Here is a 72,089-nt window from a genome sequence, read left to right as displayed (position 1 = left end):
AAGAAACGAATAATGTTCTATGTAATATTTATTTGAAAATAAATTAAAATTACAAAATACTATTTACAAAATTTGTTGGTTTCAGATCTCCCATTTGAGTGTCACACCTTGCTTTGGCTTCTCTGACTCGCATCTCTCAACGCTTCCCTGTTGCGATCTTCAGCAAACTGTAGTTAACAGTGCGTGCTTATAACAGTTACACGGCTTATAACAGTTGTTAAAGATATTATTTNTAAAACATAACATGATTTAGATGCTTAATTAAAATTTAATAATTAGCTTCGTTTATACTCAGCATGAGAATGATAGCGACCTGAAATAAATATAATACAATCAGTGATATATTACATTTTAACGATTTTTCTTCCTTATCTAATCTTCCCACAAATCAAGTATCATATTTATATTCAAGCTCTTAAAATAATGAGTTATGTGGTTTTTCACAATGGGCACTTCGACAACAACAGTTGGAAGACAATGACTCAAATTCACGAACTCATTTTCAGTTCAAGTATTTTTAAGATAAAGAGACTAAAAAAAAATATACAAAAGCTTAAGAAATTCGTTTTTTTATGATTATTATTTATTCATGTGAACCCTCCTATAGATAAGGTGAAAGACTTTCCTTTGAAGTAGTTCCTTTACGTTGACAGATTGTTATAAAACAATGGAGGTGAAATCGATTAAACCGATATTTGTCATTTCATTGAAGAGCTTACACATTTTGACAAAAGTGTCATATCCTTTTTAAAAATACATCGCAAGCTTCGAAAAAAATTCTCATATTTGGATAAAGATTGAAATCATATCTCTATTTTATTTTTAATATATATAACCTGTCTTTTTGTTTCCTGGCAAATTTCTAAATTTTATTTTCGTTTGCGACACACCATTACAACATAAATGAATGTCAGAATTTTAAATATTTATATTTTCGAAGCTATTATACAGTCTAGGCTCTTTAGTATGACCCCCATTACAATGATCTTTCCATTATAACGACCCATGCATAAAAGTCACGTTTTGCTGACCAATTGTATTCACTTCTTCTATTGGAAATGTCATTCCCCTTGCTGTGGTTTATTTTCAGGTTAAAACATGTGATCTATTCTGTAATCTTAACGTATGTTATATTTATGTATTTATCGGAAATAGCAGCCTCGAACCAGATTTTAGTGCATTTTTCACTTACGAAATATTACTCTAAAGGGGACTCCCCTTACGAAAACATACGGTGCTTTTGAGGTTATTTTGATTTTGACAAATGTAACAAAATAACCTCAATTTCAACCTCATTTACACCTCACAAAATGAACCTCATATATAACTCAGATATTTGCAGATATTTGCTTGAAGCGTCCAAAAATAATCCGTACACCTCAAAAGCAACCTCCCTAAGCTGGTTGCTCTAAAGTAGATTTCCATCAACCTCAAAACAACTTCAAGTGTGAATAAATAAACAACTTCATAAACTTTGATTATACACTTTGGGAGGTTGATCTTTTTCAGGTTGTTTTTGAAATCGACTTCGAATGAACCTCGACACCTCAAAACAACTTCTTCCTCAAAAATAACTTAAATTTTTGTAAGGGCTTCCACGTATACATTAATATAGAAGAAAAAAAAAGTTGCATTATTACCAATTTTTCAGTTAGTTACGAAATCTATATAAATAAAGAATGTTTACATGTATGCGTGTGCATGCATATTACTTATACAAATCAGCAATTCTGAAGAGATCCGCACCAAATTTGGTACACATACACCCGAAGACACGACGAGCCTAACTTTAGATCCGATCTACGGTTTGCGCGCTACATCCCAAAGAAAGAGTTTTTCATGGAATTTGTTAAATATTTTACAATAAGTCTGACTTGAGCCGTGATGACTCATGGTATAGAGCGTTCGCCTTCCAATGGCACGAACCGGGTTCGAATCCCAGCGATCGCTGGCGATACGTATTCCGCATCCGGCTAGCACCGACCACAGTGCTGACGTAAAATATCCTCAGCAGTAGACGGATCATGGGTTAGAGTCCCCTTGCCATCAGCCTAACGGAGGGAGGTTCTCGTGGTTTTCCTCTCCATGCAACGCAAATGCGGGTTTGTTCTATCAAAAAGTTCTCCACGAAGGTAAATTTCTCCCAATACTTTATCCAGGAATTCCTTTGTCTTCTGGATTAGGTTCAAAATTACAAGGCCAAGGAGTTAACATTAGTAGTCGCAAACCTAAAATTGAGTCATCTGTTCAACAACGGTTATGAAACAATGTCGTTACAAATTCTTTTCGAGAATTAAAATCAATTAATTTCGATAATAGCTACAAATTGAAATTTTAGAAGAACGTGTTGAAAAAGCTAAATTAATGGAGAAAGGGTACTATGATCTTTTTTACTAAATATACTAATAATAGTACCAAAATATCTACTATAGGTACTGCGGAAATAGCCAAACTGTGGAATGGTCCACAAAATACAAGTGAAAATAATAAGTACATGGTATAGTATAATTGCTGGAGAAAAGTGGATGGAATTTTTGACTGTCAGAAATTGAATTGGAGCAATAGCATTATGTAAATTGATGCTGAATATAGTTAGTCTCTTTTTTGATAGGGTAAACCTCTACAAACATGTTTTGTTTAATTTGATAACATAAAGCCACGAAGAAGGGAAACAAATAATAATAGAAAAAAATTGAACTTTTTAGCTTGATTAATGGCCTCGGTATGTGTTTCAGTTTTATGCGTGATTTCTTTATGTTGATTAATACCGATTTATTGATTATTGAAAAATTTTTTTCATTCCGTACGAAAAGCGGGAGTTCAGCTTATTCTTATTAAAAGAAAGCATCGCTTTGTTAGAATTGTCCAAGTGTTTCTTAGCTATGCGTTATTATGGATGATTCTTTATACAATGTAAATATTTTTTTTTAAAATTTTATTTGCAATTAGTTTGCGAAAATCATTCACTAAAACAAAACTTATTTAGGGTGATATGTTTTTTTAATTTTTTTATTACCGTCGTTAAACAACCGACCCAATTTACGGGTGGACGACTATTAATATTCATCTCCTTAGCCTTGTAATTTTGAACACAATCCAGAAGACAAGGGAACTCCTGAATCAAGCATTGGGAGAAATTTGAAATCGTGGAGGACTTTTTGATGGAACAAACCCGCATTTGAGTTACGTGGAGAGGAAGACCACGAGAACATCTCACGATTAACTTTACGGTAAGGGGACTCTAATCCATGATCAGTCTACCACTGAGGATATTTTACTTCGGTTACGTTCTGCGGTCGGTGCGAGCAGGGTGCGGAATTCTTATTGACCAGCCGTGACTGGGATTTGAAACCGATTTATCTCATTGGAAGACGATCGCTCTATCCCTTGAGCCACCACGGCTCAAACTGAATCATTGGTGAATAAATAATATGCAAAATATTTGGATCTGTTTTAGAGTAACTAAAGTAGCGGTTGGAATGTGTACTAATGTCCACCGCCGATAAAATCAAAAGTATTCAGTCCCCAGCTATCGCTTCCACTTAGAACAGTCAAAGGTAGGGTAATACATCCTTACCAACATTTCTCGTCTTCAGAGTAGACGTCCTGTACTACGACTCGTAATTTACATCCGGGAATCAGCTTCGTGAATGCGGGATCCTTAAAAGGTCGACACTGATCTAGGATTTTAAAGTACGGCAATGACTGAAAGGAGACTGTAAAAAATTTCGATTTTATTTCATATTCTTAATTAAAATTTGTAAATGTTAACAACAAATGAGAGCATACTTCCGAAAATAAAAATACAGCAAGATCCGTTGGGAATCGGGAAAAACTGGAAAATGTTCATAAAAACTGGTTGCTCGCTAAATCCAAATTCAAAGTTAGTGTAAAAAAATAAAGTAAACATAAAAAAATAACTAAGGTAACTGATATTTCATACTATCAGTTACACAGTGCAACATTTTTTTCTCCTCTTTCCAAGAAACTTGAATAATTTTGACATTTTTATTTTGGGAAAAAACCTTATCCCTCTGACCTGGATAGCCTGGTTGGCAGGGAGCTGGACTCATGTTCGTGAGAACGGGAATTCGAATCCGAAGACTCCTCATGCAGTAAACGGTGATTGGTGCGCGTTAAATCTGTCTGATCACAAAGTCTTCCATGTTCCCATAACAAATTGTACCTCTGGGTGTACTGAATTGGAGATTTATCATTCTCTGGCTCAGGTTAAAATAACGATCTGTGGATGAATGAATGGGTCCAACCCGAATTTTTGGCCATAGATGGTGCCACTGGAAAACAAGAGCAATCGCACCCTTTGCCTTAATGATCTACGACAACAGCAACTTTTCTTTCTGATATTTTAAGCAAATGAATAAAAAGCACGCTTTCCAGAAAAGGTAAATGCCGGAAATGAGCTTTTTCTGACGGTTATTTTTTTACAGCCAGCTTCTCTGACGATATTTAAATCCCACGAAAATTTCTTCCTTACTTTATGGAAACGAGACTATCAGCTGATTCTGGTGTCCACCCTTTTCTCTGAGTGTTGTCGATAATTTTGAAAAATGATTCAACTCATGACGTCAAAATATTTTTCGTAGTATCTAGCAATTTTAAACAATTAATAGTACACTGTTCGATTACTTTCCTTATTTCTGATACTATTTTAAAGAAAGGAGATCAATGGTCCCTGGTTTCATCATCACCATGGTTGACCAGACAGCCCAATGTGGACCCATGTTTTCCTGTGAAGATTTCTCTATAACGACTTTCGATTTATCTTTGATCTCCAATTCTTTTCACGAATTGCAAGAAAATTAGACTCCACCGAATCAGTCAATCGAGGCCTTCTTCGCTTTCTTGTTCCAGTGGGTCTAAAAAACAATATCTTTTTTATTGTACTGTCATCACTCATTCGTATCACGTGGGCCATCCAATTCATGTTATTTATTTTTATCTATTTAATAATATCGGGTTGCTTATTAATGGACCCAGCATTTATGAAATACAAGTAAACATTTGCACAAATTTTTCGGATTCACAATATAGCGATCTCACGTTATAACATCCGTTTTCACTAGAAGAACAGAGTGCATTATATCCAGAGTTAACTATACATATAAATATAATCATTATTATACAAATATAATCAAATATATATGAATAAATGCAATTAAATGCACATAAATAATTAAAATCAAATGGAAAACAAGAAAAGTTATGAAAAGTTTTCAGAAAATAAAAGATTAAAAAATCAATTTAAATAAAATGCGATAAATTATATTACTTTCTTTCAAACTTACATGGCTACATTCGCAAAAAAAGTGCTTTTTGATAGTGTAACAATCTAGTCAAAGCAAATTACAGTACAACCTTGAAAATCTGATCTTTTAAAATTGGAAAACCTCCAAAAATCCACCCAATTTATTTTAACTTGAGACAAGAAAAAAAGTTAAATCTTAAAATAGCAGGAAGATGTTAAGATTTGCGGATCGCAATATTATTGTGTTAAAAAATCAATTGTAAACACCATGAAGAAATCAGTTGCAATAACTGAAGCAAAAGCAAAGAAAATTACCCAATGAAATCCTTGCAAATCAAGCATGTTAGAAAGCGATTACAAAATTATNGTCATCTGATTAGTCGGCGTTAAAATTACCGCGATAAAATTGCTTGCGATTATATTACTGCGTTATATATGAACTAACTACCATAATATTAATATCTAATTTGGAATGCGTTCAGAAATGTACTAAAATAGCGTCGATGTAATGTACAGAGCAAGACAATCGTCATTGAAATTTCGAATTCAATTTTTACTGTTTAAGAAACATTGACAATTTTTTTCTCTGTAGCACAGGGCCCCTAGGCAGTTGCCTACAGTGCCTAATGAATAAAACGGCCCTGCAAATACGAAGTGTATCTTATGAATTTTGTGCAAAATACACTTGTTGTTTTTAAAGCTAAATTATTTTTGTTAAAAAAAAAATTTCTCCCAAGTTTTTCATAGGCCCCTGAATTTCGTAGGCCCTAGGCACGTGCCTAGTGTGCCTATAGGTTAATCCGGCCCTGAATATACACATCAACAAATAAAACTATGTTAATTTAAGCGTTGTTCCACTAAAGATCTTATTTTCAGTTGAACGGGTAATGTGCAAATTATCAAGACAATTTGCAGAGGTCATTTGAGAAACGAATTTAGGTACTTTAACAGATCACCCTAGTTAATCTGCACATTAGCAAGATAATCAGTAGAATAGCTGATTTCTACACTTTAGCGATAACGTATTATATTTAGATTAAACAACCTGTTCACAGACGCTCACGAATCCGCTTCGGAATAATAGCTGTTTCTCGGCATTATTACTAAAAAGAACACTTGTGTTCCCAGGTCCAAATATTTCCCATATGATACTATTAAGATCTATAAGTGAACGTCATAAATCATTTTTCTAAGTAATCATTTTTTTTTAAAATAACATTTAAAATTAAAAGTATATCGTTATAACAAATTGGCAACAGTCATTTAATATTTTTGCTTACCGAACGGACGGATGCATTTTAAATACAATATTTGCATTCATCACTTTGTGCATGAAGCTGGAAGTTAAGTTCTAAAACTTTTAATAAATCTCTTTAACCGTAATTCAAAAGAGTATATTAATGCCATCTGCACCAAAAAATGACAACTGTAAGACCATAAATAACGATCAAACACCGATTTAAATTACTTTATCTTAAAATGTAATGTAGAATTACATTATTCTAATAATAATAAAAACATTCCTCCTAAACTCTTCATTTAAAAATCAAACAACATCAAAAACATAATGCTGACAGTACAGGTAATTGGGTATAATATAGCCTACGTCACAGGTTGTGTTGTTCCTACTAAATTTAACCCATGAACGGCATTTTCTGCGAGCCTAACTTCAAGCCACAAATAAACAAACGAAGTGTTCGATCGTTTAAATNTTTAAAAATCAAACAATATCAAAAACGTAATGCTAACAGTACAGGTAATTTTAAACTTTAAATTCGGGAAACAAAAATATTTATAGGAAAATAATAACTTTGCGACTCATATCAATTTTATGCTGATGACAACCGAACCAATGTGAAAATTAGTGTGAGAAAACTGGATCCTACCATGTTATTTTCCAGTCAACAAAAATGCATTAGTAACAGTGTAAAGCTGTGACACCATCATTAGATTTTTATATATAGTAAGAAACAGCGAATCTTAAAATTGTGAGCAGTTTTTAAACTTAAATCGGAAAATGTATGGTAAGCGTTTTTTGTCTTTTTTATCGCCATTTATTATGACCATCATTTGGATCTGTCTTTTATCTTTTCTGAGAACCATAGACCCACAGTCACTGAAGCCTGGGGGAGAAGAATCACCTCTTTCTTATTGATAAGATTGTTCTTATTGATAAGTGTGGTTTTTGTTACCAGGTTTACTTTGATAGGTTCAATCTCTAGCTTCCCTCTGGCTTAAATATCGCATTCCTTCACAGGATGTTTTTCTCTGGGCTTGTTTCTGCGTACACAAGGACGAATCTATTTTGACACCGGAAATAGATTCTCAAAATATGATGGAGTAGAATCCCATTTAAACCAACTACTACATTATTTTAGAAGATTTGTTCGAAAATGAAAACTTATAAAGTTTAGATTCCAGATATGGATTAAGGATTCCTGACCCACAAAACGCAGCCAGTAGCTGCAATCTCGAAAATAAAGTTTCAATCAGTCGTGTTTGAAATTCGTTTTTCATTTCAAGAATTATTCGACTGAATTCAAACTTGTTTCTTCTGTAATAAAACAGACAGCAAATTATCTAGACAGTTAATGAATCCAATAATAAAAAATAATAAATGATTAAAAAATAATACTTTCCAAGTGGAATTATCTTATGATAAGTAAATTTTATAATTGTGTACACAATTTTTTTTTATATACTTCATTGATTCAAGTGTTATGGCGACATCTATATCAACCCCCCTCAAAATATGTCATTAACAAAATGTGATTTAAACTTTCAGTCTGTTATTCTCTGACTGTGCGACGCTCTGGCTGACATAAAATATTAACCAGTAGTATCAAACCACATCATCTCACAGTTTATATTTTTAAAATATGAGACGACACGCTCTGGTTAACGAAAGATCTGAGGTAAGCTAATAGTATCTAAACCATTCCAATGTTTTTGCAATCCAATGTGTAATAATACAAAATTATACCTGTATATTATTAACATTTAAAATACTTATATCCAAGCATTTGAAAGTAATTTTGCCTTATAACTGTCGTTGAACAGCAGACCCAATTTTTTCGTTTCCGACTGTTAATTTTCAACTCCTTAGTCTTGTAATTTTGAATGCAATTCGGAAGACAAGGGAACTCCTGGATAAAGTATTGGGAGAAATTTGTCTTAGTCGAGGACTTTTGCGTTATGGAAAGGAAGACCACGAAAACTTTTCACGGTTAACTTTACGGCAAGGGGACTCTAACCCATGATCCACCTATCACTGAGGATATTTTGCGTCAGCATTGTGGTTGGTGCGAGCTGGGTGCGGAATTCGTATCGACCAGTCATCGCTGAGATCTAAACTCCGTTTACCTCGTTGAAAGGCGAACTCTCTATCCCCTGAGCCATCACGGCTCTTTGAAAGTAATTTTGGTTTTTATTAAAGCAATTATTTAGTTTATTGAAGCTTGCATAAAGTTGGCTCCCTTAATTTTTTTAAGTACTAGGAGGCTCCCCCTCCCCCCGCTCACTCCAATTAATAACCTTGGCAGTTGCTTCTCATTTGCTGTATTTTTTTTAATTTTTTTTTTTTTTACTATTATTTCNTGGTTTTTTTTTTTTTTTTTTTTAAATATATGATCATTCTAATTTCACAAAGAACATCCTGTTAATATGCTACAATTCCTGGATTTGAAAAATAATCAAGTGTACTTGAGAAAAAAAGTTATAACTTAAGAATGCAGAATGTGTGACCAAATAAGAAGTAATTAATGAAAATTAATTTTACTTAGGTATTAATAATATGTAACGATAACCTTATTATCACATGACAGTTTATATTGGAAATAGTTTCTATTTCTCTCGAGCATTTCTTTTTTTTTGAAATTTCGATGCAAATACTAAGAATCGTATCTGGCAACATCTAATCTTTCATTCTCTTGTTTCTTTTTATGCTTATTCTTTTTTGCTACTTTTATGATCATGTGAAGCACGGGCTAATAAAATGAAGATCTCGAGAGAGAAATAACTTTTTCTGCAACAATGGATAGTCACTATTTAAAGTAGAAATCGCGAAAAAAATTGCTTGAATTTGCAATAACTTTTAAGCAAATTAGAATTTAAAAGAAAAAAAAAAGAAAACCTCGCCTTAAGTTTATTAAAGAAACGTCAAATTTCAACTCTGTTGTTGCGCTTGAGTAAGCTGTGGGTCATGGCATTTTTTATTGCAAGTTTAACAGTTCATAATTCTCGAACTAATAATTTGAATCTAAATTTTTCTTTATTCTATCCGTGTGCATTTTTCTACACGCCTTCCTAATTTCAAATCTAAATCTTTACATTGTTACACAGCAAAAGAAAATATATAACGTAAAATTGTAGGCCTAAAACAACGACGGTGGCAACCATTATCATTTTTAAGTGTAGGAAAGACAGGAAAAAAAAAAAAACATTAAATTTATTATTGTCATAAACAAATTGTTTTGTGTTGAGTTAAAATGTTTCGAAAACAAACCTTTCTTAATTTTTAATTATTTCCAACGCTGCACCGGATAGTATTTATTGTAACTTTATCATTAATAAAGTAAAAATTCATTTGAAATATACGTTCAGAAATTAAGAATTTCATTTTACGAAGAACAATCAAACCTGATTTAGTGAGACTGTTTCTGATAATCGTGAGTCCCGCAGTGGACGGACACAGTTCCCAGTAGAACGTCAAGCATCACTGACTGCAGTCACTCAGTGGTTGGGTGACCCCTTTGATCAGCCTGCGTAGGGACCGAGGGAGCGCAGTATCGGTCCGCGTTAAACTTTTCTACCATTCAGTGCTCGACTTCGCTCGCGGGTCATCTGGCTACCAAAGCGGGGGAGTCATCCCCTCTGCAGATGATCAAAATTGCGATAGCATGTCTTAGGATCATCTTCCGGAAAGTTTCCCGGACCGTCACCATTAGCCCATTGCGCAGTTTTAGTGCGATGTAAATAAAGTACCTACCTACCTAAAAATAATGAATTGACTTTTGTTATTTGTTAAAATTTTAACTCTTTGAAGTGAAACTTCTAATGCGACTTCCAACAAGGTTGCGTTAAACGTTTAACGCTACCATGGCAACGAGCTGCCTGTGATCCTTGTAGGAGATTTTAATGTGAATTTCTCGTTACCTGAAGCTGAAACATTATTAACCTTCCTTAAAGACGAATTTGGATTGGAAACGATAAATGGTAGGAATAATCCAACAACCAGAGGGGGAACTAACAATGATGCAGTTTTTACGATAAAAGTTGAAAAAATAGAACTCAAACATTTCGTATCTTACTTTAGTTATCATAATCCCATTGTAAATGTTATAGATTTGGATATTTCTCCACTTTAAAATGATAATTAAAAGATGCGATCAATTGTGAATTGTAAGCAATGTTTGTTTTAAAGAAACAATATGATTTCACTAAAAATCAATTTCTACCCCTTCCTATTTTCATTTCCACATTACGAAGTTTCACTTCTTCCGCGCGGAGGGACTCCACGCAGTATTTTTTTATTATTATTATAGTTTGTTTTTCTGATAGAATCATTAAAATTGTTAATAAATTATTTTTTATATTATTATATAAAGAACAATGACGTCACGTGAAAACTAGCTTTGAGAGATGTGCAGGATCTGTCGAAAAATCGATACGAGTGTTAACTTTTCAAAAGTAGATGGAATTTAGAGATAACCTCCATGTCACGCCCACTGACGTCGTTTTATATGTTATTTTGAATCATTGAATGACAATTACTTTCATATTCCTCCAAAATGTCATAGTTAGAAGATTCCAAAAGAGGACTCTCTTCATCATCCGAGATGACCATCTTACTCATCTTGTTCATGGACTACAGGAGCTGAAACGATGCATTAACTTTTGTATTTTATGCAGAAAGTGAAAAAAAAATACAAAAAAAAACGCCATTTCTGTAAAAGTTGAATACACTCACTATAAAGCTGAAAATATCAATTATAAATAACGAATGCAATGAAACGAGACGACTGTTATTAGATTTAAATACTAGAAAAGGTCCAATAAAAACAGGACTGGAAGGAACCCTTATCCCGTGGTGTTGTTTGGTTTTCGGACCACCACACTTGGTGACTTGGACCACCACAAAATAACTTATCAGAGTTCCCCCGTACCAGCAATCGATCTAAAGAAAGGGTATCATGATTTGGAATTTTTAATTTTTTTTCTCGTGTTTTTGTCATAAAAGAGCAGAACTTCATACATTCTCTGAACTGTAGTTTTTCAATTAAATTCACATTTTAATTATTTATTTAAAAATCTCTCACAAAGAATTGTAAACGGAGTAGTAAAAATGTGCATGGACTTGTAGTATCCTTTAGGTACTGGTCCTTTGGACAAGTGGCTAAATTTCTTTAAAATTCTACCTCTATAAAAATTTCACAGATATTCTTCATCAGTTTCAGTGGAAAACTGCTATTAAAAGTAGCAGTTAGTCATGGAATATGATTAACATTAGTCCCAGTAGTAGTTAAAAATTTATCAAATAAGAAAAACTATTTTTTACTGAAAAAAATGTATACTAAAACAAAATTGCTTAAGTGTCCTAATTTATTTTAATTTAATTTTAAAAAAAAACTCTTTTTTGTCAAAATCAAAATTATTTCATTCTGTAATTTAAACTATTATATTATTGTTATTGAACAGCAGACCCAATTTTGAGTTTACGACTACCAATGTTCAACTCTCTGTAGCGGAACCCAATCCAGAAGATAAGTGAACTCCTAGATCAAAGTATTGGAAGAAATTAGCCTTAGTGGAGGACTTTTTGATGAAACTATAACACCGCATTTGCATTGCATGGAGAGGAAAACCACGAAAACTTCCCATGGTTAGTTTGGCGCTAAGGGGACTCAAACCCATGATCCATATATCACAGAGGATATTTTTCACTAGCACTAAGATCTGTGCGGAATCCGTATCACTGGGATTCTTCATCGGGAGGCGAGCGCTCTATCCCCTGAGCTACCAAGGCTAATTATAGCTTTTTGTAAAAAATAAATTACTGTGCACTTCTTTTATAATGTGCACATTTCGATGAAGATCTTGATACAATTCAAATATGTATGCCTACAGCTATCCCATCTAAATTTTTTTTTAACAATTTGCATTAGACACATTAATTTCTCAACTGTCTTCTTTAAAAGTAAATAATTTGTAGATATTTAATAAATAATAAATTTTCTTTGTTATTTACTAAACTTATATATTAACACGTTAATTTGCAGCTGGCGGCACAATGAAAAATCACGAAAAAAGCTTGTATTGTATACTTAGATTCTACAAAGATCTTGTATATATTTTCCTACGTACGTATTTAGCTACAAAATTTTACTACATCTGATTCAAAAGGTTTCAGTCAAACAAAAACTATAAACATACATTTTTTTTTCGTTCGCAGTTTATTATAATGCAGATCGTTACTGTTATTTTCCAAGCACTTAGTTAAAGTTTTTTAATATTAAAATGGATATTTTTTCTATTTCACTTTTCCTGCAACCTTTTAAACCTGATTTCGCCAAAAGTAATTCATTATTTTGTAGATAATGGCTCATAATGTTAAAATTCATAATCCTAGAAGACTTTGCTAGCGGAGAATATTGAAATAATAAGGGCAAAAATAATGGTCAAAACTTACAGCTATCCAATATCCAAATATCGTGATTATAAACTATGCAAACGTATAACGAATGAACTTTTAGACGGTGAAAATATATTTAGTAGTTTAAAAAAATCACCTTCTCAAACAACAGATACCAAACTATCATTTTTAGGTAACTTTAAACAAATATTTGTAGCAATTACTAAAATTTACTATGCTTATGCCAACTTTTAATTTTTTTAATGTCAAGTCATTAAATCAAAAGCGCAATATAGCTTCATGATAGAAAGAATTGGAGTTATTTATTAGAATACATCCCACTTAATTATCATTAATACCCTTAATATCGTGTTTAGTTTTCTTTTTTCTTCATAATATCCCTGCTTTTTCTTGACTATGTGTTGGTAAGTAATTTATGCCACGTTCAATGGTATCTTTTGAACTTCAGCACATAAAAGTTTCTAAGGATTGAGGTCTGGAAACAGTGGGGGCCATGCAACAAATAACTACCTCCATTATGTTAAACTTATGTTTTAAAATAATTTCAGTAAGGCAGGAAACTTCATCCTGTTGAAAGCATGGTTCATCGTTGGGCCGAACCATCAACAGCACAGGATGTTGAACTTAATCTACAACAATGTTTACATAGAGGTTCATTTTAAGACATTCTTATTAAGATATTAGGGTCTTATTAAGACACGCATATGAACACATCCACTTGGGTTTTTTTTAATATGCCAGTAAGCCTTTAACCTAAATAATAGTAAGACAACCACGTAGTTGTCTTACTATGCATGTTACCTAGCTAATCTGCAAGCAAACTAGGTTGATCCATTAATATGAGGAATCAGGAGTCAACATCCCCCTGTATGCTTTTGACATCTTGGGTTGGTATTCCGAAGAAAAATTCTTGAATTTTAAATAATGTGAAGAAGCATATCAAGTAATTTAAACCAATTATCCACAATGAAGAAGTAAGTGAATGTTGTTTAGCTAGGATTCCAGTTTATGTTCGCCTCACTAACATTGTCTCAAATGCTGATAAAAACTACTCCAGAAATTTAATAGTAAAAAGTCCAAATGTCCACCAATTATCCACAATGAAGAAGTAAGTGAATGTTAGGATTCCAGTTTATGTTCGCCTCACTAACATTGTCTCAAATGCTGATAAAAACTACTCCAGAAATTTAACAGTAAAAAGTCCAAATGTCCACCAATTATCCACAATGAAGAAGTAAGTGAATGTTGTTCAGCTAGGATTCCAGTTTATGTTCGCCTCACTAACATTGTCTCAAATGCTGATAAAAACTACTCCAGAAATTTAACAGTAAAAAGTGTTCTAAAATTCACTGACAAATTTATTAATTCTAAATATAATGGCATTTTACTCAGTTTCTACATTCTTTTATGGTTTCGATCAGCAATATTAATAACATTTTGAAACATATTTTTCGTAAAAATAGTAGCGAGTGAAAATTTCTGTTTGGTTAGTACTTCAACTGAAATGTCATGCTCCGCGTAAAATGTCACTGTAAAATCAAAATTTCATGAAGATTAAAAAAGCCTAGCGAAACCGAATATCATATATTTAAATTCCAAGATATTTAGTCCCAAAACTGTGAGCTCTATTTAGAATCTCGCCGGGGTGATTGAGACACATCTCAAAATGCGTGTTTAAGATTAAGATTTGATTCTGCCTTACAAACTCCTTTTATGAGTATTGTTTCTTTAAAGAATAAAAAGAAAAAAATTCAAATAAATTGGCAACGTGATGTCGTTCATTTACATAAATCATTTAGCACATATTTTTTAAAATTAGTCCTTATTAAAAATCATCAGTTTGTTTTAGAAAGTTGTCAGGGATACTATAAATTCATAATAGTGATATCAAATTGACGCTGTTCGAATTTAGATTTTTTAAAAAAGACTTGATCGTTTAGTGTTCTAAATACACTAAACGAATACACTATACAAAGAGATGTCTGAAAAGTTAGATCTTGAAAAGCTATACTTGGAGCTATGTCCAGAATAATAAACTCACAGACGATCTATATCTTCTTATAAATTCTATATACTGTATTCGATTTATAAATTCTAATTCTAAATGCTTTATTCGATCTTTAAATTCTGCATACTGTAGTCGATCTATAAATTCTAAATGCTTTATTCGATCTATACATTCTAAATACTGTATTCGATCTATAAATTCTAAATCCTGCATTCGATCTATACATTCTAAATACTGTATTCGATTTATAAATTCAAAATACTGCATTCGATCTATAAAATCTAAATACTGTATTCACTCTATAAATTCATGCATTCACTCTGTAACCACGAATTCTGCAGGGCTGTCCATAAACCAGTGGGTGTAAGAGGGGGTGGGGATATCTTCTGAACATCACGTTGCAAGGCATTCCATANAGCACTACTTCACACATTGATCGAATCCATGCCAAGTCGTGTTGCGGCACTTCTGCGTGTTCGCGGGGGCCCTACACGATATTAGGCAGGTATACCATTTTTTTTTGGCTCTTCAGTGTAAGTATAAATTCTAAATACAGTATTCTATCTATACATTATTCGGCAATACGTAGCTGTCAAGTCGGTAGCAGAAGTGTTCGACTTCGATCTTTCAATTTAAAATAAATCTTTAATTCTAATTTAAAATAGTGTAAAAGTTTTACAATTAAAGAAATAAAATTTTTAAAATTTCTACAAAATATTTGAATTAAACAAAATTATTACAAGAAGTGAATAATATCCCAATCGCACACTTTGAAAAAAAAAAAAGTAAAGCTGAGGAAAGAGGACAGATTATTTTTAAAGGACAGATTATTTATCATCTAAATTTTCTTCAGGGTGCGTAGCCAGATTTTTCAACAAAAAATAAGCACATTATAAGTACTCAAAAAATATTTTTATTCACTTTCCAAAAAAATATCATAATTAGGATTTGTGCAGTAATAAAAAATATCTTTTTTCTATCATTCAAATTTCTTAATTTATAAACATAAAATCAATAAAATTAAAAAACTTCATCATGATAAAATAACGCATAAATAAACGTAATCATGATAAAATAACTACTTTATGATAAATATTGCAGAGAAAATTGTGAAAATCCTGTATTTTTTGTAATTTAGAACTACGATCAATACGCAATGAAAGAAATCTCTTTTTCCAAAATAGAAGATGAAGCACTTTTTACAAACCCCAAATAAAAAAAGTACCTTTATGGGCTTTTACAAAACGTAAATCAAAAACAAGCACCTTAAAGCATTTTTTAAAAACGCTACGCACCCCTTTCTTTATATTGTTAAAAAACAAACGTTTATGATACTTCTTTTTAAGATATCCTTAAACAAGTAAAAGCTAAAAATTATCGAATAAAAATAAAATAGTCAAAAATTAAAAATAAATCGATTCAAATTCAAGCTGAGTTGAAAGAACACTACTAAGAACAAAAAGCCGGCTTCACATACAAGCTGAGTGTTATAAATTACATTCATTTCTGCTCTTCTATTTAAACACATTTTCATCTCAACTAGTCAAATATGTTTTTGGAACTTATGAATTAAAAGATGATTTATTTATTAATTTAATGATTAAATCAAATTAATTCGATTAATTAATCAGAACCCCAAAAACGTTCAAATGTGATAAATTAAGTTTGCGATAAATTATAGTTTAAATAATATTTTTGTTCACACATAATTATAAATGTTGGTCTAAATGTAATTTTCTTAATATCACAAATCTCTTCATTACCTTTAACCTAATTTTTTAACTAACATTAATGATAGTTGAACTAATTTTTTTGACTGCGAAATTACAGCCCTGTTGCAATTTCTATTTTTAATATCTTTTTCAAAAAATATAATAAAAAGTATACAGTTAAAAATGTAATAGGGTGATAGAATTTTTTGAATTAATATTGAGGAATGTCGTATGAAGAAAACCGAAGCCTTTTTTATTGCGGTATTAAAACTGTGGAACAAAGGCTGCTTTAAATATCATCTTTTACCCAATCCCATGTTCCTCCAAAAATTTAAACACATGTTTTTAGTCTATGCTCTTGAGTAAATAATTCGCTAGATGTTTTGTATTTAACTTAATTGCTTGAAAAATAATTTTCAACTTGATCCTTAACAGTAAAAATGTATAGAAAGTTGGCCATTCTGTTTCAATAAAAGATTTCATGTTTCTAAAAATTTTAATTGTAATTCTCCTAATTGTAATTTTGGTAATGTAACACATTTTTCAAATGCTTATTGGGCTAGTTTTCAAATGATAACATTAAAATATTTTTAATATTGTTTATTTATATTTGAGTAAAATGTTTAGTATTTTTTTTTAAAATATTTATTATCAATAAATATTTTTCTTCAATTTAGCGTTTCTTTTTCTAAATTTTAAAATATTGCAGAAGAAAATTATTTTTGATATCCTCTTTCTTTTGGGAAAATACTATTATACCACACCATTATAAAATGCATCATTAAATAACGGAAAATATATTTAAAAATTTTTAAAAAAACTTAAAATTTTTAAAAATTTTGTAATCTCATTGTCTGAAAACTTTTCTAAGTTTTTTTTTTTTTTTGAAAAATTTAATTTTTAAAAAAATAATTTTTTTTAGATGTTTATTGCTTGAAAACATTTCGTTACATTTTTTTAACTTAAATCTGTTGGTCTTCATAAATATTTAAATTTTTTGATATCTCTATCTCAAGAATTCTTTTCAAAATATTCTAGCTAACGAAACCATACCACAAGTACCTATCAATCTTAGACGGTTAATCAGGAAGCACACCCCAAACTAAAACAAATCTTCCTATTTCTGCAAACAATTAAAAAAATAAACATTAAATTTTATGATTTTTACTTAAATAACAACTTTTTAGTTACACCTTAATAATTATTTTACTACTTATTACGTAGACCAATGATCAAACATTACACTAGTTTTGTTTCTTTAGAATTTTAACTATGCATTTTACAATTTCACTATTAATAATTTCAATCATTAACATTCTGCAGAACAATTTGTAACAGCTGAGGCTGTTAACAGTTGATAAATACCAACTAATTAGAGAAATAAGAGAACTGGTTGATTAAGGAAAGTAATTTTGTTAATTTTTTTCACAATCTAAACATTTCTCTGTTTTGTTTCAATTTCTCCTTTTTTATTATATTTGGAAGAAAAAAAATTCTGCTGCCTTAAGATCCCTTAGCTTTGGAAATACATCATTAATGGTGACACTATTTTTCAAATAACTGTAGTCTTAAATAGAATTTTAAAAAAATGAAAGAAATGATCATAAAAATGTAAAACATAAACCCGAAATCATTATTTCTAACTATCGTATTTTACGTATTTGTTGGCACAACAATAATAATTAAATGAAGAGTAGGTCTGTCTTTCTTATTAACTGCAAAACCGTTATGAACCATCCCTTTTGCCGTGAGGTTAACTGTGGGAGATTTTCCTCTCAAAACAACGCAAATGGCGGGTTAATTCTATTAAAGTAAACCTAGATGGCAAATTTCTTCCCATACTTGATCCAGGAATTTCCTTATCTTCTAGATTAGGTTCAAAATTACAAGGCTACGGAGTTGAACATCAGTAGTCGTAATCCCAAGATTGGGTAGGCTGTTCAACGAGGGTTATAAAGTGTCCTAAAACCTGAACAGTGAGTGAAAGGGTCAATTTTAGCCTTTGATCCTAAATATCGTTCAAAAATTTTCATTCGTTCTATCAGAAGAGACATTCAGAAGTAACATTGATATAAATCAATTCTATTTTTTTCAAATATTTTAAGGATAGCATCTGTGATATTTGCATGCTTATAGCTTTCATTAATAAAAAAAGGAATTTATTGCACATTCTTGATATTAAATCATTTCTTATATCAGATAAACTAAATAATCAATGTGAACATGGTAGCATAGGGGGACTATGTAGCAAAATAAGTATTTTTTTTCAGTAATCTGAAGCTACATGTTCATTTATTATTTTAATTATGCTTTTAATGTATTTATATCAAACTAAATAATGTAAAATCAACACAGTTTAAAATTTAAAAAAGTTATGAACTGAAAAGAAAAATGAATGGAGAAATGGTACCTAAATCATTTATACGAAAGTTAATAAATTGCTCTATTATATAACATTGATGCTTGATTAATTTTGCTTTAAATATTACGGTAAGAAGTGCCATTTTAATCAATACCAAAATACCTTTGGTACAATTAGTACCCATTACAACTGCATTAATATTGTGCAATTTTATCACTAGATACAATAGAAAGATATTTTTGACAGGCATTCGAAAGTGATAAGTACCAGAGAAAAATTCTTAATCGTGGTAAATTTTGACTATTATGAATAGACCTGGAGCAATAGCATCATGCCAAATGATACTGAATAGAGTTAATCTTCCTTTCGATGAGATTAACTACCAAAGTATATTTTGATTAATTAAATAATGTAAAGCCACCAGCAAAGACAAAAAATAATAATACATAAAAAAATGGAATTATTTTAGTTCTATTAATTGTGTTGGTAAATATCTTTCTGTTTCACGCAGGATTTCGTAATGATGTTCAGTACTGATTATCAATTTAGTATGTAATTTTTGTCACCTGATACAGTGAACAGGTATTCAGCTAAGAGAATTCTGAGAGTATTTAAGAACCTAAAAAAAAAAAAAGAGTAACTAATTCAATTACAAAATTTTTTTTTCCAATTATTTTTTAAGTAATTATTGAAAATTGCAACAATTCAATCAATTTATGGGCAACATATATATATTATTTTTCCCAAATTCGGAAAACTGTGTTCGGAAGTTTTTTTTTTAAAAAATAATTTCTCACGTTTTCTAGATTAAAAGTGACTGTATGTTCCACTTTTAGCATGAAATTTGGAAGTCAAACATAAGATATAAAATATTAAAGAACATCTCAAATTTTCTTATTACTTATTAACAGTGAGAAGAGAAATATTTTTTGACATTTTTGGTTTTAATCAATCGCAACACACATCAAGTATTTGGTCAACAATGTAAGGACAGATCTAAAATTGTATCATGAGCATGAGTTTAAACAATAATTTCTGCTATAATTAATTTTCAATAATACAGCTCTAGGATTAGTTTACAGAAATAATAATTGTCATAATTAATTTTCAGTAAATTTTTATCAATAATGATCACATACCAAGTATTTGGTCAATGTAATGATAGATGAAAATAAAAATTATATGATGAGGTTACAAGTTTTTCAACATAATTCATTTTTGTCAATAACAATACACACTATTGAGTGTTTGATTGATAATGTAAGGATAGATCTAAAAATGTAACATCAGTTTGCAAAAATAGTTCTTCAGCATAAATTAGTTTTAGGCAGTTTTTTTTTAAAATATTATCAAAACAATCCACATTTAATCTTCAAATCTAAAGTAATTTCAATATTTTTTGAAGAGCTTTGATGGCTCAGGGGATAGAGCGTTCACCTTCCAATGAACCAGGTTCAAATCTCAGCAACGGCTGGTCGATACGAATTCCGCATCCGGTTTGCACTGACCACAGCGGTGATGTGAAATAGTTGTAGACGGTTCATGGGTAAGGCTCCCCTCACCGTGAGACTAACCATGGGATGTTCTCTCCATGTAACGCAAATGCGGGTTAGTTCCATTAAAAAATCCTCCACAAAGGGAAATTTCTCCCAATACTAGATCCAGAAGTTCCGTTGTCTTCTAGACTGGGTTCAAAATTACAAGGCTATGGAGTTGAGCATTGGTAGACATAAACTCTAAACTGGCTCAGCTGTTCAATGACAGTTATAAAATAAAATATTTTTGCAATGAGAAGATAGATAAGTTATTAATATATTAATTATTGCTCAGCTGTTATTTAGTTCCAATACTTTTTCCTCAGAATTAAAAATTTGACATCTTTAAAAAAAAAAACCTGTGTTATACTTTTAAATGGTAGTACTCAATACTTTCATGATACAGGAAGTTTCTGCATTTAATTTGTTTCAAAAGGTTTTCAACCAATTTTGTGATATTTATAATATTAATTGTATCCCATTTTCAATAAAGAACTAGATATGAAGATTAATTTTTTTCACTTAAATTTTCTCATTTCATAAAGTTCTGGTAAAAAAGAAACAATAATACATAAGATTCTTTATTATAACACAGTAAAAAATATTCACTACATATTTCTTTAAGAATAAAAAAAAACATCAATTTATTAAAATCCGGTTAGACAAATGATAACAGCACAGGAGGGAGATATTTCCACACAGTGGTCTGTCGTGCCAACTACATTCGCCAAGGTGCCACATAGATTACAAACTTGCACCTTTAAAAAAAAAACAGGTAGATGTTTCAAGTTATACCTTTTAAGTTGGTCCCTTACTGTGATTTTCTTCATTTTTAAATTTTTGAGCGCCACTGCCCATAAGTTGCCAAAACTATGTGATTATTCTGTCACAGTTCACGATACGGAAATCATTGATACAGAGGCAATTAAAATTTCTAGATTAAATTATCCCCTAACAACTTTAAAAAAATGAAACGAAATATAAATAAAATACTAAACAATCATAGTAATAATATAAAAACTAATGCAGCTTTTTATTCCTTTAACTCTTTCTTTTTCAATCTAAGAGTTCTATAGACAACACAAAGAGCATTTAATTCATTCTGTAGCGAAGCAAGTTTTAAAGCGGTTTTGGTTGCTTGTAAAAACCTCATTTGGCTGTTTTTCAGAGAGTCAGGAACTAAAACGCCAAACCATCTTAAAGGATCATTTTCTTTTATATTTGAATTGGTTGCTTCCTCAGAGTTACATTCCGAAAAAGATAGTGTCTCGTCCATTCTTTTACTTAGCTTTTCATCATCTGTGAATCTTTGTTTCAGACCATTTTCTTCGATATTTGAAGAATTGTGTTCAAAAATATTAAAATTAATATATTTTGCTTCCTCCACAAAATCTTCAGAACTCAAAGATCGAAGAGATGATTTTAATGTTGATGTATTTATTTGTAACATACTGATTTTTTGTCCTCTCATCAAATAACGACTTTTAGCTAGGTTAATGTAGCCTTCTTTTAAGTTATCCTCTAAATATTGCCTTTCTAAAATGATACTTTGCATAGATTTCAGAATAGATAAAGATAGTTTGTCTAACTTTTCATTCAAAGATTCTAAATTTGTGCTATCCATCACGTTGAATTTCAAAAAAGACTTCGAGATAGTTTAAAAAGATCGAAACCAAAATAAATAAAGATCAGGAGACATTAAAATATTGTTGCCAGTTTCTGTTTTAATTAATGCTTATTTATTTGCTTATAGTCGTTAAATCATTTAATATATTTTTAATAAAACAATAATCTTAAAATCTCTTAGAGAAAAAATAAGATTTTATTCCTAAAAATAAGTAATTTTAAGAGTATAAAACAGAAACTTAGAAGAAAGTATTTTCAAAAATAATTATATTTTAGAGTTTGGCCACATCTGAATTTCACCGCGAAAATTGATTGAGTCATCTCAAACTACAAAACCGTTCCGGCGCTAATGTTGTTTTTCTTCACAACGGGCTATACGCTGGGTTGGGAACGTATCGAATGAGCTATGGTGTAAACATCTGGCCTCAACGAAAATTTCTTGATAAGATTATATTATATTACCACGTCATCTGTATTGCAAATAAACAACATTAACTATTTTGGTTATCTGTGTAACTAGCAAAGCGTGGTATTTTATTGAGTAAGTTTTTAATTATTTTTTTTTCGAACTTCAATCCATTATTCTAAAAAGAATAATATTTGCAAAAATTTACTTCGAAATAACATTATATTATATTTCTGATGTGTTTAAGCTTTTAAAAAATTTAATCGATTTTAGGGCTATCTCAACTATTAACACTTTATTAAATTTTAACGTTAATCAATTTTATCTTGTAGCAATTTATTTCTTCGATCTCTTAATTCCTTATTAGTAGTTAAAAGAAATTTTAAACAGTTCTAAAAAATTTTACGATTGTTTGATATTACTATACCTACTTTCAAAGTTCAATATACTAGTTGTTACACAAGGTAATTAAGTTCAATATAAAGTATATATTCAATTCTATAAACTTAGAAAAAATGTCAATATATGATCACTGATCCCTGCATTGTAAATCATGGCTATAAGGAAACTTAAAAATGCTTTTTTTTATTTGATTTTAAAAATAGCTTCAGAAGTAATACTTAATTTAACACAAGTAATTCTAAAGAGAAATTCATGGTATTATATTTTCACTTCCAATTTATTTACGACTGTACATAAACTATACATCTTTATTTTATTTAGAATGTTTAATCTATCTCTAAAAACTTTTAAGAATAATGTGTAGCAAAATGTATATATACCATAAATTACTCTCTAAAGTTGTGTGTTTCTTGCTTGAATGAACATCTCTTGGTATGTTTTCATTTTTTAAACAGATCAGTTATTTTCAGATGAAAGTAAAGTGATCCATGCATAAAATCTACAGTGTTTTATTATACACAATGTATTACAGAGAATTATTTTTTTTTATTTCAAAAAATGGTTTAAATTATAATTTTAATCATTCTAATTAAAATGCTAATGGGTTTTCTTGTTACCCATACTATTAGCTTTTGTGTGCCAATGAATATTCTTTTTAATTTGGAAAGTGATTAAAAAAAATAATAAGTAATATACCCAAAAAACTGTTGCAAAATTATTAAATGTTTGTATGCAAACACAAAAAATTCATGTGATATTCTAAGTTATCACATTATTGTGTTCTAAGTTATCAATATCTATTTCCTCATTAAGTACATATAATACTAATTTCAATCAGTTTATTTTTTAGAAAATGTTTATTTTATATAAATTAAAATGAATGTATGTGTTACTGTGAATGAAATTGGTGGTTGTTGACTTCCACTAGTGAATGTTGACAATCACATAGTCTCTTTGGTAAATATCCAAAATATATACTAGGTCTAGTTAAGTGCAAATGCCCGATCTGTCCTATATCAATGTTTTTTTTTAAGGCTCAATGCCACTTCCCAGCATGATTGTTACCCAATGTTTGTTTTAAGGTCAAGTGCCACCTTTTTGTATGCATTTAACCGGTACTCCAAACACTGATGTTTATTCTAATCTATCCTCAACGGGTATTAAAAAGTCAAATATAATAGATATTTCAGACATTGATCAAAGCGGCTACGTGATTGCTGACATTCACCAGTGAAAGTCTGCATACTCTTTATTTTTGTCTCTCATGGTGAAATACACACAATAACGTGGACTAATACAAAACTTTAATCCTTATCGCATATAAACTTTAAAATTGGCATAAAATTATACGTCTTTAGCATTGAGAGTACAGGAGAAACTTTCCATGGTAAATTTTGTTTTTCTTCCATTAATAACTAAAAATATAAGTCTAGTTCTGATAAACCTGAAATAAGCAACCAACAGGGCTCCCACAGATTAGGGAGAACAGGAAACCTGGGGTTGTCATCTTCCCAGGTGAAGAACAAAAGTGTCTGCCTTTGGAGAAAAAAATAATAAAATATTACCTTCCTAAATGTGTTTGCGATAAAGATATTTAGTTTTGTCTAAGTTATTTCTTGTTTCCTTTAAAGTTTAATAGCAGATAAATAACTATACAGAAGTAATTTAATCTCACATTTCAGGTCAGAAACATGAATAGTCCACCATCTAGAAAAAGGAATAGTTCAGGAGAACCATTCGCATTAAAATCACCAAAAATTTGCAAAGTGGATATTTCTGTGAAAGAAAATACGCCTCCTGAGGTTGATGTCTCTAATAACTTAAGCAATTCTGGAAGAATCACCCCTAAAAAGTGTACTAAAATTAAAGATGAACCTATCACACCAAATGCTAACATTAAATTGCTGACATCATTGGCTGCCTCTCTTGATTATGCTAATATATGCAACACTCCAAAGGTAAGTTTTTAAGAAAAATTTGGTGTAAATCATCATAAGTAATCTGTTTTTCTCCTCTTAGCGTGTTTTGAAATTTATATTTAATTTAGATTTTTGTGACCTGAAACAAATATTCATTTACTGAAAGTTAATTCACGGCGGATTTATCTTGCTGAAAATTAGTATTATATTTTAGATTAATTAACTATTTCCAAATGTCTGTATATATTTTTTTTTGGGAGGTTGAATAATCTATTATTGTTGAACAAAATATAATTTCATGTTAATTGGTTGTGTTATTAACGTTATATTAAGCTACACTGACAGGCTGTTAGCAATGGTTCGGCATTGTAAAGTCCTTAGTAATGCTCTCCAGTACTTGCACACGTTCACCTGTATCGCATTCCCATTCATGGAAGGACTTTTTTTATTCTAAAACCGTCAGTGACATAGTTACTTTGGAATTACTGACAATGGACTACCAGAAAAAAAACTTGGTGTAGAACCTCGATCTATGGTTTTTTGTGAGACCATTCTTTGCAAACAGGAAAACTCAGGGTTAATATAAAATGTCAAATAATGACTTTAATCTGTATTAAAAAAAATAATGAACTTGAAAATAAATTTACTTATAAGTATAAAAAGCTAGTTGAATAAATTATTTACTTGCTGCAAAATATTTAGGATGCAAAAGAAAGAATAAACACATTTGTTTACTTAAAATATTAAGAAATCTTAGTTTGAATAAAAAATTTTCTCAATGTAAATAACTTGTTACATATTGCTGTTCATTTTCTGTATGTTCGAGTCATTTTAGAAAATTCCTTATTAATGTTAGCACTGATTGTGGTTCCATTTTGCTGTATTCATCAATGTCACTCTGTGTGTGTGTCCTTCTGTTCTTACAATCATAACTTAAACCAGCAACACCACAAGTTTAAACAATTTCATTGACTGATGCAAACTAATATAATTAAGGCATTTTTCTCAAAATGTAACACATTATTGTTTTCTTTGTGGTTAGCATCAGAAGTTACTGCTTTTCTTCTCAAATCAAAGTTTTTTTTACAAATATCGGTAGTTATTATATTAACTAGCTACAAAAAACGAACATTTTTAATATTATGCAATCAGTATTTGTGATGGAACCGAACAAGGTGATACATATGGGAAAACGAAAACATTCGAGAACAATGAATGAAGGTACAACTAATAGTGTACATGTAAGTCAGTGATTCGGCTTATAAGCTATCATCATCATAGTTGGCCAGACAGCCCAATGTGAGACAATGCCTTCCTCTGAGAATTTCTCCATAATGACTTCCAAATTATCTTTGATCTCCAATTCTTTTCATTAATTGCAAGAAAATCAGACTCCACCGATTCAGCCTATCTCAATCGCCGCTTTCCTCTCTTTCTTGTTCCAGTGGGTTTAAAAAGCAGCATCTTTTTTATTGTATTATCATCACTCATTCGAATCATGTGAACCATCCAATTCATTCTATTTATTTTTATGCATTTAACAATATCAGGTTGCTTATAAATCTTGTTCGGTTTAAAGTTAAATCTCCTTCTCCAGTTATTGTTTTCATTTACACCACCAAGTATACTTCTCAAAATCCTTCTCTCAACTATTGTGATACAATTTTATCCAGTTTTGTCATTGTCCAAGCTTTAGAAGCATGTGTCAAGACTGGCCTGACAAGAGTTACGTAGATTAAGAAATTTGTTTCTCTTATACGCTATAGTGCATTTAATTGGTCAAAAATTGTTGAGGAAATTCGAAAAAAAAGTTGTGGACATCTTGTGGGACACGTGATTTTCATTCTGAATTGCACTTAAAAATGCTTTGATAATTTATTAGATGTATTTTTCATTAGAAATAAATGGAAACTAAAACCTATTAAAAATATTCTATTATACAGTTGTCTTTCTTTATGGGAAGCACAATTATTTTATGTTATTTGTTGCTATTCTGAAGTTATACTAAAGCAGATATTTTATTTTTTTTTACTTGCAAGTTACAAATTCAGTTTTATCTTACCTTTAGAAAAGCATTATTTTAATTGATTTGATCAGTGTAATAAATTCATATTATTGTCTTATCTTTTCTAAAGATCACATGATTCAGATCTATTGAGGATAATTTCAGTTTCATTTATTTATTTTTTTTTTTTTTTTGGGTAGTTGCTTTGCTACCAGTAGTAGTAACTAATTGCCAATAACCAATCTCATTTTTTTTTCTTAATCACAAAAGATTTACTTTTTATGTACTACATCTTTAAATGGAAGATTTATATTATTTTAACTAATTGACCTGCTTTTATTAAAATTGGTTCTGGAAATTTATTATAAGAATATTAGGGAAATTCGATTCAATATTTTCTGAAATTTTCATTTTAATTTGGACTGAGATAAGACACTAAACTGTCCTAAATGTTAAAATTTCAATATATAGTCTTTGCTTTGAAACTTAACATTTTAGTGTTTATGCTTATTAAAATATTTACGTTAAGTGCTAAAAAGTGCTATGAATATATATATATATATTTTTAAAAATATATTTCTGTTTACAGTCAGCAAAATCTGAAGAAAACTGTATTGAATACAGCAATGAAGAAGATATTATTTTAGATTCAACTTTCAAACCCAGCCGAAAAGAAAAGTCATTAGCTTTAGTTTGCTTTAAGTATGTCCTTCCTTGTTTTGTGTTTATCTATTAAATATATATATGTATATATATTTGCTTAACTTTTATCGTTTTTATTTTTTTTAAGCTTAAAACAAAACTTCGCTTAATGTTACACATCATGAATTTAGATGTCTATATTTTCAATGAGGAAAAAAAAAATTCATGAAATTTTTAACTGTATTAATTCAAGTTAATGAAATATTAAATAACCCTCTTTGACTGTACTACTTTTTTTTATTTGTTTAGATTAAATGTTAGAAACTTAAATCTCAATAATACTTCAGAATATATGTACACTTTTTTTTCCTTCCTATTTTTTTCTTTATGTGGGTATAAAAAACCTATTTCCATAGTATTTGTATATTTGGTACTTTTTATTGCTGTTAATTGAGCATCACTGGCATTTTTAATAGTTTATAGATTTTTCTTATAATGACTCAAAGTTTTTTTTTTACATTGTTTAAGATATACTTGCTTTCAATTATTTCGGTGCTATTCATATTTTTTTTTTTATTATACTAATTTTAAATGTGCTACTTCAATTTGTTTTTTAAAAAGTATTTTTATGATATTTCGTTTCCTTCAAGTTTCTTTTTTAGTACAATTAGTCTTAATCTTTAAAAATTACTGTATCTCCATCAGCTTAAATTATTTTGTGCAAAATTGTTTTGTTTTGTTTATTGTTTTTTTTTTTATGTCAGTTGTGTATTATTTTTAAAAAAGTCTTTTTTTTTTTTTAATAAAATTTATTTTTCTTTAGGTTTCTTACTATGTACCCTCTTGATCCTGATCCTAAAGAAAATATTGTTGTGTCACTGCATGAAGCATCATGGAAATTAAGTGAGTTGCACTTTCTTACATAAATTTGTATTATGATTTTTTTTTGCATGATATTGAAATTTAATTATTTTGTTTCATAAACTATGGCATTTTAAAATGTTAATTCCGGGGGGGGGGGGGGGTTNATTTTGTTTCATAAACTATGGCATTTTAAAATGTTAATTCCGGGGGGGGGGATTTATGATCAGAAACTAATTGTTGTTTTATGATCTATAAGTACTGTTCATCAGTGTAAAATTTTACATTGATGAATTTTTATTTATTTATTTATCTTTTGGAAGTTAAGATTCAACAAATATATCAATTTAATTAGGCTAATGTGAATTAATAAACTGTTTATTAATCCTTGATCAATAGTGTCTTGAACATGGTTAAGACACTATTAACCAGGTCTGGGTTAACCACTCTAAATCCAGTATCTTCCATAATTTAAACTGTGCTATGTAACTCCTCAGTTGTTTAATATTTTATTAAAACTGATTTTTTTAAAAATGTTTTTATGTTTAATGACAATTTTATTTACCAATGTTGGATTATTTTAATTTATTTCAGTGAAGCTATTTTTTTTAATTTATTTCATTAATTTATATTAAGAAAATGATCGAGAGTAGTTTCTTAGTTGGATAATTATCTAGAACATTTTAAAATTGTCCGAAAACATCCAATGCTTTCTTAAACCTAATATGGAGACTGATTATAGGAATATCATAAAAAATGGAACTACAATTGAAGTAATACATTATTAGACTAGGTTTGTATATTAAAAACAAAGTTTTTTAAAATTTAAAAGCCAACTCTCACCTCTTACTAAATCAGTTTTTGTTAAATATTCTTTATGAACTTAAGATTAAATAGTAACTTTGATTAACACATACTATATAACTACTGTAATTTATTTAATATTAAAATGAACATATTAAAGTTCTGTAAAGCTCTTTTATTTTATGTTTGTTTATCAATAAATAATTTTATTTCTTATATTATATGACATGTAATATATCTTATATTAATATAACAAGCATTAACTTAGTGCATGTTTCTATATATATATATATATATTTCTACTATTGATGTCAATATGAATATGCTGTGGATAACAATAGTCAGTAAAGTAAAATTATAATTTTTTTGTAAAAGAACCCTTTGCCTAATTTGTGGTTTACAAAGGTTTGTTAAAGTTACATCAGCTTGTTAACAGCTGTTTTGTGGAAGTGAAAAAAAATTTATAACTAAAAACAATTTATAGTTATTGTTTAAAGTAAAATTATGATTTTTCTGTTGTTTATACTTTAATTGTTAAAATGCAGAAAATATTAACTCAGATTTTCCATTTTAAAAGGAAAGTAGAATTTATTTCTTATGAAAATGTGTTTTTTACAGAAGTGGAAAGACGACGTCTGTATGATATTATTAATGTCTTTGAAAGCATTGAAATGCTTTCTAAGGTGGCAAAGAATCATTATATCTGGTATGGACGAAGATTTCTTTTAAGATCTTTGAACTCCATAAAGGTTGGTTGAGTTTGTTAGCTTATTTTACATACAAAATCAAGAGGCAGTCTTAATCTTTGCCTAATTTTGTTTTGCATTTTTAAAGAATGTCTTTATTCATCCCAAATATCTTTGCCTATTTTTATTTTATTTATTTTTTATGCTTTAAAAAAATAAAAAAAATTCTTGTACGCCTTTAAAATAATAGAATTTTGCTAACTCATAGTTTTAACTATTCATTTCTTATGTATTTATACATTTCAATTAATATCTATATTTGTCTGTGTAGTTTTTTTTATTTTTTATTTACAACTTTAGTTTTCTTTTCTAGCATGCAAGCCTTTGTTTATATATATAAACAAGATTTACGAGATATATATGTACATATTTTATGGCTGTTGTTTATTTCATATAATTAAGCACTTTTATATGTATATACAGGTCTGTCCAGAAATTTTGTGAAAGGTCCTTTTTTGTACAATTGTGAAAAAATTACTCCTAATTTGGGAATATGAAATAAAGGTTAAGTCACATTCTTTCAACCAGGGTCCGTTTTGTGAATTTGTGCAAATAGGGTCCGTTATTGCAAAAAAATTTCTTCAAGGAGTTTTTAAATTGTAAAGACATACAAGATTACGCTCAATACTTTAAAATTATAATTTAAAAAATAAAGTTTTTGAAAACAAACAGCAATTGCTGCTACTAAATTAGAGATGCAACATACAAATATTTGGTATTTAGTCTATACTGCTGTATGCAGTATATTCATTTTGAACAAATAAAGGAAGAAGCGTCTGCCGAAGACAAAGTTTTGTTCGTTTACATCTGTCTTTCTTCCCCTCCTTCCTGGGAAGGGTTTATTCGATTAACAAAACAATAATGAAATAAACAAATTTGTGAAGGATCAGATTAAAAGATAAATTATTTTGTGAAGGGTCTGGCCAAGGAAAATAAAACAAAATGAAANTATGAAAAGATATTTTGTGAAGGGTCTGTTAACGGACCCAAATTTCTTCTAAACAGACCCCTGATATATATTTTTAACTTCCACTCATAAGAAATCTTTCTATATTTGTCACGCTTTTAGGATTTTTATTGCAAAATGCATTTTAAACAGAGAATCGTAATAAACATTATTTTCCAAATGTGTTCATTATATTTTTAGTGGTATAAATATAATTATCTCAAATCTTTCATTTTTTCCTTTACAGAACTCTGCTGTTTGTGAAGGGATTGCAAGGAAATTTAAATATGTTCAGGATGTTGAGAGTAGTTCTAATTATCAAAGGCAGTCATGTATTTTAGATGAAGTGCAAGACTTTAGTAAACGACTAGATAGAGAGTGTGAATCTGTTGTTAAAGAACTGCTAACCCCTACTTTTTCACATCCAGAAGTTCGAAAAGAAAAGTCATTGGCTGCTATGAGTCAAAAGTTTTTGATGCTCTTTTTAGTGTCTCCTGTAAGCATCGATTTCCAAATTAGTTGCTAGTTATTTTGTCTATATTATTAGTGAATTGTAACATCATTTAAAGTCGTTTAATATTCCATTTATTATATTTTATGAGAAAGTTTTGCATGGAAATTCTTTTTACTAAGTAGGCAAAGAATATTTTAAACAAAAACCAAGTAATTAGCCAAGTTTTGGAAGTTTCTTAAGTTAATATATCATTTATGTTAATAGTAAAAAGCAAAATATGTTAATAGTAACCTAGCAAAAATAATAGATAAATAAACAAGAAAATACTGAATTTAATTAGTAGTAATGATCTAATTTAAAGACGAGATTTAAATGTTGATATACAATCAAATGCTTTTTCTTTTCATCGTTAATTTTTTAAAACTATAAATCTTATTTGCTATATTGAATTTTCAATTTTTTTCTGTCTTAATAATGGAAGTCTATCTTCAATAAAATGTTTAAAAACAATAACAAGTAAAACCATAGGTTCCCTTTATGTTTGGTTTGCTTTTTACCGTTTAGTAACTGTTTCTTTGCTTTTATTTTAATTCTTAGGATTACAGCTTATACCATTCTAAATATTTTACCAGTTGTGTGTCAGAAAAATATTTACTGGATCATGATTGTGATTTTCTGTTTCTTATAACAGTTTGCGTTGATTTTTTTATTATTACAGTTTGCAATAGTTTGAATATTTAACTTTTTCCATGTTTGTGTTGTTTTTTTATATGATTACAGCTTATAACAGTTTATATATTTTCATCCCTATAGACAAAAGTTGTTAGTCTCGGTGAAGCTGCTAAAGTTTTGAATGGATTTCAAACAATTGAAAAAGGTGCTCAGATTAAAAGTAAGGATGACTATCACTTATTATTAATTCCAAATTATTAATGATGCTTTTATGTATCTTTTTTAACGTGAAAAAGAATCAGTTTTTTTTTATATATATATAAAATAATTTTTTGTGTAGCTTATTTATTATGTTTAACTTTTTTACTGCTGTTCCACTTAGACAAGCTTGTCTTTAAATCAGTGCTTCTCCACTGAAAAAGCAGTGTAGGAAAGCTTTTGAATCTTACTCTGTTGACATTCATATGATAATTTAGGAGAAATTATTTTTTAATTTAGGTTGTTTTATGGTGTAACTGACATTAAATGAATTGTATTTCCTTTTCAATTCAATACTAAAATGTATTCATTTTCTCTTTCAGCTCAAATTAGACGTTTGTATGATATTGCTAATGTGCTGTCAAGCATTAATCTTATTAAAAAACAAGTTATTAAAAGTGCGAATGGAAAGAAGCCCGCTTTTAAATATGTTGGGCCAGATGCAGACAGTTACAGTAGTGAGTTGATTTCTTTCGATTTTTATTGCTACAAACTAGTGCTTTTTTATTGATCTGTTTTTACAATAAGTAATTTAAAACTGTTGTCAGAATCCTTATACTTTCATTCTTTTCAATAGACACTCAGGAAGTTTCGTAGGAATATAGTTTTAACTCTTAGGGCTTATGCTCTTTGTTTAAATATAGGGAAAATATTAATGCATAAAAATATATTACAGTATCTTTTTTTTTCCACATACTTCCCAAAAATTTGATTTTACAAGACAGAGATAAGGATTTTATTAAGGGATGGTTTTAGGATGTTTTGATATTGTAATGCTTTCAGTCATGCAGAAGAATTGATTTTCAGAGGGGGGTTTTTTATAATCTTTTTCAATATTATATTTTTGTGCAATATATAATATTGATGATATGTTTTACACAATGAAAATTCAGTAAGATAAGAAGCATTTAGGGTTATAAATTGTTGTATTGCAATATTTTATAAGGGTATTGGGTAATTGTTGTATTGCAATATTTTTATTATCAATAATTATTTCTTTATGGGACAGAGCTTTCCTCCATTCTGCTCTTTTCTTTGCTATTGTTCTCCAGTTAGTAATTCTTATGATTTTAAAATCCTCTTCCACACAGTCAAGCCATCTGATCTGAGGCCTAACTCTAGTTCCATTTGGCAGATGTGACCTGCAAGTTTTAAGTTACTTATTTTGATGTATTTGTTATAAGTGAACTAAATTTTTAAAGATTCACTTTAGCCTTTTATAACATGTTTTTGGTGAAAACAATTTAAATCATTTCTGTTGAATTTTTTCTAATCAAGCTGAATCTATCAGATAAATTTAGGGAAAATTTCTAAAACAGTGGTTACCAACTGGCGGGCTGCGAAGCCTTTTTTGTGGCTCGCGAACTAAATATATTAGTTGTCATTTTTTGTGGGCAATTTTTGCAAAAAATATATATGGGTTTAAAATGCTTTTAAGTTTTATGTCTTGACAATTTGATGTCTGTTGCACATTAATTGTTTAATACTTAGGTGCACATTAAAGTTATTATAGCCAGATTTTTTTAATATGCGATTAAATATTTTTTTAAATCTACTTCTTATTTTAATTTGTAGTTCAATACTTTTATTTTGTACAACTTGATAAAAGTCTGACAGTAATATTTAATGTTCCTTCAAACTTCAAAGAGTCCTATATAAAATTTTGATGAAGTTATGGCCCGCCTTTTGACTGGTGTTTTTAATTGTGGCCCTCAGCCTCATGTAAGTTGGAAACCCTTGATCTAAAAGATAAATTTATCATTAAATCAAGTTAAGGATTTAAGCATAACTATGTTTTTTAAGAAAATCTAACTTTTATTTGATGGCAAAAATTTTAGTAAAATCAAAGTTCTTCAAACTATTTTCTTAAATATTGTATTGAAATCCTTTATCGGATTTTGCCGTTTTTAAGTATTCATCAGTCAATTGACCTTGAACCACTCAGCTGATCTTTCCTTCCCTTTTGCATCTGGCAACACGACTTAGCTGGCAACACTATTTGATTACTTAATTGGTTATATAAATGTTTGCCTTTAGGGAAATACATCATCTTGTGTGCTATTAAATAAACTCAATATTGTGTTGTATTTATATGTCTTACTTACTAGTTTGGTTTTGTGTTTTGGCTTTTTATGGTCAATATTTTTACTGTACACCTCATGTATCTGTTTATTTTTTTATTATTATTATAGAATGAATTAATGAAAATTTATTTAATTATCTTCATTTGTAAATTAATATGATTTTAATTTTTTTTTTCTTTTGTAGCTACTGCTACAATATCAAGAAAAATCAATTAAGTTTATCATTTATATTTAAGATAATTTTCAATATTCAAAATCCTATCTTATTCCTTTCCTCATTTTTAGTATTTGAAATGAAAAAAAAATTTTACATTTATGTGAAGACTTTTTTTTCCAGTCAAACCTAGAAAGCTTTTTTTTTCTTTTTTTCGGCACTGCATTTTGAAATAAATTTTCATTTGACATTTGTTTTCCACTCTTATTTGTGACCAAAAGTTTACATTTTTATTTTAAAATTGCTGTGGCAAAGGCATTTATTAAATTACATACAATAACAAAAATATTCTGAATAATTTATACGGAAGTTCTTATTTTTTTTATCCAGCTTGTTAGGACACAAAAAAAATCTGTTAGTACTAAAATAAAAAAGTTTACTTTTATACTATCACCTGAAGTTAGAATGAATAAATGTCACTTTAGATTATTTTTTGAGTAATTATTATTCTTTATTATAACGTGCTATAATCTCATTTTTTATGTCATAATGTTCTGTACAAAACTTTAATTCAAGCTTCTTTAATATTTTTAAAAGCATGAATGTGCTTTTTTATTTATTTTTTAAATTTTTTGCCTGCATTGTACTTTAGTAAACTGTATGTTAAATAATTTTGTTAGCTTTTTTTTCTTTAAAAAAAAACATTTTTGTAATCTTGTATTTAATTTTTAGGTAAAGAAACTGTACTGATGAATTCCTTTAGAAAAATCAAACCAAAGAGTTTGATTCGTCATTCTTCATTTCAAGAAATTTGTGAGGTTGCAGAACTTGAACATCAGAAACTTTGCCTAGAGGAAACTCCAAATTCTGCACCTCCTTTTGAAAATAGCTTAGGAAAAGGACCTCACTGTGTGAATTTCAATATCAATAGTAAAAATGATAGTACTTCCAATGGTTTAAGAGCCAATTATGTCTTCAGCAATGCTAAAAAATCTGTTCCAAAACCTGCAAAAATACCAATTGCAAGAACTGTGAAGGCACAGATTCCTACATTGGCCAAAAGTGGGTCATATTTTGTTTTGAATCACAATACAACCATTCCTCAACCAGGTTGGAATTCTTTTAGATATATATTGATATTTTCTTTCTTTACCAATGTTAGGGTTTTTATAAAATAAAAAAATGAACTCATACTTTTTGGTTAGCCCTTACACTCAAGTCAGATTTCAATTTTTGCAGATTATAGTAATATCCTACTTATCTGAAAATATTTCTGAAATATATTTTATCAGTGATATTTTCATTAATGCGTGTTTAAGAAAATAGACACTGATCGAAATCCGTATTTTAGAAAATGGACACAACTCATTCTTAACATTTATCTTAAAGTATTTTCTTAGCACACAGATTTTGAGCTATGTCCAGAGTAAAAAGCTCATTGGCTATCTGTATTTTGTAAACTAAAAAAGCAGTAAATGATCTAAACTTACATTTTTGTCACTCAAACCTAAACCTGTTTCATTACTATTATAAATTTAATTAATCTATAGTTTAACTTCTTTGAGTTATTTGATACAGAATTTTTTGGATTAATTTGAAATCTTTATTTTTTCCTACATTCATCATTATCAATGGCTCGACAGTCCAGGGTAAACCTTGGCCTTCTCAAGAAGTTTAGTCCAGGCTAACCTTTTACCGGCTGGCGTTTTTTCATCCATTCTGATAACGTGGCCTGCCTGTTTTATTCTTCGTCATTTAATTAATTTAATAATGTCAGGTTTATTATATGAGTGATAAAGCTCTAAATTTGTTCTTCTAAGCTACACACCATTTTTTTGAATTCCTACATTAAGTAACAACATATTTATAACAGGACTGAAAGAAACCTAGTTCCTTCATTTTTAGGTAGGGTTCGATTTGATTCTACCTTTTTCAATGTTTTTTTGCTTTCAACAAATTTTTAACTCTTATGTATCACTTATGATACATTTCAGTTCAAGTTGCAAATAATAAGTTGTTTTATTAGAGTGAATAAAACAGCACTAGAACTTATTCATATTTTTTCTCAATTTTTCAGAAGTAAAACAAAGTTTCAATATTTATTACAATGTTTCAATGTTAATTACAATGTTTGAGTAGAAATTTGCTGTTATTATTATTTAAACTTTAATAAGAGAAAAACTTAATATAAATTATGCAAAAACAAATATTTTTCAGATATCTAAAAAGTTCCATAATAGTTCCTAATTTCCATGTTAAATAATCTGTTTTTTAGAAAGATAAGTGCAGAATTATGTTGGTATAAATTACTGTCAGAAAAAAAAATCCATCAAAATTCACGAATAATGCCTGTTTCCATTTGAATGGCAATGCCAAACTTATTTTTGAAAATTAATTTGTTCTTTTTTTTTTCAGGAACTATATTTGTCATAAATCATTGCTCTCTTCCAATTAAACAATCAAGAGATGAGGAAAATAAGAAAAACTCTGCCAAGGTAATATATAGTTGTTTTTTTTTTTCCTATTTTTTTTCAATCAACTAATTGATGTTATTTAAAAAATTTTACAATACTCTAGTTATGAGTCTTAAAAATATTGACGCTAATTGACTATAGAACAGGGAAAAGTTAAATGATTTCATGAATTTGGGAAAAACGGGAAACTTAGGGCACCTAAAAGTCTGATGTTTTTTGCAAAATAAAAAAGATGGGGATAGTCTTTTGATAATTTCTCTAAAAAAATTTTTTTTCAACTCTAGTAGCAATTATAAGTATCTTATAATATATTTTATGACTAAGAATAAAACATAACTGGCATATTAATAATTAAATTTAAGATACCGTCACAAAAATCAAAGAAGTTCAATAAAATCTGTCTGAAAATTGTACATGATTACAATATGAATTCCAATCATCAGATCTATGTATGTATGATGAGTGACAAAACCCTTTTTTTTCCCTCAATGTTTTTAATTTAGTATAATGAAGCATAGTTTGTCTACGGTAAGAACTACGCTATCCACACAGTCTGAGGCCGTCTGCTGTAATGGAAACAAGAGCAGCGCATTTCAGGGAGGCTAGTTTCTCTACACTGTAGTGCTAGTAAAACGAAGCAAAGTACACAGTAAAACGAAGAAAAAGATCCCCTTTCTTTTGCTGGTCCGATCCAAAACTTTTCCTAAACGATGACACCATACCTCTACTTGAAATAGTTATACCTCGTTACCGTTCACCACCACGGGTCCAGGCGAATGGCTAGTGGAGTTCTTGCACTTCTTACTTTAGACAAACTATAATAAAGTCTTATTGGATTCTATTTTCAAATAGCAGTCAATTATTTTAATGATTATTATTATTTTATTTTAATAAGTTGTAAAAATAGTCATTAAATTCTTGGGTCCACTAATTTCTGATTGCATAGTTTTGATACTTCAAAACTTTGTCTTTTTGGAATGCTTATATAATCATTTTTATTTTATTTAATAGTGATAAAACTTAACAATTCTTAAAAATTGCTAACACTCTAGAGTTTCAATTTATGGACTGTCCACTAATTACTCATCATTCATAATCAGAATCTTGTTTCAATCTTTTGGTCATCTCATGGAAAAGAAAGGCAACTTTTTTGTTGCCAAAATTTTTTTCTTAATGTGTGCTATTGCTTGTTAGAAAATGAAATGATAAACTTTTTAAGAAATTTTAGTATTAAATTTTTTCTACATGGTGCGTAGCATTTTTAAAAAGTGCTGAAAGGTGTCATTTTTTAAAAGCCCTTAAAGGTGCTTTTTTCCATGGGGTGTTTTTAAAAAGTGCTTAATTTTCCCTTCTCGGAAATAATTGCGCGCCAATCGTGTTACATACTTTATGAAATACTTGGGAGTCTGCTTGTGGATCTACTTAGCTGGATTCGGTGAGATTCTTGCACTCTCATATGATGCAACTCTGCTGCATTTTGCAAAATGTTCTCAATTTCAGGCTTCTATTTCCACCCTCTGAAAAATCTTTCGATATTTTTATGGTGGCTAATATAATCAAGAAAAAAATTATTTGTCAGAAGCTAGTTATTTTATCATTTGCAATGACAGAAATATAATGATAATTCTTTTGTAAAATTAAACAATATTTTTTGTTAGGTGTGTAATTTTTCCAATAATGTGCTTAATTCCTCAAATTTTAAGACCTAAATTGTGAATTAAAAATGTACATTACGGCAAAAATTTGTTTTCAATTCTGCTAATCTCACTTTTTTTTGTTTTGTGAAATCCTCCTAACGAGACATTTATTCCTCCTTTACCAATGTCTTTTTTTTTTTTTTCCCTGAGTTCTCGTTCGAGCGCAAAGCAATTTTTGTTTAAGATTTCTAAAAGCAAAACGAAGCTTCAGATAAACTTTGGAAACAAAAGAATAAAATAGAGGATTTCCATTATGGTGAACATGGCAAAACTGTGAGTTAAGTATAAAATCGATAATATAAAAAGTAATTCTCATGTTGCAAGGTAATTTTATTATTATTGATAATTTTATTGTACGCGTGTTACATTAAGTTGTTGCATTGCATTCTACAATATCAGTCTTTCTGTAGCTGACTTTGTAAATTCTGCTACCAGGCGTATATAACTAATTATTAACAGATGCATAATATTGATGGGTATGCCATAAGGAGATGTATCTTAAAGATGATGTTATATTTTAGTACAGAACTAAGTGCCATTTAAAAAAATAATAAATAAATACCTTAAAATACTTTTTTCTAAGATATAGTACACAAGATATGCATCCAGTATGTTCAAGACTCTCATTAAGGCCCAAAGTTTGATGACATTTGCATTTTTGTGCTTTTTTCCTTTTTTTAACTTTTAAGGTATTCTTTTTCCATTTTTTATTATGTTCAGTAGTCAGACTATTAACTAATAACACTTTAAAAGATGCATGGAACTTGCATTGTATTGTTTTCATATATTTTAACGAGACTGAAAGTAATTTTAAACAAGAAAGCTTTGTTTCAGTTAAATATTTTTACTTTAATAATACACTTTTAAGGGCACCTATAAAAAATAAGGGCATCTATAAATAAATAGGGGCACCTATAAAAAAAAAATAGCACTTTAAAATTCATGCTCTAATTTATAATATCATTCATCATACTTTGTTATATTATAATTATCAATAACCAAGTATCGCAGGAGTAAATTATATTTAGTTATGACCCTGTTAAAAACTACTGTTCTGAAAACTGTGATAATCTTTATATGAATCCTAAGAGTTTGATAATTCTCACTTTAATGTTTAATGTATTTGAGTATCTTAAATCTCCAAAGTTCTTGCGTACATATAAGTGTTTTATAGTTATTATATTGTATCATAAATTTAATTAACAATACGGTATTTCTTTTTTAGACTTCTCAAACAATTGAATTATCTCCTGCTCAACGTGATAATATTTTGAAATCTCTAAACATCTCTCTTACACCAGGTCAAGTAGCTGCTATTCAACTTGCTGGTTCTACTCAATCTTTTAATACAACTCCAAATAATCAATGTAATGTACTAAAAATTATCGATAATGGTAATAAAATAAGTTCTGTAGAACTTAAACAACAAGATCTTTTTAAAGATGTCAGTGCTCATAACAATGAAAGTGATAAATCATCAACCGCCAATAGTTCCAGGAACAGTAGCCCGGTCTCTCAAACTAAAGGAATTTACTCTCCCCTTAGCATACCTAGTGGCTATACTACTCCAATACCATCTTCAATGTCGGATATAACTTCGTTTCCCTCAAACAGTGAAGTTGATTCAATATTGAAGAAAATTGAAAATCGCAATGATGTGCCTGTAATTGGAGAGAACATAAAGAAGCACGAAGGTATGCTTCAATCTTTCAGAAATTGTGTGCCAATAAAGGGTATGCCACTATCTCGTCACAATTCAGATAGCTGCAGCAGCGAAAGTCTGAATGCTGAAGTTACCAACATATTGAAAGAAGTTCCTTTGGGTGCAACTGCCACAGCATCTCGTCCACATTCTTTCTTGATTGATGAAAAAACCATTTTAAGCCCGATTAAGAAACCGAATGGATGTGCTAAAATTCTTTCACCTTCTCCACTAATGACGCCACCTTACATTAGCTCTGATGCTATTTTTCTGTATCAACCCTTTATAAAACTTCAAAACACTGCTAGCAATAAATTAGAGTCATCATTATTGAAGCTTGAAAATGATACTGTGTGTGACAAAAAAGTTTGAATCCCTCTTGTCATAAATTTAAAGGGTTGAAAAATGATGCAAATTATTTATTTATTCTTATGTATAGGCGTAGTTTTTGTTTTTCTATTTAAAAGTTTTGAATTTATTTATGTATTAGATACCTAGAGAAATATATTATACATGTCCTTAATAAAACATGTTGAAACTATTTTTCACCTTCTATGACATCAATTTTTTTTTGTTTTTTTTTTTGCGGTTGTTATGTTTTTGATTTAAATATAGGAAAAAATCATTTATATCTTATGTAAAAACTATAGTAAATTAAACTTCCAAGTTTTTCAAAATTTTCACTTTATGACCGCTTTACTCATTGTTACACAAATATAACTTGCTTTATTAAACGATAGTAAAAGTCCTTAAGATATTTATATAATTAAGCGATGGAATCTGTAGTTAAAATGTTCAACTTTATGTTTTTTAGGAAGGCCAAGTTCCTATTTGTATTCAATTGAACTTTTTTATAAATCTAAGTCAAGTATTGATCATTTCTATGCACGTTTTTTTTTTCTTGCAGAATTAATGGTAATTATACAAAATTCTACTTTATAACAGAATTGTTATCATGATAGGTTATAACCAATAATAATGAGCTAAAGGTTCTCAAAAATACATTTAAAAAATTCCTCTGAAAACGATAAAAAATAACGTTAAAAGGGTAAATACTGCCTTTAAAAATTTCCAAAAAATTTTTTTTATTATTATTTAAAATAACAAGATTTAATGTAAAATTTTCACCAATTTATAAAGAAAATAATTAATGGTATTAAATATTATTCAAAAAAAAATAATAATTAGAAGAAAAATCTATAATTTATAAATTTTAAAAAAAAATTCATTTATTATCAACGTCCTGGTTACAATTAACTTAATTTTCATAAAATCTTTTTTAACCCTAAGAACCTAACTTTTACATAGTCAGAGTCAAGAAAATTTTAATTTTTAACCTTGAAAGATTTTTCATTCTTACTTTTGGAGTCCTTTTAGAATTTTTTTTTTTTTTTTCTCATTTACATTAGTGCTGGGCAATATCAAAATTTTTCGTATCTCAATATATGCCCAGAAATATTTCACAATATTGCATTATATTTTACCAGTTTACATTTGTCAATATTTTCCTTGACAAAATGAAATTTAAACACACTCTAAATAATATTGAATTTAATAATACTTGTAATAAGTATTCAATATTTATTGTAAAATATATATCCGGAGTATATTTTATAAAATTTCATTGTTGTGTTTAAAATTGTTCAATATTTTACATACACTTTGTTCTACGTCATGAACACATCGCCCTGTTCTACTCCTCTTTGAATAAGAACTCTGAATTATTAATAAAAAGAACACAGGGCTTTAAATTTTTACCTTGGATGAAATAATTCCCATAAAGACTTTTTTTCAGGAGGGGGGAGGAATAAAGAAAATACAAAATAATCATGTAGTTGTAGTAGTTTTGCGAATTGTGGAATATATGGAAGCTAAGTTTTCTATTAATTTACACATTAGGATACAACAACCTTTGTATTTATGCCTGTAGCTGTTGCCAACATTTTTATAAAATCTCTCCATTTGGTGATGGTTAGGTATATTATGGATCTCAGTAATGAATGAGCTTATAAATGTCTTTGTTAAAATCCAACTTGTTTGCTTAGGTATTTGCTTAGAGGGTTTTATATATATATATATTTGTGTATTATAAGAATAGTTGAGTGTGAAGAGCATGTTAAGTGACGTTTTAAAAGAGTGATAGCAAATTTCCTCCGCAATGAAAAAAATCCGCCCAGGAAGAAAAAGAATTCTTCCAACAAAAGAAGAAACTTTTTCAAAAAAATATTGAATATTAAAACAATTTTTTTTTTCATAATTATGATTGCTATCTTGTTGAAATAATAGTGTAAATTACTACGTTATTTTGAAGTATGTAAAAATTAGAAAGCAACAATTGTAAATAAAAATACATTCAATGAATTTCTTAGGAAATCAAAATAACTGTAATCCTTCAATAATTTACATTAATGAGTATAATAAAACCTTATTTTATAATTACATGAGGAAAGAGTTAAATGTCATAATAAAATTCCATTAATACTACTAAATTAAATTATCACATAAACATATACACTACTACAAATCACATATTGAATGTATAATTACAAATAGGATACTAATTTTTATCATTACTGTGCAGTATGAATACTCAGATAGACTTAAATTATAAAAAAAAATATATTATTTAAAAGAATTTATTCAAAAAACTTTTAACTGCCTATACTATTATAAATTTAATTTAATTTGTTTGGTTATAAGGTATTCTTATAATACATATTGCTAAACAATTTTGTTGGTCATTTTTTTCCTTCCATTTCATCCAGTTTCTTCCTAATAAAATGTCATCCCTGTTTTGAACTTAGTTTTGAGAAAATGTTACAGAAGGATATTTAGCAAACTGAAAAAAATTAAGGACATTTTTAAAAATGAGGAAAATGTTTAATTTTTTAGTAAAGAAATTTTGAGTTCTTGAGGGGAAAAAATAGAATTTTTCCATAGCTTTTAAAACTTAAATTTTTCAATGTATGTGAAAAATGTATTTTCACTCTTTTATGCATTTCTGCCATCTGTAACCTAAGAAATTCTGTGTGATTTGTTATGGAATAAAAGAAACACGTTTAGTGAAAATTGTTTCTTTAATCTGTACATATTTAATAGAAAAAAAAGTATTTCTCTATTAGTAATTAACAGACAATTTTTATTGAAATACATTAGTTTACAATTTTAATTAAGTAATTTTCTTAATTTATTTAATGATAGGTATGTTAAACCCAATTTCATTTCTTTTAATATATATTTTCATTAAGATTTAAAATTTTTCATTTTATTGAAAGTCTAAAAAAAAGAAAATTTCATATTTTATTTAAGCATGTCAACCAGCTTTGTTGTTGATACTACCATGTTTAATATTTTATTGATTTGTAGATTTAAGTAAATATCGTGAAAAAAGTAAGCTAGAGTTTTCAGCATAAAAAGTCAAGAAAAAAATTTCAACTAGAATTTTTCCAGGATGCTTATATGATTCATTGTAAGCATGAGATAAATTATTATTTTTTTAATGATAGCAAATATGCAATGATCAGCTCTGTAACATTTTATATGCGTTATAAATTTGTTTTTTAATAGATTCACTTAAAATGCTCTTCCTGTGATGTTTCTATGTTTGACGACTTTGTGTTTCTTTTCCTGATTACTCTTTAAATAGTTAAGCTATTTGTATTTTTAGTTTAGTTTACTGTTGAAAAGTAAAACACAGGTTAAATATTTATTATCAGCTTTTATAACATTTATCATATTTTATGGTATTTACTTGATTATTTAGACAACTAAAAGCCTGTCTTCTCATTTTTTTTTCTTTTCTTTCAAGAATACACATCAATTTCAAAACATTTGGATTATTAAAAATTGTACACGTGAGTTATACACAGGAATTTTATTTTATATCATGAAATATTTCTTTTTTAAAAAAAATTTCTGTATTGAAACAAGGAACCTAATTTCATAATGATTGTTTGAATATTTATAGAAACGTTTATTTAAAAAAACATAGTGTAAACTGATCATAAATATTGAACTTAATTAAGAGAAAATGTTACAAAATGGCTGAGCTATTTAGATATGAATTAGATTGTAAAATATGTAGTGTAGATTTTTCTTTATATTTATTATGTAGTTATAAAATGTTTATCTTTCTCTCTAATGTGTAAAAAAATTAATAAAAATGAAACCATTTAAAAACTTTGATGTTTCATTATTCCAAGTAATATATTCTCAACTGAAATGTCTTATAAAAAAAATAATAGGTTAGAATGTGTTTTAAATTTGATTTAAAGCATAGCATAGAAAGTTTTACAATAAGATGTCTTTGATTTTATATTTAAGAATATTTTGGCTTTTGAAATAAATGTTAAATTATGTTTTTTTTAATAATATATAAGTAACACAAAAACTTAAGTTTTTAATCTCACAAATATGTTACTTTTCTCTTAATTTACAGAATTTAACTAATCTCAAGACAATCCCTTCTTTCATTGCCAGAAATATTCACGTGCTATAGCCAATGTTTTTTTTTGGCGATATGAAATTAGAGATTTTTCGGGAGAGAAAAAGAATTGTATTGAAAAAAGCATCATTTCTGGTTTATTTAATTTTTGTGTTAAAAAATAACTGAAGTGAAAATCAACAATTAAGAATACACTCCCTCAAAAATTTCGTTAAAATAAACTTTGATAGAAAATATTGTTTTAGGAATCATTAAAAAAAAATCATATTTTACTGGGCTCGAAAAAACGCCCGTCCTCGGCGGTCAAAAATTCCCCGTGAACAACAAATTTTTCGAATCCAGCGTCCGCGCGGATGGCCATTTTCCCGTAAATGTTCGTGATACATTTTCAATCTTTGTTATCTTACAAGAGTCTAGCGCCACACTTCTAAAATGACCCTCTAATCTCGAAATACTGCGCATGGTGGAATTGATGTTTTCTCTGTCTGGGAGTACTGCAGCGGTTGAAAGGTACTTTTCAGCAATGAACCTACAAAAAAACACATTACTTACTGGTCTTAAACAAGAAGCGTTAAACGCATTTATGTACATCTACCTAAATGGAAAACCTCTTTCAGATTTCTGTGCAGAAACCGCTGTAAATCATAGGCTTGATTGTGGAACTGGCAAACGTCATATTTGATTCATTTAAAAAACGCAGTACCATCGGATAAATTGACAGATAACTTAAACTTTGTTATTTAAATTATTTCATCAAAGAAATAAATTATTTCATAATAGAAATACTAGGTTTTACTATTAGTAACCTAGTATTTCTTTTATTACTGTATAATGTAATCCTAGTAACTACTAATTCATTGTGCAATTTATATAAATGTTTGTAATAAATAAGAGAAAATTATATTTTTATTTATTTAGAAGCGACGGGTTAGTTTCAAAGGAGGACGGGTACATTGTTGGACAAGCCGTCCTCGGGGACGGGTAAAATTTCTGAGTTTTTTCGAGCCCTGATATTTTAAACTGTTTCAGCGATCATTTACATAGTGTAACATTATATAATCCTGAAAAACATTCTCAGAATTTATAATTTTATTCTTTAGAATATTGCAAATCATCGTAACATGTAATAGGTATAAATTGAATTTATTTAAATTTTCAATTTCAAAAATAATTAAAGGATATATTCTAAAATTTATGCATCATTTGTATTCAGTCTTACAAACTGAAATATTAAATTATTATTTTTAAAATGTTCATAACAGAAAAAGATATTTGTGTTCTATAAATAATAGAAAAATATATATGTTACATTTAAGTGATAAAATCAATAATTTACTTTATTATGATAAGCTGAATAATTTGATAATTGAAAACTTTGATATTAATGGCCCTTTTTAAATGTTAGAGAAATTATAATTACAGTTGAACCTCTTTATCTCGAAAACCTCTATCTAAAAAAAAGTTTATTTTCAGTGTTAAAGGTATGTTAAAAAAAAATTATGTAAATAGATATATGTGGTATAATTAATTTGCAGAAATGTTAATAACAAAAAAAGATATTTATGTTTTATAAATAAGAGAAATGTTACATTTAAATATAATCAATATTTTTTTTTTTGTATGATAAGCTGAATAATTTAAAACTTAAAAATAAATGGCTCTTTTTAAATATTGGAGAAATTATTACTATAATAACTTAAAATTTAAGAAATTAAGTTGCATGGATATAATTGCAAAATACTTGTTGAAAATAGATTATAAATCACTAACATTTAGAGTTATTTTGTTGATTAACACATTTAAATCATAAACAGTCCAATATCACTTTTTTCGATGAGCATGCCAGACATTTAGTTAGGATTGCGTCGGTTGATTTTCAACACTTTTTGCACTTTTAGAATAAAATATATTTATTAGCTAAATTCAAAATGAATAAATATTAATTTCGAATTTTAAAGTTATATTTATGCTTAAATTTCTACAAAAAGAATAAATTCTAACAATTCATTTTTTAGTAACTATTGATTTTCGCACACTTTTTTAAAATCCTGATATTTTTAATATGAGAAATTATAAGATTAGAAATTCAAATCACGCATTTGAGTGCTCACTCTTTAACAGGACCATTTCATCGTTTTATGGCAGTTAATGTTTCTGATTTCTGCATAACACGAAAAAATATTCTTTTTTCATGCAATTGAAAAGAAATGAACTTTGATGTATAAAAAAATTTAGTATTAAAAAAAGTACACATTGAGAAAAAATTTCATTTGAAAGTGAAACTATAAAACCATAAATTCACCAAAATTTTCAGATATAATTCTTTGTTCCAATAATCACATGTGTGCAAATAATCACTGTGAAATTAATTTATATTTTTGTATTAGTAAAAATTTATTAAATTTTAGTTTACCCTGTAAGACCATATTAAAATTAATCTGAAATTTTTAAAAATATATATAGATACTTACAGGCATAAGTATTTTCTCAAAAACTTTTTTCCCCTTTCCATAAGTTTTTTACTTAGAATTTGTGAAGTGCTTGGTTGATATTTATATATTTGAAAAACATTTTATAATATATAAAGTTCATGCCAAGTGTTGTAAAATCATATGCCTAAGCAACAAATTTGTCGCCTTGAAATATGTTTGGAATTTACAAAATAGTAAGGAAAAGTCTTTTTTCATCGAATTCCATTCAGTTAAAAAAAAAAAATTGTACTAATTTTATTGTTCTACTCGTGGTATGGAATTCAGATGTGGTATTTGGAATAACTGAGAGTGCCTGATAGAAAAACTTTTAGGTTCAAATTTCAAACATTATTTCTCCTTAAAACATTCAATGTATTACCTCTACTTCCTTTCTTAAAATATTGTTCAATTATTACTTATCCTCATTCTTAGTTTACTAACATCTTATAATAGTTTTATGTAATAGTTTTTATAATATAATAGTTAATTATAATAGTTTTAAAATTAAATTTAATATGTTTACAAAAACAATGATGACTAACTTGGCTACTGCTCAAAACAGTCAAAAATAAAATTAATCAGAGAGTTTGTTTCAAATTAAATTAAGAGTCTGTTACATTGAAACGTTTTTAGACTATTTTAACATAATTTTCACATTTATATATTCTTAATATGAATATTATAAATTTTATATCAGTAATTTGTACAACTTTCTTTTCTGGAATTCTTGCACATTGTTTTTTAGAAAAAATCCTTTGAAGATTTAGCTAATAAGTTTTGTTTCACTCAGGGGCATTAAACCCCTTAAGGTGTGGTTGCTAGAAGGATAAAGTCAATTTATAATCACAAGGAATATCAAATGTTAAGTTAAAATTTTGACCATAATAGAATGTATTGATCAGTAAAAATAAAAAGTACTACTAAAATTATGTAAATAATAAAGACACACAAAATGCAAGATTAATTTTAATGACATTTTTTAACTTCAATTAGTTATGAAAAAAAATTTGAATCAAATTATTAAGCATTTTAAATATAGCTAAAGAAGTAGTAAATTAAGAATATAATTTTTATCATACATATGCTCATTTATAAGTAAAAAACAGAGGTACTTTGACTCAAAGCGTTATAAATTAATGTATTATTAAAGGGTACATATTGTCCAGTAATTAATTTAATAATTTCATGTGCAGCACAGCCACCAACAAAAGCAGCCACAGAGTGAAGCTCCGAATCACCAAAACGACACATCTCGTGCACATAATCATCTTTCATAACTGCCGGACACTGCAATTCCTGTAAAAGAGAGGCAACAGAATTTTTCAAATTTAAAATGTCCGATTCCACGTCATCCGTTTGGCCGGGATACCTGCCAAACTCCTCACGAAATCTATCAGATGCCCTTAGAAGAACATAAAATATAATATCGCTATCTTCATGCTCTAAATTAGAAATCAAAGGTTGAACTTTAGTTGTAGAAGGATTGTACTCATCTTTGATTGCACGTCCATGCAGAACTCTTAAGCAGTGAGCATTTTTACAAAACACTTTGATATCTTGCTCACGAATATAATTTTGAGATTTTCCAATACTGCTCAGGATATCTTGAACCCTTTTGTATATGAAATGAGCATCTTCTTCGGCTTTTCTTTTGTATATATTTTGTAGATTTACGTAACTTTGAGTGTCCGACGTCATATCTGGAATAACCCCTCGTACAGGTAAACAACCTTGACCTTCATTATTAACAAACTCCTTCAATGCTCTGGCCATAATCCAAAATGGCTTGCTTTCACTCGTTATGTTATCACATAATGGATCTTTTAATATATCTTGTATTTCCCCAGGGATGGTCGTTTTAGCCACCAACCTGTTGACGCCACGACAAGCTTCTTCAAAATTTTCATCGTCTTTTTTTCTCATGGCTTTCATAATTTCAGCTTTTAGAAGGTTTTTTTCCTTCATGTTTTTAGGCAATTGACCATTATTTTGACTTTTCCACCAATCAACATATTTAAGAAGTATAACCACAAAAGGCACATGAGCATATTCCATATCAGACAGCGTTTCCATAAGAATAGACTCAGCAAACTCCTTTAGCTCAGTAAAAGGCTGATCTAACCTCAAATCATGAAACTCATTTTCGGGTCTGGATTCTATAATGGCTCTATCTGTAAACTGTAATCTCATGTATCCCACCATTCCGAAAACACGACAGAGCAGTAATGGAGTGCCTAGATTCCATAATTTATCAGCTAAGCCTAATAGAGTGCATTCTTTCAAATCAGTAGCAATAACAACAGTAAACTTCGTGAAAAAATCAGGATCAGCTTGAAGAACACTTTCCACGGATTCTTCAACGAATTCACCCCGAACGTCTGGATTAAGCTCAAGTAAATGCTCTGTGGCGACTTTAGCTCGAGATTTGCCAATACTATCTTTATTAAGGAAGAAATTATTTCCAACATCTTTACCTTCAATAGTATGACCATCAACAATAGTGAAAGCACCTACTCCAGGTAAGACTAAGCTTTTTAAAATTTCTGTTCCAGTAGCAGTGGCATTTACTAAACAAACATGAGCCGCTTCTAAAGCATACTGCCCATGATCATCCCACAATCTTAGCTGTCTGTCATATTTGATTCTTTTCGGTGAATCTTCGTAACTACTATCGCCGATATGTGACATCTTGTTTTGCTTCTATGGTTTTGCCTCCAAAACCAAAACATGCAGGACGATATGAATTACTTTTTCTTACAAGTTTAACAGTTCAAAATTATGTAGTTGCGCTTTAGCCTAAGCTTTAAGAATTAATGTAAATTATGTACGCTAACTTAAAAAGAGACTTCAACAGCTGTTAGACAGATTAAATTAATTACAGGATGAAAATTAAATTTTGAAGAAGAAAATAAATTGAAATTTAAAAGCGAAATTTTTATGCAAAATAAATTGATGCATGTTCGCATACTTTTCAACTGTTTACACTTTTTAAATATTTTTGTTCGTAAAAGTATTTCTTGATATTGTCCGTTGAAGAAGTTCCGTTTGAAGAGGTTTTCCAGTTCTTTTCTAGATGTGAAACAAATAATCGATTATTTGTTTTCATATTGTCAAATTAAAAAAAAATACACTCTTTCGTTTACTTGACTTAATATTAGTTTTTGGATTTAATGCTGCTGTTTAGTTTTATGTTTTATAAATGTACAATCATTTGCTATTAAAAAGTAGTTGTGCAACTGAGAAGGAGATATGAAATTTTAATTTGTACCGTGAATATTCGCTTATTAATTTAGTAAGATGTATAATCTGATCGATGTGTTTTAAAGATGATTTGATTTTGTGCTAAAAGGAATTGTAAAATTTATATTTGGCGCATAAATGTATCCTTTTTGGAGAAGAAGTCAGCTCAATTTCACCATGGTTTCCCGAATGCAACTAAAATTTCCAACCTTAGCTCTCTACACTGTGTCTTTACCATTGGTGTCATTTGTTTTTTGTGTTTTATGGTCTATTCTCTATAATTTTGAAAGAGCGACTTTTACTCACTGCCATGTTCCAAATTACTTACCTTCCATAAGTGCATCTATCGGTAGTTTCACACCTCAAAGACACGTATGGCAAATTTGCGTAGCCATCCACTCTGCACCTAGATATTTAGTAGTTGCTATGTATTACAGCCATCTTTGTGATATTCTTTATAAAAGTGCTATTTGGCAATGGTTAGCTTCAATTATTTTTCTTCTCCAATTCACGGAAGTGTCGAGTTTGCTCGGTTTAACCTTTGTGTCTTCATCTGAAAACTTTCACATTCATGAACTTTGCTTTATCACTTTCATGATATCCGCACTTTCTAATATGCTGCTATTGTATTTTGCAATGAAACGTGGTGTGAAGCATAGACTTACTCTTTTGGAAAGAACTTCTCTGAAGTATAAAACTATATTTGGCTTGACAAATGTTACTGCATTTCTACTCGCTGTATACTTCTATTTCCGCCATAATTGGTATTGTGAGGCTACGGTCTACACTTACTTTGCTTTCTTTGAATATATTGTGGTTTTTTCAAACATGGCTTATCATATGACTGCTTATTGGGATTTCTGTGATCATGTAGTTTCTGTTAGTTCCTGTTGCAGTCTCTCAGTTACTTCAAAACAACAGGCAAAATATTTAACAAATGATTTTGTTGTCAAAGTTGCTTAAACTTTAAATGTACTTATGGTCATTCCTAATTAGTGGTGGGGACGGAACTTTTTTGACAGGGGGTGTTTTGCTGGGGAAGAATATACTGTGGAAATAAGAATAAAAGAAAAAGCATCATTTCTAGAGCAAATTATCTTAAACTTCTGTGATTTAAGAATTTGTATTATTTATTTTTATATGAATTTAAATTTCAAGCGGAAGCAAGCCAATCATTGGCAATTTTTTTTTAATTTCAAAATGAGAACAGACAAATAAGGAGTATTTCTTTCCTTTCTGATCCGTAAGAAAAGTATCTTTAGAATATAATTCTACAGAAAAAAGAATTTGCTTTGGTATTTTTTTATCAGCTCTTTCTTTACTCTGTTTTTTAAATTTAAAGTCTCTAAATATGAAGATGCAGAGTCTAACTGTTTTAGTTATAATTATCATTTCAATGAATGTTATTATAATGCATTTTTAAATTTATTGTTACATTTTTGTGAGAGAAAATAGTAACTTCTATAAGTCATGAAAAATTCTTGGAATTAGTCATGGAAAGTCATGAATTTGAAAATCTAAAATGTAGCAGATACCCTGTAAATGTGATAAAATAACAAACAAGCAAAAACTGAAAGTGAGCAGATAATTGGAATTTTCTCTTTCAAGAGTGAAGTCTCTCCCTCCTTTTTTTTCAATTTGATGAGAAAAAATTATCTTCTCAGATAATCGGATAAATGTAATAGTGTTCTTTCTTTTGAAGGGTGGCCTGTCCTGCTTGCACTTTGATCCCAATAAATGTGCCCATTTTTAAAAGATAAGCTGCCTTAAAAACACTGCCTTTTTATTCATGTTCCATTTTGAAAGAAATTAATTCACTGTTTAAATAATAATTAACACAGTAGTAAAAATATCTCTGTTTATTGGTTTAATTCTGATTACTGTTACAAATATTTACTTTCTTAGTATTATTCCAAATTAGTTAAATATTTATAAGTATCTCTTTTTTCGGGGGGGAGGGGGGATAGTANGATGGTCACCATCATTTGGATTTCCTCTTTTTTACTTTCTGACTACTCTCATCCCTGAATAAACGTATAATGTTTTTTAATTTGAAAATTATTTTTTAAATATGTACCAACTGTTTTTTTAAAAAAGTAATCCACCTTTTGAATCTTCATTTTCTTATTTTCAGTTTAAATTATAGAAAAATGTTTTCAAACTGTAAGTTTACCAATGAATTTTTTTTTTTAGTTTACTTTTTTTGAAAAAAATTTATGCATAGAAATTCTCTCTTAGCATGTCTTTTACTTATTTTCTAAAATACAAATTTAATTACTTATTTTGGAGGATCATTATTTTTTGAAATCTACACGTATATCAGTATAAGAGGATAGATTATAAATTGTTGTGGATCAAATTCAGGTATTACAAAATCTAACACATGTTAATAAATTTTTGCGATGTTGAGTGCCCTTTCAAAACTCAAAGTTCCCTTTCCAAAGAGGAAGTGCTCTGCCATTCTTTATACCTAGGGAGAACTCTGAAAATGACATCAAAAAGTGAGGCTTAAATTCCAGTTAATCTGATTTAATGGAGATAAAAAAACAGTCATAGCAAGGCACACTGAATCTATTAATAATTTAAAGAGAAAGAAAACTTGTCGGCTGATGTACTTTTCACTCACTATTAATATTCATAGTTTATTCTTCTCCCAAATGTTTGTTTTCATTTAACTGTTCTTGGTTTAACTCTCTTTGTGTGCTTTTTGAGACAATAAAAAGTTAGCTGTGGCAAAGGTGATAAGGAAAAGATTTTTTTTTTTTTAACAGATTAAAAGTGTGTATCCAAAAAAAATTTTTTAAATAAGGAAAAGAGGTTCTTTTTTTTTATTGTTAAGAAATGTCTGGGAAATAGACGTTTACAGATGTCGGTAATGGAACTTTGTACTGTAAATATGGATATTGAATCATGATTCAAAGCAATTGTACTTTAAACCAAATTTTATTCATTTTGGGGAAAAAATACATTTAAAAATGAATGCTAAAAAGCAGGTGAATGTACAAAAAGTTATTTTCAAATAACCGGATATCAAACAAAGAGTTTTCATGTAATTTAAGTATACTCATCGATTAGAGAGATCAAATGTTTGCTACTACTTTTCAAAGTTGTTGCCAACTGGAGCTCTGAGGCAATAAGTACAAATTAATAAGATCGTGATGTTGTATATCAAAAAAGGAATATAGGTTTAACAATCTTTCGCGAGATTTATAAAAATTTACTAAGTTATATTATTTTTACATTCATCAATATTTTCATTAAAATTTATTTCAAATATTATTTCATTCAATTTATTTCATTCAATTTAAAATTTATTTCAAAACGCACTTATATCATATTCAATAATAAAGGTTGTGATGTTATCGATAATAATCGCAGCAGGATTAAATTCATTAATCATGGTTATCCATAATGATTGAAATATCATATTTACTATTGATTATTGCTGTATTGTCCTCTTAAGAAACCTATGTCTTATTGAGAAAGATATGTGTAAATATGGCATTGTTTGTGAACTTGGATTCGTGGTATCTATTTAACCAATAAGTAAGCATAAAATGCCATTAAGAAGAAAAAAAAGGGAGATGAATAAAAATTACAAATAAAAATAAATTACAATTCTTTGGTAATAAATTAAAATTGCAATTCTTTGATGAGTCTATTCTTTACTTCCCAGCTAGAGGGCACTGTTTATATTAACATATGAATCCTGTTTCAAACCATTTGTATTTTCAACCCAATTTTTCATGTTTTCGGGATAAATAAATTTAAAACTTGGAAAAATAGGAAATATTAAAAATATTTTCTTACGTCAAGTAATAAATTTTGATTGAATTAAAACGTAATCGTATGTTATCCAGAAGTTATTTAAAAAAAGACATTAAAAATTAAGAATCTATTACATAACTATCGGGTTAAAATCAGAGAATCAGGGTAACAATACGGTTTTAATATTAAGCTTTGCAAATGATTATTTTTATTGTTTGAAGTGTACCTAATACAACTTCATTATTGCAATAATTTAAGCTGCCAAAAAGCTGAATTCATTCAATTTGGTTAAATACGATTGGTGAGAACAAAAAATAATTCTAATTTATTCAGGCTATTAAAGGGACAAGCGTCTAAGGGCAGGACAATTCTGTAATAAAAACTGATTTAGAAAATTCAGAAAACGAACAAAAAGGGGACTTTGGAATACATAGCTGGTAGGAACTTTTCAAAAAATCACCCTCGCTCAATTTTTGCGGTGCTCTTTCTATTATCTTTCGTTATTAATTTATTTAAACTTTTATTATTTTTTATATAAAGAAACATAGACTAGTCCAAAAAATATTTTTTATTAGCTTTGTAATGTCGACACCAAGAATGGAGTTTTTTTTTTTTNTTTTTTTTTTTAAATATTGTTTTGATCCATAGAGGGGTTATTCTAAAATATCAGAGGGAGCTCCCAAAATTCTGTTCATGCTTGAAAGGGGAATAAGAAGTCATGCATTCTAGTTAAAATTTTATAAAAAAAAAACATTGAAAATCAACTTTATTAATTATTTTATATTTAATTTATTATTTGTACAAATTAGAAATCTATGAATATATTTTGCCACATTCGGCGATTCTATTTGGATGACAGCAAAGAAGACAAATTTTTTAACAACAAGTAGTTTAAATAAGTATGCATTAGAAAGGACTGTTTATAATTTCGTTAAAAAAACGTAGTCAATGCTCCAAGGAGGCAAATGAAAAAATCCCCATTATCCTCAGTGTAATTTTACTCTTTTCCATTCTGACATCACACTGAGTTTTTAACATTGTGGAATTGTCCTCCCCTTAGCCGCTTGTATTAAAGGGCAACAATGGACGGACACAAACAATCTAATATACCATGACTTAATAGCTGTTAAAAAATGCAATTTGTGGACGAAAAAAAGAATAAAAATTTGAGTGTGTTGAATGTTTCCCAACAAAACCCTCTACGAGAATGAAAGGGGGGGCAGAGGACTCTTTTTATGGTGCCACACCTGTTCCTATTTTTAGGAAATTAATCCTTTCTCTTCCAGTTCATTCAGTATTTATATAATTGCATACTAGGCTAAGTATGAATGTGAAAATTTATATATCTATTTTAGTCAGCATAGCCTCATCAAAAGAAAAGTAGCGTGATATTAAGTTCTTCAATACAATATGATCATTATTTCATATAATCATAATCTAATTTGTGTATGTTTTTCTTTTTAATTGCATTATAAAAAATCACAAAAATGTATTGTCAAGCATAAAAAAATCGAAATATTATTTGTTATGTGCCAATTATTCGTTTAAATTGTCTGTTAAATTATATTCGTTGAAAAATGACTGTATATAAACAATAAAAAAAAATTTAATCAGTATTTTGTACCCATGTTTTTGTACTGCTTTTTTGAACATTTTATTGTAGGCTAATTTTAGTTTCTAAACATTTTATTTAATTATGAGAGTCAGAAAAAGGCTAACAATGGCTTGCTGCAAATTTAAAAAGTTTGTAGTATTCGATTTTAATAAAAAAAATGTGTATTTTCTCTTTTGGGGAGAGGGGCTTAGTAAAATTTTTCATTCTGCTGTATGAGTGCAGATAAATATAATAAATTTTTTTAAAAAATTCAAAACATAAATAAGCCTTATTTGATAAAATTTATTTTCAATGTAACAAAGCCGTTCAAGAATCACGTAAACATGTTTTTGTTCATTTTAGATTCTCCTTCATTGTCAGAAAAAATATGAAAATTACACCTTCCCCCTCCCCCCGCTTGTTTACGTAAGAAAGTTGCACTACCTTGTCTTTCGCTTTCATTTTGCTGTAAGATCTAATTTAACAAAACTTTGCAAAAACTCCTTCCTCTCTTGTCAGTAAATATAAGCTAATCACAAATCCCCTGCATGTTTACATAAGAAAGTCGCTATACCAAGTTGCTAGTAAAGAGCGACAAGTTGCAATTAAAGCAAAAGATGGGTGTTTTGTTTTAAATTTAACCTTAGTGGTAATATTCTAATTTTTAGGAATAAATTCAAAACTTTGCATGAAACAAAATTTATGTTTTAATTCATTCTATAACATATTTTGCGTAGAATATTCTTAAGGATTATTTTGTGCATTTTTTTCTGTGGTCAAAAATCTTGACCTCTGAATCTCCTAAAAGAATTTTTTTTTTTTTTTTCAAATTTATTTAAGTGCAAAGTGTAATTTTTTGTAGAATTTTATGTTACAATTTATTTCTTGCTTAAAAAAATAATAAAGACCTGAAAATAAGGTGCTATTAATTCCCTTCATGAGGATTTTATTTTATACCCGTCGTTCAACAGAGGACCGAGTTTTTTGAGTTTACAACAACTAATGTTCAACTCCGTAGTCTTGTAATTCTGAACCCAATCCAGAAGACAAGGGAACTCCTAGATGATCAAGTATTGAGAGAAATTTGCCTTTATGGAGGACTTTTTTGTTGGAACTGACCCACATTTGCGTTGCATTGAGAGGAAAACCTCCCACGGTTAGCCCGCTGGCTAGAGAACTTCGGGGTACCCATGATCCGTCTATCACTTAAGACATTTTTATGTCAGCACTGTGGTCGGTAGAAGCCGGATGCGGAATTCGAATCAACTCGCCATCGCTGGGATTCGAACCCGGTTCACCTCACTGGGAGGTGAACGCTCTATCCCCTGTGCTATCACAGCTCTCTGCATGAGAATTGCTCATCTCCCACTTATCAACAAATCGCAAACCCCTTTTTAGGTGCTTACGTAATATTTAAACGATCCAAAAAACGCGCCCATCAAAATATAGATTTCCATGCTCTTCAAGCAGAAGAGCTACTGTGTACTTCAACATTAAATATGAATCAGTGAGGCATGATATTTTTACTGGTGATTTAGGAGACCGTTAAATATATGTATCTACTTTTTAATTAGTCACAAAAAAAATTTTAATATATTTGCTTTGGGTACAATATTTACTTATAATTCTATAAATATTGTTTGTGTATTTGCAAAGATAAGAAGAAAAAGAACATTAATTTATTTTTGCTTGTAGGCTTGCAAAGATAAGAAGAGAAAAAAAAAATTTATTGCGTAGTTTATTCTTTAATTGTGAAATAATTTAAGGAAGTTAAACAAAAGTTTCAGAGAATTAAAAAAAAAACTGTTTTTCGAAAAATTACAAGCATTTGAAACAATTTTACACTTTGCAGACATTTAAAATAACTAAAGAAAAATTTCACTATTTGTTGATTGTTAATGGTGTTAGGAAACCTAGAAAAAAGTTCAATTTGAATAACCTGTCAGTTCAAGTTTATTGTTACCTTTTTCTAACATTGTTTGTTATAAAATTGCCTAAAAAATTAATTTAAAAAATGAAAAAAACCTTTTTTACATCATAAAACAAGCCAAGTAAGTTTTGAGATTTTAATTGATTTTGTAAATTTTAGTGACCTTGTTTTTTGGTGCAAAATAGCAATTTCTTTGGGATGTATTATTTAGGTAACTTTTGAAAATAATTCTGCAGTTTATGGAAGAAGAAAAAATTTTCTTACTCATAAGTAATAAAATTGTTACTTCTAGTGAAAAAAAAAAATCTCGCCTTTTTATCAATTGAAAATACACTGCAATTCTATTCAAACTTCATTATATGATTTCTAAATTACTGGTGGACTCCACACTCCTTAATTATGCAATCCCTTCGCTGACACCTCATTCCCCGAAAATTGCTATGCGATCTTATATGGTTTGCTTTGCAAACCATGCTTGCTACATAGTTAAAGCTATTTGGAATGTGTTTGTTGAAATTAGGTGATTACGAGTAAGTGATAAGATAAACTAGAATTGATAAAACTTATTATTGTTTTATTTTTACAAAGCTGTTGAGTTATTGTTATTTTGGAGACATGAACAGAACTCTGACATTATGATGGAACAAAAAGTTTTTTTTAATAAAAAGTAAATAAAAAGGTTTTTTTTTAATAAAATGGAGTCTGAATATTTATTTTAAGAAGAGAACGACAGAATATTAAACTTTTTGGTAGAGTATCTTAACATTTGTGGTGAAGAAGATCGCGATTTTAAGAATAATTTCGATCTTTATATATGAAATATTGATGGAAGTCTTTCACAATATTATTTAACCAGATTTCAGCGAACTTAAAACCAGAAGATACTAAAAAAATTGCTGTACTTTAAGGCTAAATTCGGAACATTGAAAATAAAGAATGAAGAATTTCATAAGTTAGACAGCGAAGTATATTTTATGCTGTATAGTCCGATAATATTTACGAAAGAGGAAATTGAAAATGAAAGCAATCTAGTTGATGATTGTAATAACTAAAGTTAAGTACATTTTTTGGTGAGTATTTTAAATTGGCGATCGAAATGAAGAACCCACTTTAAATCTTGGCGACAAATTTCAATATTTTACACAGGGCGAGTTTTATAATGAGGCCGTCCAGCAGTGGACAAATCATAAAGACACGATTCCTAGTTGAACACCGAAGTCAAACATCAATGGCTGCTGTCAGTAAGTGGGAAAGTGACCACTTTGATCAGCTCATGTAGGGACTGAGGGTGCGTGGTATTGGTCCTCTAGATACCATCCATTAAAGCAATATATCATTTCGTCAAGCTTGGAGAGATTATATGCAGCTAGATCTTCTCACATCCGTCCATTTCATGCTCGCATGCGTTCACTCATTCAAATTTTTGATATTTACGAATCACCATCGCAATCAGTGGATCTTTTTCTCATACCTCTAAAGAACATTATACCATATCAATTTTATTCCCCTTTTATGATGTATAATAAATCTAACGTTGCACCCATTATCTACCAACAACTATTCATTTTTCATCGTCGCCAATATTCAGAGTATGTAGTACCTATGTTTACTGGCGGATCAAAATCTGCGGGTTAGGTAGGCTGTGGTGTCATCATCGCTACGAAATCCCAGGTATTTGCTCCGTCTTTACTGCTGAAGATGTTGCCATCCTCTTGGCATTGCGGCTGATTTCTATCGGCTCTACAAGGAAGTATTGCACATAACTCGACAGTATGAGTGTTTTGCTCCGGTTGGAAATCCTATTTTATGTTTCATTAATCATTTGTTGATAACCCTTCACAAAAATAGATTTTATTTTGTTGGGTACCGAGTCACGTCGGGATTCCAGGGAACGACTTGGTTTATTCGGCTGCATGATATCTGTTTTAACTCCATCTGTATCTTTCTCGGACGCAAAAACTTATATTCGACAGTTCATCACCTCTCTATGGCAACAACAATGGGATCTTAAAATTTATAACAAATTGCACTCAGTAAAACCAGATTTTAACCCTTATCCTGTATTGCGTCTACGGCATGCCGATGTTAAGCTAACCCGTCTTCGAATCCCTAAGTTACACTCGGCTGACCCACCTACATTTGTTATTTGGGGAACCTCCACCCCAGAGCCTGATTAAGGCAGGGGCATAGAGGGCAGTTGCCCAGGGCCCCACATCAGAGGGGGGCCCCAAATCGAATAAAAAGTTTTTTTTAGGTTTCCTTCTTCAATGAACTTTTTCAAACAAAATATCAGTACAGTGTAAAATCCGTCAATTTTATGTTAGCTTTTTATTAATCTATCGTATGAACACAAAAAATCTATATTTCATAAATCCATGACTTTCTAGAGCGGAATTCAGCTAAATTTTCACAATTACGATGGACAAATTTGGCTAATCAAAAGCTTGTATTTTTACATATTGCAAAATGCAATATATTTACAAAAATACAGGCTTCTGATTGACTTAATTGAGCCATCATAATTGCAAAAATTTAGCTGAATTCCGTCCTAATATCAGCAAGGATATAAATTATTCGCAGCTAGATGACAAAGTTAACAATCAGAAAACTTCATTCGGCATGATGAAATATATCGGAAATATATCGGATATTTTCGGACATAGAATTGTCAGAAAATCAGTAAAATGGACAGAAAAATATTTCGTTTGACCATTGGAGGGGAGAGGGGACTGTAAAAGTTTTATTCACTATTCATCATATTTAAATCATTTGCCCATTTTTAACCGTCATCGTCTTACTTTTTTCGGTTGTTCTATTTTAACTCTGAAGCAGGGCCGGATTATACCTTTCGTAGGCCCTAGGCACAGAGCCGGATTATACCTTTCGTAGGCCCTAGGCATAGCCGTTTTTGCCCCCCCCCATTCCTCCCCTCTTTCCCCGCTAAAATTTTCTTGCATATTTTTTTTTTACATTTTTATTAATATGGGTTTTAATTTACGAATTTGTTTATCTAACTTTATCTGCAATACCGACATACTGCCGATATTGCAGTTGATATCGATAATACCATTTTTGGTGAAAATTTACTCTTCCGATTTAGAGGAAAACTTTGTAGATGAATTTTTACTATTTTCAAATTTGTATGAGCATAAATCTGCACAAGAAATGTTGAAGGCTCAAATTAAAGATAAACTTGTGAATACTTTTCCTAACGTTCACATTGCATTAAGAATATATTTGTCGATTCTTGGATCAAATGCAGAAGGAGAAAGATCTTTCTCCAGATTAAAATTTATAAAAAATTATTTGCGTTCAACAATGAATCAAGATCGTTTGGCATCTCTCGCACTTATGTCTATTGAATACGACATTTTGCGTAGTTTGGAATTCGACAGCATAATACAAGATTTCGTTGAATCCAAAAATCGCAAAAAAGTAATATATTAGATCATAAGATTCTGCAAAATAATTTATTACCGAAAAATATTATATTTTTATTTGTATCTTCATAATTTTGTGCAAAATACACTTGTTGTTTTTAAAGCTAAATTATTTTGGTCAATAAATTTTTTTCTCCCAAGTTTTTCGTAGGCCCCTGAATTTCGTAGGCCCTAGGCACGTGCCTAGTGTGCCTATAGGATAATCCGGCCGTGCTCTGAAGGATTTGTTAGGTGACTCGCATCATCCTAATATTTTTGCATTTCTATTTACAATCGGTATAACTGTTTTATGTTATTTATAATTTCATCTGTTTTTATCATCTTTGAATGCAACTGTTTTATGATATTTTACTGCACGTGCATTTTATATGGTTTTACTCACTTTTGAATACGTATGTTTCATTGCATTCAGTTTTATAAATTCATTGTGATTTTAGTAAGAAAAATTTGCAGTGTGGATTTACCTAAGATTTATTTTAAAACCATTTGTTTGGCGCAGCATGTCCTTTTGTGGACTTAGTGCCATTAAACCCTACATTCAATTCAATTCTTACCTTTTATTTACATACGCATATAAAATATATATCCTGCAATGTATGTATGTTCATACGTGTATACAATGCATCTGATACAATATATGTATTTACAGTAACTTGTACCTACAATATATGTACATATGTTGCTAGACTTGTTGGTGTTTTGATGTGGACTGTTCAACGTGTCAACAAGCAGGGGTGTAATGCACGTTGTCACGAAAGGCGACATCAAAATTGTAGCTGGAAAAAGATCCTGCATGAAAGGGACCGAAGACGTGTTTCACGACTTGTCAATCAAAATTGCTTCCAAACCCGACATAAATTGCTTCAGTTAGTGAATGAAGGTCCATCCCAAACTGTTAGGGAGAAAACAATGAGACGGGAGCTGCATGTAAAGAACATTTGGAGTCGAGCATCTCGTGAGAGGCTATCGCTCACACAATCGTATAAAGCTGGGCGACTTCAGTGGGCTACAAATCACCGAACGTGGACAGTTGCTGATTGGTGGAATGTAATAGGGTCTGACGAATCATGCTTTTGCCTTTATTCAAATGACCCACGTCGTCGAGTGCGCGCATTTCATCCTGACTTTATGCAAGGTTAGGTTCAAGACGGAGTTGGGTCTGTCACAGGGCCGGATTACCCATTAGGCCAGACTAGGCCATGGTCTGGGACCCCCAATCATTAGGGGCCCCCTTAAAACTGGATTTTTCGAAAATAAATTAAGAAACACAATGATTTTTCAAATTTTTTCAAAATGTTATGATTATTTTTCAGTTCTAATTTAATAAAATCCTTTATTCATAAATGGTTACACCTCTGAAAAGGTTAATGAATTCAAATACCTTGGAACAATGATCAATGACCAAAACAGCATAAAAAGAGAAATAGACAGCAGAATTAAAATAGCAAACAAGTGTTTCTTTGGACTAAGAAAGCAACTAAGATCAAGCCTAATCAGTCGAAAAACTAAAATTGAAATTTATAAGACTCTTATTCTACCTGTATTGCTCTATGCAAGTGAAACATGGACACTTAACGCAGACACTCAGCGTATTCTTGGCGTTTTTGAAAGGAAAATCCTTAGAAATATTTTTGGCCCAGTACAGGAAAGAGGCTGTTGGCGAATCGGATATAACTTTGAATTCTATAGACTCTATGGACAGCCACAGATAGTGCAGGTCATCCGAAGCAATAGATTAAGATGTCTTGGCCATATCTGGAGAGGTCCAGAAAATAATGCAGTCTGAATTTCCACCTTTAAAAATCCTTCGGGAACTCGGGCTAGAGGAAGACCTCCAACTAGATGGCTGGATAACACTGCTAAAGATCTAAAAGTATTGAAGATAAACAACTGTATAAAAATCGCCATGGACAGGAGGCGTTGGAGGCTACGTGAGGTTGAGGCAGCCAAGGCCTGTAAAGGGCTGTCGTGCTGAAGAAGAAGAAAAATTTAATAAAATAAAGTAAAATTTAATTTATGATTTTTTATTTTAATTTTAAATATGCTTTCTTAAATGAAAAGATATATAAATACTTTTATGAATAAATAAAAAATATACGAGAAAAAAAATTTAATCTAAGGGCCCCAAAAATTTTAATGGCCTAGGACCCCGCGTACGCTTAATCTGCCCCTGGTCTGTCATGTTTTGGGGGTGTTTTTCTTATTATAGATTGAGCCCCTCACTGAGGTAGCCACTAAAATGAATCAACATGTTTATTTGAGCACTCTGAATTATCAGGTGTTGCCTTTCAGCGAACATTTTCATAAAGTGTATGCTGACGATACCTCTAATTATCAAAATGACAGCAGCAAATATCATCTTACTGTAAGAATATATGACTGGTTTTATGAGCACTCAGACACTCAATTACATCTCGACTGCCCTGCAAAATCACCTGATTTGAATCAAATTGCGAATTTGTGGGACATGTTGAAAAAACCACTGAGACGTCGAAATCAGCATCCTTGGAATTTGGTGGATTTGTGCCATCAAATCCTCAGAGAATGGCTTAAACTAGTTTCGACATACCAGCAAAACCTTGTGGACTCACTTCCTAATCGAATCCAGGTGATTATCAAATCCAGAGGCGATGTTACACGTTATTAAATTATGTTTTTCCTGATTTCTCTAAGTAAATATTTTTTTGTCCGGTGTGCTTATATTCACGATTCGCGGTATTATTTAACATTTATGTATCAAACTTATGATTCTGTTGCCCGGTCTGCCACTGTTATCTTGTCATTATCTGTTTCTCTCACGGATGTTAAGCTTCATGTTCGGAAATATATAGCATCTTTGTGGCAGTAAAGGTTTGATCTCCAAACTCTCAATAAGCTACACAGTGTTGAAACCAATTTGGGCCATTTACCTGTGCTGTGCTTGCGTAGTACAGACGTTAAACTTACTCGACTGTGAATCAGTCACACCTGGTTAACACATCTTCATTTGCTGTTCGGAGAGCGTCCTCCTCAATGCAATGCGTGTAATCTTCCTCTCACCATTTATCACATTCTAGTAATTTGCCCATGTTTTAACCGACAACGTTTTACCTTTTTTGGGAGTTCCATTTTATGCATACAGGATTTGTTGGATGACAGTCATCATCCTAACATTTTTGCGTTTTTACGTGCCGTTGGTATTTTTAAGTGCGTATAAAAGTTTTAAAGCATTCACAATTTTATTCACTTCTGCAAATATTTTACCATATTCGTACTGTTTTACATAATTTTTTCATTATATATTATGTCCATACATTTTATCTGAATTAATTCACTTACTTATACCATTTCATCAAATTGGATTTCACGATAATTTAAGTGTAACATGCATTTTAGTTTTGATCTATTCTGTCATATTGTTCGGCGCAGCATGTCCTCTTTTTTTTACTTTGTGCCATTATATAAATCCTATATAGTATTCAGTTCAATTCTTTCTCAAACTTAAACACTTTCAATCGAAAGAACGAATTCAATCGAACGGAACAATTCTGACAAATAATAATCCTTTTTATTTTCAAACGAAATTGAGAGTAATGCGGACTTACTATTAAATGAAACAAGATCAAACAGATGTTTTGAAAAAGTAAACATCAGTTAATGAGCTGAAGATTGTTTTTCGAAAGCTCCGTCGTCATATGGTAATGATGTTTTTTTCTAATAATATGCTATTTTTATAACTGCTGTGACTTTACAACAGCTACTCATGACAGTTAGGTCAAGTTAAGCTTATCTAAAGCTATCGCTGTCTATCTTATTTTGAAAATGACACAAAACTTCAATATGGAGAAGTTTTGTAAAAATCAAAAGCGTTCGTGATCTAATTTTTCAATATTTAAAAACTTACCCCAAAGCTGCATCTCCTGGACTCAGGAAAATTTGCAAAAACTGAGAATATGGCAGTGATTTTGATAATTTTCATCAAGGTGGAAAAAGGTCACCGAATTGGCGATTTTCTTAAAAAAAGTTTAAGAACTTTTGAAATATTTAAGTTATTTGTCTGTTCTAAAGACCGGATAATTTTTCACGGAGAGATTATATATATAGCTTAAAATCACCGCATTGTATCAAGTGTAAAACACTTAAACTATGATATTTATATTTTCCTTGGTGACAAGGTTCGAAAGATCGAACTGCACGCGTAATTATTGACTGCGGCCCCCAGCAATCTTATATTCTGAAAAAAACAGCCAATAATATGGATTTTGGGTTAAAAAGCTCAAACGATTTGACACTTATTTTGCTCGAAGGATTCATTGAACAGATTAGATCTCATAAATGCTGCTGGTTTGAGTAATATTTACAGCTGTATTATCTCCAAGGATCAAAGCGTCACATGTAGAAAGTTGCCAAGACAACTAAAAAGGCAGTTGGGGAAAAAAAGAGTTGGAAAATTTGGTTAACGGCCAACTCTTCACTGGAAAGAAGCATGAGCTGGGATGTGGTTTAACGGCTCATGGAAACTAAATAAGGCTGGATCGTTATGGGGCGAGTTCATGAAGAAAAAAGAAATGGATTAACTTTACCCCCTAAAAAATTCACTTCTATCTCAAGCCTGCAGCATATCGAAACTGTGGAACATAGACATTTTTGGTATGAAAGTTCCAGCTGAGACTAAACCGAGAAAAGAATTAGAGATTGCCACTTTCGATTATTCGCAATCGCAAAGCTCGAATACGCAATCAGAGGAGAAGGCCGGTTCAATGTATTGACCCTCTTCTTAGCTGTAAGGAAATGTACTACGATATTTTCCCATTCCATAATATTTTTTCGTATTTGATTATCAAAAATATTTTATAAAATTACCACGATGCTTTATATTAGAACCATGTTTAAATGCAATTTTAAGTTCCATGAAGTTTCCTAACGTAGAATTTTTATCTATTTGAAAATCAAGACAGGAGCTAACATACTTTCTTCTCCTATGATTATCCACACGCTAATGGTTAAAACATGCCAAGTGTTGCCATATGTAGAGAGTTCTTCTCTGCACCATCTGTTGCCCATTTCAGTCTCCAATTTTCAAGAAACTGTTACGAAGTATGAAAAGAGATGATAAGAAGTCCTTTTACCGTGGCTAGAAACTAAACACTCTGGTGTAAACAAGTCCATTGCTGAGGCAAGATCCATTTCCAGTTCAAAACTGAAGATATGTATGAAGAACACGAGGCCGTTTTCAAGGAATGGGAACACTCTGAAATAATTGAAGTGGTTCTACTCTCTGAAATTGATAACTTTTCTCATTACCCGCCACACAAAGGAATTTTTAAAGAACATTGTATAACTGGAGTAATGTGAATATTTGGTGTATCGTCACACGATAAAGGCTCCACTTCATTAAACGATTCTCTGGAAAAGGAGCCAAATATTTTAGAAAAACTATAATCATTCTTGATGTGGTTCCGAAGGAAACGCATTGGTATAGTATCGTATCTGATGTTAAAAAAGTTTTCTTGCGAATTTCTATCGTGAAGGAAGACTGATTATTTAGATAATTTCGGTGGGAAGATTTAGAAAAGAAGTAATTTAAGATTTTTCGGTACAACAGAGTAGTTTTTGGACTCACGTATAGTCTGTTCCTTGTGTCCGACATAGATTTAGGTGCACCCCTACGAGAATTTTAAATGTGCCCTATCTTAGACATAACACAATTTTTTTTAAAAAAAATTATAACTGAGACAAGAACACTATGATGAGACATTCGGGAATTCATAATCATTCATTTTGATTTACATTAATTTATAGATTTTAATTTAAATTATTCTAATATGAATTAATAAAGAAATTATCGCGATGAAAAGGTGGAATTTGTAAAAAGTAATAAATTGGAACATTGTATACTCTTACTGAGTAAAAACATTGAAAGGAAATTTATCTTAACAATGCGAGGAAATAACTCTTACAGTAATTATTTCAAAGTTTAGTTAAGGGTTCTTTATATTTATAAAACGAATTAAAAAATATCTTCATATAGTGGGGTGTACAACCTTTTTAAATGAAGAGCTACGTGCCCAAGTATTTAGATATGTTGGTGACAATTATGGTAATTTTAATATAATAAGTGTTTTAGACACAGTTCTTTTCATCAGTCAACTTGGTGATTTATTTGCATTAAATTAAATTCTTTTAAATAATTATAATTCTTTTTTTATTATCTGAATTCTTTTAATAAATTCTTTTTTTTTTTTCCTTTTCAACATTCAACTTCGTAATATATTTGCATAAAATTAAATTCTTTTAAACATTAGCATTGAAAACTGAAGAAAGCGAACAGATACTCTTCTAAATCAAAATATTTCCTTTTCATCAAAAAAAGAAAAAGGAAAAATACAAAGATGGGTAAAAAGTGACGATTCTTCATCAGATCATATAATACAAAAGTGTATTTTAAAATAAATTTACTGTAATGTTCTTGAATGAAAGTAAAAAAAGATAAATATTTTATTGAGCAACAAAACTACAAATTAATTATTTTAATTAAAAGAATCATATAGCATTTTATTTTTAGATTGCCTTTTATGCGATTAGATTTTATGTCAGATTGCTTTTTTTTCCATTGAAACGCTTCCAAATAAACTAAATCTAACATAACAAAAAGAAACTTTTGTTTGCAGTTCAGAAATTTTTTTATCCGAATTTTATGTCCAGTTACCCTGCTGCCTAAAATCATTGATTTGGACTCGTAAAATCGGTTGAAGTGCCGTATTGCCAGAAAATCTCCGAAAAGAATGTGAAAACTAGTTTATAAACTTTCCATTGTTGTCAAGTGTCAACAGGGCCGTGCTTAGGAGTGGGGGAGTTGGGCGACCACCCCTAATCTACGCTTAAATGTAAAACAAAGATTTCTGCTATATTGTTTAAAATCTATACACATATATTATTACATTATAAAATTACTTTTTTTCTAATTATTTGGCATTTTTTATTATCCGTGGTTACCCTGCCACTCGATTATGCTGATAATAGGAGCTTTTCTATATGCAACATTGAAAAACACAATTGCAACTATTATTGAATTATAAAACTATTGTAATGCAATTATAATTGCAAAATTTAAAAGCAAATATTAAGTGTCACAAATAATTTCAACTTTAAAATTGAATCAACTTGATTTGAATTCTTGAATAAATCCATTTTTAGTGTCCCCCCTTCCTAAGCACGAACCGGTGTTTAACCCTAGATATAAAAGCAACAGTTTCTCCTAGGCTCTTCTTTTATTCTAAAATAAATAATTAATCTTTATTTTACCTATTTTTTTCAAAAAATAAATCATTGAACTATAACACAAAACTTTCATCAATTTCTTCATTCTATGACAATTAAATATATTCATAACAAATAGAGACTCTCTTAATAGCTTCCATAAATTCTTAGAATAAAATGTTACTTTCACGAAACTAGAAATGACGGGAATTCATATCACAAAAAATCAATACATTCCTGTCCGCCGCATAACTTTTACAGAACGCATTGTGATTGGTTAGATGGTGGGAAATATATTGATCCAAACTCTGCGCTTATACATACAGCGGAGTTTCCCATTGGATTATTAAGGTAAGGTAGGATCATCACTTGCCGGTAACAACGCAACAATCGCGGATGTAATAAATAAATCCTCCGAGAAAAATTGAATAATTATAAGCCATCGGACTAAAATTTAACTGTTCCACCAGGAATTGAATTAGCTTGGGAATGAAATTGACATTGAATTTTTAACACTTCTGTTGATTGAGATTATTTCATTCGCTAAATACAGCTGTCAAAACCAGCGTTTGATTGGAATTTTATTTCCGAAGCAACATGCCTCCCCAACTCAGTGGAAAAGCTGTTAAAAAGGCTGGCAAAGCTCAGAAAGCTGTTAGAGCTGGTGACAAAAAACGCAGGAAGAAGAAGAGGAAGGAAAGTTTCAGTATTTACATATATAAGGTCCTGAAGCAGGTCCATCCGGACACTGGCATCTCGAGCAAGGCCATGTCCATCATGAACAGCTTCGTCAATGACATATTTGAACGCATTGCCGCCGAATCTTCTCGCCTGGCCCACTACAACAAGCGGTCAACTATCACTAGCCGAGAGGTACAGACCGCTGTCCGGCTGCTCTTGCCCGGCGAACTGGCCAAACACGCGGTATCCGAAGGCACCAAAGCTGTTACCAAATATACTAGTTCAAAATGAAAGACATACCTTTGCCGCGATGTGCCCGTCTATTAATTATTTCCTAACTCATGCCACGTGAATTAAAATGCATTTGGAGATATGATGTGATTTTTTTTAAAAAATAAATGATAAGGTGGTACAAAATATGCAGTTTTTCGATTTTCACGGGATCTTACTAACTTTGCAATGTCCCCTTTGCGGGGAATTGTAAAACATGCAATTTTTGCCATTATTTGTGGTGATAAAAAAAAGTCAAGAAACCTCAATTATGACTTCTTTTTTTTCTTTTTACTTAAATACTTTTGTTCTCTTGTTATATATTTCATCAACGTGTGAAATACCATTTACTTTGTGTTCATTTAAATTTGATTCGTTGTAATTTATATCTGACAGGTATACAATGTTCAACTTGCTGGGAGTTACGAAAATAATAATAAATAATGTAGATATGCAGTTTCTACCACTTTTTGTAACGATAAAATAATGCAATTTTTTGATCCACGAAAATTTAAATTTTGGCAGAAATGTTTTACTTTAATATTTTTGTTTTCGCAGTTTTATGTATTTCCAATTGTAACTAATTTCCTATAATTCTTATAACTTTTTTGTGATGATGAAATAATACAATTTCTTTTCTCATGAAAATTTTGATTTTTTACACATTTTGTTTATTTAATTTGTTTTCTTTCCCGATATTATAAAAACAAGTGAAATATCATAGATTTTGCGCCGATTTCAATTTGATTCGTTATATTCTACGAAAAAATCAACACATCATGCAATATTTTTCTAGATTGATATTTTAACAAATTCGGAAAAATATGTCATTTTTAACATTCTTTGTGATGTGAAAATAACATATTTTTTCTCTTTTTTGTCCGTAAAAATTTTAATTCTGTCAGAATTTTTCTACTTAAATGCTTTTTTCCCCTCAGTTTTATGTATTTAAACAACATGAGAAATAATAGTAATTTTATGTTGATCTGAATTTGATTCGTTGTAATTTACATTTTTAAAAAAAAGAAATTTACAATTTTAAACTTACTCGGAATTATTAAAAATTATAAAAAGTATGCAATTTTTACTATTATTTGTGATCCTAAAATAATGCAATTTTTCTGTCCATGTCAATTTTAATAATTACATCATTTCCTTTTATTTACTTATTTAACTGGGTTTTTTTTCTTCATTCAACTGTTTATCATTTTTATTTTATTTCGTTATAATGTACATACAAATTAACACAATATACAATATTCTTCTTGCAAAAAACTAGCATATTCTTCTAATAGAAGAATATTTCATATTCTTCCATCAAAAAAATGCAATTTTTCGTCTTTGTTTGGGAAGATAAAATGATACAATATTTTCGTTCATGGAAATTTTAATTTTCACATTAATTTTTATATAGTTTTATTTTTTCTCACTATAATGTGTATTTTAACAACGTATAAAACAATATTTTCTTAATAATTTTCATTCGGCTAACAAAAAACTTGTACATTACCGTGAAATTAAATTAAGATACTTTTTTTTGGTTTATAATATTTCTGACTGGAGATTCAAGGTTAAGTAATTGATCTAATAAAAATTCAAAGTTTGTTTAAATATTTTGATAACATTCAAAAAAAAAATAATGAAAATAAAAGCGTCAACAGCTATGGAAAAGGAATTTATACATCAATTTACGTCATTTGGAAAAGAAATTTATGTTAAACTAGGGTACGTCATTTGGAAAAGAAATTTATGTTAAACTAGGGTGATAAACTCGCTACCGCTCGCCAACCTCGATGTTATTAATTGTTGTTTCTTAGCAGAAAACAGTTTTTCTTTGCAAAAATTGAAATTATTCTCATAACTTATATGTACTAAGAAGAATTCTGTTTGCTTACGCTTGTGCTTCCACTTCTGACCTCCAAATATTAGTGCTATAAATATACTTATTAGTGTTATAAATATTTAGATCTATTGCTGAACAGAAATAATTTTTCTATATAATTATTTTTTGAAATAACATTTATATTATTATAACATTACATTGTACTAACAAATTTGGTGAGTTCATAACCGTAATTTAATATTTGAAGGCGGGTGAATATATTAAATACTATTTTTGCTTGCATCACATTGTGCCAGGGTTTATGCTGAGTCTAAAAATTCATTATCAAAAAAGCTAAAATCTGAAAAAAAGTTTTAGCAAAATGCTAATATGCCATTAGGCTTATAAAATTACTTTATATCAAACAAGTACTGTAAGTTATCTGACAAAGAATAGCTTAATGTACAAGAATATCAAAAAGAATACCTATAACAAAAAAAAACACATTTATTATTTATCAAAACATTTTGGTTTATAATTAACAANTTGATTTTTGTTCAAGGATATCTTAAACATTCTTCAATCGCCTGGTATTTGCAGGGGAGCATTCAAAATAAGAGTGAATTCTATGTCCTGAAACTTTACCAGGTAAGCATTCTCAGACGCTGCTTGGCTCACGGCTAAAGCTAGCCTATGTGCCACACAATGTACTGAAATTAAATGCGGATTTTGGTTTTTGAACAGAGCAGCAACCCCGGCTCTAACACCAGTCATAACTGAAGGTACCTAAGGATGAGCATTTTG

General features: G+C 29.6%; 5 protein-coding genes across 7 annotated transcripts; 3 read left to right on the top strand and 2 right to left on the bottom strand.

Annotated features, from left to right (window-relative positions):
- Positions 1–21,102: 21,102 nt before the first annotated feature.
- Positions 21,103–22,249, bottom strand: LOC107436577 (coiled-coil domain-containing protein 115). Its single transcript, XM_016048341.3, has one exon. It carries the CDS (start codon positions 22,156–22,158, stop codon positions 21,568–21,570), a length of 591 nt encoding a protein of 196 aa, XP_015903827.1. The 5' UTR covers positions 22,159–22,249; the 3' UTR covers positions 21,103–21,567.
- Positions 22,250–22,474: 225 nt separating this feature from the next.
- Positions 22,475–40,927, top strand: LOC107436567 (transcription factor E2F8). Of its 3 annotated transcripts, none has more exons than XM_043049570.2 (11): positions 22,475–22,701; positions 24,651–24,926; positions 27,482–27,594; positions 28,358–28,437; positions 29,818–29,948; positions 31,139–31,387; positions 32,159–32,237; positions 32,599–32,733; positions 35,246–35,623; positions 36,929–37,008; positions 39,910–40,927. In XM_043049570.2, the coding sequence occupies exons 2-11, from the start codon at positions 24,660–24,662 to the stop codon at positions 40,756–40,758; spliced, it is 2,361 nt and encodes a 786-aa protein (XP_042905504.1). In that variant the 5' UTR covers positions 22,475–22,701; positions 24,651–24,659; the 3' UTR covers positions 40,759–40,927. The 3 variants fall into 3 exon arrangements, with proteins under 3 accessions (XP_042905504.1, XP_042905506.1, XP_042905505.1); XM_043049572.2 differs by having other exon boundaries at positions 22,509–22,701; positions 35,246–35,575; XM_043049571.2 differs by lacking the exon at positions 22,475–22,701 and adding an exon at positions 23,013–23,030.
- A 7,327-nt stretch (positions 40,928–48,254) lies between these two features.
- On the bottom strand, positions 48,255–50,279 carry LOC107436576 (Nedd8-activating enzyme E1 regulatory subunit APP-BP1). Its single transcript, XM_016048340.3, has one exon. It carries the CDS (start codon positions 49,987–49,989, stop codon positions 48,391–48,393), a length of 1,599 nt encoding a protein of 532 aa, XP_015903826.1. The 5' UTR covers positions 49,990–50,279; the 3' UTR covers positions 48,255–48,390.
- A 134-nt stretch (positions 50,280–50,413) lies between these two features.
- On the top strand, positions 50,414–52,391 carry LOC107436570 (post-GPI attachment to proteins factor 2-like). Its single transcript, XM_016048335.3, has one exon. It carries the CDS (start codon positions 50,680–50,682, stop codon positions 51,502–51,504), a length of 825 nt encoding a protein of 274 aa, XP_015903821.1. The 5' UTR covers positions 50,414–50,679; the 3' UTR covers positions 51,505–52,391.
- A 16,453-nt stretch (positions 52,392–68,844) lies between these two features.
- On the top strand, positions 68,845–70,111 carry LOC107436574 (histone H2B). The gene has a single exon (XM_016048338.3). It carries the CDS (start codon positions 69,110–69,112, stop codon positions 69,482–69,484), a length of 375 nt encoding a protein of 124 aa, XP_015903824.1. The 5' UTR covers positions 68,845–69,109; the 3' UTR covers positions 69,485–70,111.
- Positions 70,112–72,089: the final 1,978 nt, after the last annotated feature.

The sequence above is a fragment of the Parasteatoda tepidariorum genome, chromosome 5 (assembly GCF_043381705.1).
Source record: "Parasteatoda tepidariorum isolate YZ-2023 chromosome 5, CAS_Ptep_4.0, whole genome shotgun sequence".
Classification (NCBI taxonomy): domain Eukaryota; kingdom Metazoa; phylum Arthropoda; class Arachnida; order Araneae; family Theridiidae; genus Parasteatoda; species Parasteatoda tepidariorum.
The sequence above is the reverse complement of the archived record's forward strand: the minus strand, read 5'-3'. Positions and strand labels throughout refer to the sequence as shown.

Excerpts from the sequence above, each read along its gene's own strand:
- LOC107436577 (XM_016048341.3), bottom strand. The coding sequence starts at position 22,158 with ATGGATAGCACAAATTTAGAATCTTTGAATGAAAAGTTAGACAAACTA.
- LOC107436567 (XM_043049570.2), top strand. The coding sequence starts at position 24,660 with ATGAATAGTCCACCATCTAGAAAAAGGAATAGTTCAGGAGAACCATTC. Across the intron at positions 31,388-32,158 it reads TGCTCTTTTTAGTGTCTCCT|ACAAAAGTTGTTAGTCTCGG; the intron begins GTAAGCATCGAT and ends TCATCCCTATAG. Across the intron at positions 37,009-39,909 it reads ATAAGAAAAACTCTGCCAAG|ACTTCTCAAACAATTGAATT; the intron begins GTAATATATAGT and ends TTTCTTTTTTAG.
- LOC107436576 (XM_016048340.3), bottom strand. The coding sequence starts at position 49,989 with ATGTCACATATCGGCGATAGTAGTTACGAAGATTCACCGAAAAGAATC.
- LOC107436570 (XM_016048335.3), top strand. The coding sequence starts at position 50,680 with ATGTATCCTTTTTGGAGAAGAAGTCAGCTCAATTTCACCATGGTTTCC.
- LOC107436574 (XM_016048338.3), top strand. The coding sequence starts at position 69,110 with ATGCCTCCCCAACTCAGTGGAAAAGCTGTTAAAAAGGCTGGCAAAGCT.